The sequence below is a fragment of the Gossypium arboreum genome, chromosome 8 (genome assembly GCF_025698485.1).
Source record: "Gossypium arboreum isolate Shixiya-1 chromosome 8, ASM2569848v2, whole genome shotgun sequence".
NCBI classification, from domain to species: Eukaryota; Viridiplantae; Streptophyta; class Magnoliopsida; order Malvales; family Malvaceae; genus Gossypium; species Gossypium arboreum.
This window is the reverse complement of record NC_069077.1, coordinates 30,704,078-30,776,166: the sequence shown is the minus strand read 5'-3', so window position 1 is coordinate 30,776,166 and position 72,089 is coordinate 30,704,078. Positions and strand designations below refer to the sequence as shown.

At 37.8% G+C, this 72,089-nt stretch overlaps 2 non-coding genes across 2 annotated transcripts; one reads left to right on the top strand and one right to left on the bottom strand.

Annotated features, from left to right (window-relative positions):
* The first annotated feature begins 39,885 nt into the window (after window positions 1-39,885).
* On the top strand, window positions 39,886-39,992 carry LOC128279789 (small nucleolar RNA R71). Its single transcript, XR_008269984.1, has one exon. It is a non-coding gene; the product is annotated as a small nucleolar RNA R71 (small nucleolar RNA).
* An 18,599-nt stretch (window positions 39,993-58,591) lies between these two features.
* LOC128280314 (small nucleolar RNA R71) lies at window positions 58,592-58,698 on the bottom strand. Its single transcript, XR_008270494.1, has one exon. It is a non-coding gene; the product is annotated as a small nucleolar RNA R71 (small nucleolar RNA).
* Between the last annotated feature and the right edge of the window lie 13,391 nt (window positions 58,699-72,089).

The window sequence follows — 72,089 nt, the reverse complement described above, 5'->3', positions numbered from 1 at the left end:
CATAGACTTAGAAATTGGTAAAATTACTCTTTAAGGACCTCTAATTAATAATCTAATTCAATTTTATGCAAAATACTTCTAGAACACAAGTTTTGCAATTTATTCAATTTAGTCCCAAATTTCAAATTAGGCACTTTATGCATAAAATTTCTTCACGAAATTTTCACACAATCATGCAATCATATCATAGACCTTAAAATAATCATAAAATAATTATTTATATCTCGGATTTTGTGGTCACGAAACCACTATTTCGACTAGGCCCAAAATCAGGATATTACACAGACCACACGGCCGTGTCAATTTTGCTGTATCGAAGAACGACTCACATGGGTAGACCACACGCCCGTGCCTATTTAACAGGCTTGACCACGGGTTTAAGCAATCGCACACGGGCGTGTCACACTGGCGTGTTCCTGCCGAGCCCAAGTTTAGTCCAATTCGGAAAAGGCCAATTTTGAGGGTTCTTAAGCATTCTAAAGCCTATAAATACACCCTAGAGGAGGCGAAAAAGGGGGGAGAGAGGAAGCAGGGAACTGCTCAAGGAAAGCCGACTGATCCATCTCAGAAGCCGGATTCATCAGCAAGACTAAAGATCTCCCCTCAATTTCCCTTCAGGAGTTTTGGGTTTTTCTTTATGTTTTGTATTCATTATTCTTCTGAGATGTTTACCTTTTTAGTTATGAACTAAAACCCCTAAATACCTAAAGGGAATGAAACCTAAGACAGATCTTGTTATTATTATCTGAATTATATGATAAATATTTGACTTGTTCTTAATTATGTGTTCTTAATTCTTGTTTTGATATTCAAGGATATTGATTCCAGTTAAGCTCTTATTCAGTGGAGGAATAGACCTTGTCTAAGAGTACATTTGTCATAATTAAGCAGAGTTGGTTGTGCGGCTAGAGATAGGTTGACAAGATTTTGTCGGATTAGGGTGAAACCTAATTAGTGGATCCATAGATCGAGTTAATGCAACCCTAGCTAGTTAATTAGAAAGAGATTTCAATTATTCAACCTAAGGTTAGATGTTGTTAGTCTCGAGAGGGATAATAATATAACTTAGGGATTTCTACGAATCAAGTCAAATGAATAAATCGTCTGATTCAGAGTCAAATAACAAGTGAAGTCTACATGGATTTTTCCTTGGGTATTGTCTTAATTCAATCGTTTTTCCAAAAGTAATTGCCCAATTCTATTTTCGGTGAATTCTTAGTTTAGTTAATTAGTTAGTTAAAACAAACCCTATTTTTCTTAGCTAGATAATAAAAAGACAGTCATTACTAGTACTTTTAGTTCCTTTGGGTTCGACAATCTGGTCTTGCTAAAGCTATACTACTGTTCGATAGGTACACTTGCCTTCATCGTGATAATAGTTAGTTTCAAGAACGATCCATTATAAATATCTAAAACCTGTCACGAATATCACATATCATCGTCCGTTTCGTAATTCCCAACCCATATGCAGCCTAAACAGAATATCATATGAATGCAGCAGATATACATGTAACATTCATAAATCTAACCTTTAACACATAGGGGTATTGTGGTCATTTTTTGCCCTTAGGGGCATTTCGGTAATTTCTCTTTGTTATGGGTTTATTACTTACCTTGGCCCGTTAACAATTCCTTGTTGGCTAAAGTGAACAGATACTATGCACCAGGTAGGATTCCAGAGAAGAGGAGGTGAGTCATTAAGACCGCTTAAGTACCAAGCTCTCCCTAGATCCAATCCTAGACATGCATACACCCATTGCCACACCTTAACCTTATGACTCATCCACAGTCGCAATTAATTAATTAATTTTTATGTCTATTTAAGCAGTTTTAGATATTAAGCCCAAAACCCCTTACAAAACCCAAAAAAGTCTACATACATGTATATAGCCCACTAGGCCCAATCTCATTCATATGGCCCATTAGGCCCAAATCACATTCATAGTCATGCTTTTATACAATTTCTCATCACTTAGTATCAAGTTGCCAATTTTGCCTATTATGGGCCTTACAGCTCATCGGGCCCACTTAGCCCATTCTGGCCAGGTTGGCTAATACACGACCCAAATCCATGGTAACGCTCATGGGGCCTCTGATAACCTATCAGTTTCCCTTTACGAGTGTTCGCACACTCGCAAGTCTATTGTAGCTAAAATTTTGACTTTTCAGTATTTCGGCTTTTTGACATTTCGGGATTTGTCGATCTACTCTATTTGTGCAGTGTATGTACACACCTGGTAATAAAGGGTGCTGCGATCTCCTTAGCCAATAACCTACAATCGACGTCACTCAACGATTAATCACACATACTTATCGAATTCTTTTACCAAAAGCCGAAATCTCACCTTAACCTTACCTGAAACGCCAAGCCTTAATAGCTTTTATTTGATCACTAATCATGAGTACTTCCCAAATCTACATTAACCTTTATCGTTAAAAAAAAAGACATAATGGGTGGCTTGTATCTAACATACGTCACCCTTCCCTACTAATGCCCATTCGGCCAATCCTTACCAAAGTGAAGAACACTTACCAAAGTCCCAACACCTAAGGAGCAAATCAGTAAAGATCCAAAAGATTGAGATTCGATACTAATCCCCTACCAAAATCGGTTTAGAAAGAGTAAGGGACAGGAGTAATCTATACTAGCAAAAATCGACTAGAAGAGCAAGTACTTACAATAGAATCGGCCGAAGTAGAGGGAGTAGAGGCGGCATAGAAGGTATGCAGCTTTTGAGATTTGTATGGTGAAAAGGTTATTCGGCACAAATAAGAAGAGAAGAAGGAATCGGCTAAACATAAGGTGAGTCAAAGAGAATTGAGAAGAGAAAGGCAAGCAAAGAGCAAATAATTTGGCTTCTGAGCACTTAGACTGAAAGGTGTTTTGACAACACAAAATTAAGAATTCGACTAAAGAAACGGAAATAGTTTCGGAACCTACATATATAACAGCTGAATTTCCTATCCCCAACTTCCCAATTCAGCTCCACCTCTCTTCACATCTCTCATCCCCTAATTTTTCTCCCTGATAACGCCTTAATCCCTTCCTTAAATTTCTCCTCTTATCACTCCCTACAGAGTTCATATCCAACGCCACTACCGAGCATCCATAGAGCAAAAATAAATCCTCATTTTGAGCAAGGAGGGATTCGAACCTCAAACCTCCTTATCATGCATGTGACGCCACCTCTGGGCCCCACATGTGACACCACTTGCCACTCTAACACAAGGCTTTTTGTGTCCAAATCCTCCTTCATTTATTTAAAAACCAAGCCACTATCCAACAAAGTTCTTTTGGTTATTAAACTGTAATTTCCTTCACCCCTAAGTTCGAACCCTAAACTAACCCAGGCCTATTAACACATAACTAGCACTTAACTAGGAATATTAAGCACACATTTTATCAAAACCGAAATAATAAGAATGTTCGGGCTTTTGGGGCATTAAGACTCTACCCCTTAAAAAAGAATTTCGTCCTCGAAATTACCTGATCCAAACAGTTGAGGGTATTGATGTCGCATTGCTTCCTCAGGTTCCCAAGTAGCCTCCTCAGTCTTGTGATTACACCAAAGCACTTTGACTAATGGAACGGACTTCCTTCTCAGTACCTTAACGTCACGCCCAATTATTTGTATAGGCTCCTCCTCGAAAGTTAGGTCTGGCCTAACCTTGATTTCCTTAACTGCCACAAAATGTGAAGGATCCGAGCGATACCGTCTTAGCATGGAAACATGAAACACTTCATGAATCTAGCTTAGTTCAGAAGGTAATTCCAGCTGATAAGCGACTGGCCTAATCCACCTCACAACCCGATATGGCCTAATGAACCTTGGGCTTAGCTTCCCCTTCCGTCCAAACCTTAATACCTTCTTCCACGAAGAGGCCTTAAAAAAAACTAAGTCCCCCAATGCGTACCCTATCTCTCGATGATTAAGGTCAGCATACGACTTCTGCCTATCCGAGGCCTCCTTCAACTGATCTCGAATCAATTTTACGTTATCCTCAGTATCTGCTACTAACTCTGGGCCCAAAATTCTTTGTTCGCCCAATTCTGTCCAACATGTTGGAGTTTGAGACCTTCATCGATACAGTGCTTCATACGAAGCCATCCTAATACTCGCTTGATAACTATTATTGTATGTGAATTCGACTAACAACAAATAGTCTTCCAGCTACCTCAGAACTCAATTACACACCCTCTCCGACTGTCCATCAGTTTGAGGGTGGAATGCCGTAATGAAGTTCAACCTAGTACCCAACGCCTCATGCAGCTTCTTTCAAAATCGCGAGGTGAAACGTGGGTCTCTATCAGATATTATGGAAATTGGCATTCGATGCAATCTTACAATCTCCACTACATACAATCTATCCAGCCTTTGTAATGAGTTATCGGTGCGAATTGATATAAAATGGGTAGACTTATATAACCGATCCACGATAACCCATATTGAGTCTTTTTTAGTAGGCGTCAAGGGTAGCCTACTAACAAAGTTCATAGTAATCCTTTCCCACTTCCAGAGTGGAATCTTTACTGGTTCAAGCAATCCTGAAGGCAACTGATGCTCCACCTTCACCTTTTGACAAACCAAGCATTTACTTATGAACTCCATAACCTCGCGCTTAAGTCAAGACCACCAATAAAGCTCATGCAAATTCTGATACATCTTGTTTCCACCAGGATGCATAGCATAGAGACTACTATGTGCTTCTTACAAAATAGACTGCCTTAGATCATCGTCCTTCGGTATACACATTCTCCCACGGAAACACAACACTCCCTCACTATTTATCCCAAAGTCTGACGTCTCCCCATTCTCTACTTGTCTAAAACGAGCACCCAAAGTCTCATCCACTAATTGCTTACTCCTTATCTACTCAACCCATACTGGCTTTACTTGAAGCTTAGCTAACAAGCTACCATCATCCAACAAACTTAAATGGGTGAGCATAGCCCTCAAGTTTGACTTAACCTTATGACTCAATGCGTCAGCTTCCACATTTACTTTGCCAAGGTGGTATTCAATTGTACAATCATAATCCTTCAACAATTCCACGCACCTACGCTGCCTAAGGTTTAGCTCCTTTTGAGTGAGGAGGTACTTGAAACTCTTATGGTCTGAATAAATTATGCACCTCTCTCCGTATAAATAATGCCTCCATATCTTTAGCATGAAGACCACCATAGCTAGTTCCAAGTCATGGGTTGGGTAATTCAGTTCGTGAGTCTTAAGTTGCCTTGACGCGTACGCAACCACCTTGTAACACCCCTATCTCGTAACCGTCTTCAAAATAGATAAAAGGTTACTAGACAGACTGAACATTTCAGAATCACATTTATCATAAAACATCATTTCATAAGCAATCATCTTTTAAGATGGTCTATGAGACCTAAAACATACTTTTAAGAATAGTCAGAACTAAATTGAACACATACAAAAATTTTCAGAATCCAAAGAAAATTTCACTTTTGATGAGCTAAACCAAAGGTGAGTCAAAGGGAATTGAGAAGGGAAAGGCAAGCAAAGAGCAAGGAATTCGACTTCTGAGCACTTATACTGAAAAGTATTTCGGCAACACAAAATGAAGAATTTGGCTAAAGGAAGGGAAATAGTTTCAGAACCTACATATATAACAGCTGAATTTCCTATCCCCAACTTCCCAATTTGGCTCCACCTCTATTCACATCTCTCATCCCCTAATTTTTCTCCCTGATAAATCCTTAATCCCTTCCTTAAATTTCTCCTCTTATCACTCCCTGCAGAGTTCATATCCAATGCCAGTACTGACCATCCATAGGGCAAAAATAAATCTTTCTTTTGAGCAAGGAGGGATTCAAACCCCAAACCTCCTTGTCATGCATGTGATGCCACCTCTGGGCCCCATATGTGACACCACTTGCCACTCCAACACAAGGATTTTTGTGTCCAAATCCTCCTTCATTTATTTAAAAACGAACCCACTAGCCAACAAGGTTCTTTTGGTTATTAAACTATAATTTCCTTCACCCCTAAGTTCGAACCCCAAACTAACCCAGGCCTATTAACACATAACTAGCACTTAACTAGGAATATTAAGCACACATTTTATCAAAACTGAAATACTAAAAAAGTTTAGGATTTTAGGGCGTTACACAAGTCGTGTGGCCAAGTTAGTTTCGAGCACGGGCTAGACACACGGGTGTGTGATTGGCCATGTAACCGAATTCAGGAGCCTCCCTAATTTTCACACAGCCTGGCATACAGGCGTGTCATGTGGCCGTGTGGACAAGTCAGTATGTATGCCCTGTTTTGCCACGGCCTAGACACACGGGCGTGTCTAATGCCTTGTGAGGCACGTGGCCTGTTCACACGGGCGTGTGACCTCTGGAATTTAGAAAAAAATTGTTTAGTATCGTAAATTATTGTAAGTGTTCAGTTTACTCCTGACCTCTTCCTAATGCATGTTTAAGGTCTCAGTGACCTAAGAAAGGGATTTATTATTGATATTTGGATATGATATGATAATGTATGGCTGTTGAATGTGAAATGACTACGAAATGTTTTGATATGTCTGGTAATGCCTCTTAACCCTAGTTTGGCGACAAATACGGGTTAGAGGTGTTACATTTGGTTGGTATCAGAGTTACGATTTAGTCGATTCTAGGACTAATGTAGCGTATGTGAGTCTAGCTATACATGCCATATCTATACGAATTGCGATAGTGTAATGATTCCTAACAATGAAAATGTCTTTTTATATAGTAAATGGATCCCGAATGAGCCGTAGCTGATGATGTTGAAAGTAACGCGCCTGCTCTCGCTCAATGGACATCGCCATATGACTCTAGACCTGCTACTAGTAGCCATGAGGGAGAGGTTAAGTAAGCCTTTTACCAAATGATGAATGATTGGTTCACTCAGTATATTAGAACCAATTCGACTGTGCCACAACCTTCACCCTCGCTAAATCCTCCATAAGTTCCTGTTATGCCACAAGCTAATTCGATCCAATTGAGTAAGCCACCTATTGATAAATTAGAAAATATGAAGGTAAAGAGTTTCGTACTACTACCAATGATGATGCTGAGAGAGATGAATTCTGGCTAGAGAATATGATACGAGTGTTTGATGAAATTTCATGTACTCCGTACAAATGTCTTAAATGTGTCGTTTTACTTTTGAAAAATGCGGCATACCATTGGTGGAAGACATTGATATCAGTGATTCCAAGAGAACGAGTCACCTGGAATTTCTTTCAAGCTGAATTTTGAAAGAAATACATCAGTCAGAGATTCATTGATTAGAAACGTAAAAATTTCTTGAGTTGAAACAGGGCTGCATGTCTATTACGGAATACGAGCGAGAATTTGTGAGATTGAGCCAATATGCACGAGAATATATCTCGACCGAAGCAATAAAGTATAAGAGATTCTAAGATGGTTTAAATAAAGACATCAAGTTGTTATTTAGGATTCTAGAAATAAAAGAATTTGTAGTGCTTGTTGAACGAGCATGTAAAGTTGAAGAATTCGGGAAAGAAAAAAGGAAAGCTAACTTAGAAGCTCGAGATACGAGAAAGATATTCCCAAGTAAATCATTTTAGTCTGCATCAAAGAAATTCTGAGATGATTATAATCGTTCAAAGGCTAATGTGGGACATTCGAGTAGAGATCGTATTAGATCGCATTCGAGTTTCAGAGCTCCAGCTACTTCTGTTGCAAGTGTTGGAAATGTTCGATCCGATCAACCCGAGTGTAGACATTGTGGTAAAAGACATCCGAGAAGTTATGGATTGAATGACCGAGCTTGCTTTAGATATAGATCCTTAACTCACTTTATCCCTGAATGTCCTAAGTCTGTAGAGCAAGAGATTGTGCAAAATTCGAGCCCGAGTGACAATATAGCTCGAAGTAGACTGCCCAGAAATACAGGTAATATGAATAGCAGCTAGAGGAGAACTAAAGACACAACTATTCGATCTGAGGCTAGAGCACCTGCCAGAGCCTATGCCATTAAGGCTCGTGAGGAAGCTGTTGGAACATCGGTGCCTCCAAGGTGTAGCAAAAAATTTGAAAAAAAAATTCCTGTGGTCCAAACCAATGATCCATGTGTAAGGAACGAATCGGGGTGATAAAAAGGTTTCAAAATTACCGAAACTTCAATCTGAGTAGACAGCGACGCCTAGGCAACAGGAATGCTGAACCACTATCGAACCAAGCCTTAACCTTTTCTGATGTCGGCCTCTACATAGTCCACCCGATTGACAATAAACGGTAGAAATCCCAGAAAACTATTTTCAGAGAGTATTTTGCTAAACGGCTGCTTGACCACTTTGCATATTTTCGGGCTAGTTTTTATATATCCTTTTTAGGGTTTTTACCCTTGTTATATATAACTCCTTCTTAATTGGTATATATTTATAACAAATTTTAATTCATTAAAATTAATCCGAACATAATAATTATCATTCAAATAAATATAATAATGTTTAACCAAAAAATTATAATTACATTAATTATAATAAAGATTTCAGCAAACTATATTTATTTAAACTTATATACGGACTAAATTCATTTATCAATAAAATTATGTTCTGATTATGTGTACAACATCCTTGTACATATAGTATGTTCGACAATTTGATTGCCCAATTAAATTAATTCTATAATTAATTTAATTCATGTGACAACCAAGCAATATACCAACTATGTTTAACCTCGTTCATTTCAACCATAGGGTGTGACCCTATAGGTTCTTGTAATGTTATCAAAAATATTAGAACGATTCTAATGTTACAAACAACGAGTGGCATCTAGTAGTGCATCAATGCTACCTAAGTTACAAGAATTCATGATTCGACATAACCTTTTGTGATTAACCTTTCATGCATTAATCCTTAAGTCCTATATCTTTGGAATGGACACAAGTCATGGAATAGTCACACTTGTATAGTCTATCCCATGTTTCTTGATACCTTGAGTAGACTATTATACATAAATAAGTATGACATCTCATATCAACTTATTTGAGCATGGCCACGCATTTCTAGCCTCATTCAATCAAGTGGATTGAGATATTACTCCCATTATGTAGGAGGGACTTATCCTATATTGATCAACTATATCCCTCAACATAGATTGTGGTATATCCAACATTAGTCTTTATAGAACAACCAATTACGGTGTTTGTTTGACTGTATCAAAATATACAACTCACGATGTTGGGATAAAGATGATCTTATCTATGAGGATCATATACATATTAATCACTATGGGTAATGTTGTGACAATTACATAATAATCCAAGAAACATACTCATAGCGGGTCAGTCCAATATGTTGTTCTCTAACACACATATTCATGCATTGATTCTGACACTCCATATCAATGACAACTCTTTATCATCAATCAACTACATGTTAGTCTTAATGCATTATTATTGTCCTAGCCAACAATAATACTTGACTAAGGATCTTTTAAGAATAATCATATTATTCTCAGGACATTATTATAAAACAGTTTATTTATGCACACAGAAAAGAAACTGAAATAATAATGGCAACGCCTTATATTAATAAACATGATAAACCAAGTATGTTATTACAACCATCTCATGATTGATCTTTGGGAATACTCTTACAGAAGCTTCATTTGTCAATGTTATAACTGGTACTTTTACACTTTACGATACTTCTGTGATTGCATTGATAGATCCCAGATCAATGCATTCTTATATATGCATGAATTTATTGAGCAATAAGACTTTGCTTGTAGAGTCTACTAAATTTGTAATTAGAGTATCGAACCCCTTAGGCCGATGTGTTTTGGTTGACAAAGTGTGTAAGAATTGTCCGTTGATAATTCAAGATTCATGTTTTTCTGCTGATTTGATGTTATTACCATTCAAAGAATTTTTAACTTTGCATGATACTATTGTAAACTGCAAATGGAAGACTATTGATTTACGATGTCAGAATGATAAGATTATTCGGATTGAGTCTAATGATCTAAATGGTTTACTGGCAGTGATCTCTTCGATGTTAGCTCAGAAATATGTGAGAAAAGGTTGTGAAGCCTACTTTGCTTATGTGATTGATTCGAAAGTGGCAAAAAAGATAATTGAATCAGTGCCTGTTGTTTGTGAATTCCCTAATGTGTTTCCTGAATAACTTTCGGGATTACCTCCAATTCGAGAAGTTGAGTTTGGTATTGAATTAGTACCGGGGACTACTCCAATTTCGATAACTCAGTATAGAATGGCTCCAACCGAGTTAAAAGAATTAAAGCCTCAGTTGTAAGAATTGACTGATAGGGGTTTCGCAATAGCGAGCTTTTTTCCTTAGGGTGCTCCTGTTCTATTTGTGAAAAAGAAAAATGGTACGATGAGAATCTGCATTGATTATCGTCAGCTGAACAAATGGACTATCAAGAACAAATATCCTCTACCCCAAATTGACGATTTATTTGATCAGTTGAAAGGAGCTACTATGTTTTCAAAAATAGATCTGAGATCGGGATACTATCAGTTGCGAGTAAAAGATTCAGACATCCTGAAAACTACTTTATGAACGAGGCACAGACACTATGAGTTTTTAGTTATGCCTTTCAGATTAATGAATGCACCTTCTATTTTTATGAATTTGATGAACAGAATTTTCAGACCGTATTTAGATCAATTTATTGTCGTATTCATTGATGACATTTTGATTTATTCGCGTGATGAAACTAAGCATACCGAGCATTTGAGAATAGTGCTACAGACTTTGCATGATAAGCAATTGTATGTGAAGTTTAGGAAATGTGAATTTTGGTTACGATAAGTTGGTTTTCTGGGACATATTGTGTCAGCATCTGGTATCCGAGTTGATCCGAGCAAAATTTTAGCTATCTTAGATTGGAAGCCTCTGAGAAATGTTTCTGAAGTCCGCAGTTTTCTGGGACTTTTCGATTATTATAGATGATTTGTAAAAGGCTTTTCTATGATTCTATTCCGTTGGCGAAATTACTTCAGAAAGATGTGAAATTTGAATGGTTTGCAAAGCGTCAAAAAAGCTTTGATAAGTTGAAAGCCCTATTGACAGAAGCTCTGATGTTAGTACAACCAGAATCAGGTAAAGATTTTGAAATATATAGTGATGCATCTTTCAATAGCAAAGTCATATCTTATGCTTCGAGATAGTTAAAGTCGCATGAAAACAATTATCTGATGCACGACCTTGAATTAGCTGAAATTGTTTTCGCTTTGAAAATTTGGCGTCACTATCTGTTGGGTGAGAAATGTCACGTGTTTTCAGACCATAAAAGCTTGAAATATCTGATTACTCAGATAGATTTGAACTTGCGATAGAGAAGATGGCTAGAACTGCTAAAAGATTATGAGCTTGTTATCAATTATCATCCAGGAAAAGCAAATGTTGTTGCTGATGCTTTGAGTTGAAAATTATTGTTTGCAATGTGTCCGATGAATACTCATTTAGTTCTGTCCGATGATGGTTCGGTATTAGCCTTATTAAAAGTGAGACCGTTGTTTTTACAACAGATTATTAATGCTCAGAAAGTTGATAATGAGATAATAGCAAAACGAGCTCAATGTGATTTGGATTCTGATTCTAAATATCGAATTGATAATGATGATTGTTTGAGATCCTGAGGTCGGATTTGTGTTTCGAGAAATTTAAAGTTGATTGAGATGATTTTGAAAAAAGCTCATAGTAGTCATTTATCTGTACATCCAGGTAGTACGAAAATGTATAATAATCTGAAACTACATTACTGGTGGTTTGGAATTAAAAGAGATATCTTCGACTTTGTTTTAAAATGTTTGATTTGTTAGCAAGTTAAAGTTGAACATCAAGTGCCATCTGGTTTGTTACAACCGATTATAATTCCCGAGTGGAAATGGGATAGAATAGCAATGGATTTTGTTTCAGGTTTGCCCCTATCTTTGAGAAAGAAGGATACGATTTGGGTTGTGGTTGACCGATTGATGAAATCAACTCATTTCATCTCGGTACGATCTGATAACTCACTTGATAAATTAGCTGAGTTATTTATTGTAACACCCCTTACCTTAGTCCGAGGTCGAGATTGGGCACGAGGTATTACCTAACTTAAACACATTCATACAATCATTTTGAGTCATAAAAACTTAATCGAATTTAAAACATTTCAATATTAATCTAAAAATTCTCAATATGGGCCAACGAGGCCCAAAACACAATCTGAAAAAGATTTGGGATTAATCCGAACACCTTTGAAAACTTCAAAAAAATGTCACTTGAAACAGGGGAACACGCCCGTGTTAAAGGCGACATGCCCGTGTATGCATTTTTACATGGTCGTGCTAAAGGCCCGTGTGGTTCAGACGGCTTAAGTACAAGGGGACACACTCGTGCCCCAAACCTATGTAAATTTAATTCCAATTTCGAACCTATAGGGGTTTTCACACGACCAGGCACACGCCCGTGTCTATAGCCCGTGTCCCTCACACGGCCATGACACACCCGTGTCACAGCCCGTGTGTAAAAACTTTGACATTCTGTTTCTGATGTCAGCAACAAATTAGAGGCACACCGCCAAGGCACACGCTCATGGCCAGGGGCCATGTTCTCCACACAGCTGAGACACATGGCCGTGTTTTTTCCCATGTGTTTACTACCATGCATACTGACTTGCAAATTCAAGGTGCAGGGGACACACGACCAGACCACACTCTCATGGGGCAAACTGTGTGTCACACATGACCTAGACACACGCCTGTATGCCTACCTGTGTGGACAAAATAACGCTATTTACCAAGTATATTTGTCACCTTTACTTGCACCAAGCTATACTACATCAAGCCAAACCCATTTAGTACACAACCACATGGCTAAATCAGCCCCAACCGAACATTCCACACATTAGGGCCACTCTACTTATTCATAAACACGCTCAACAACATGCAAAATCATTCAATTTACTCATTCCCAAAAGAAGATCATCATTTGAATTTATCAATAACCAATATTAGCCACCATCCATGGAATTATACAAAATGACTCAATAGCTATGACAAGCCACTCGTTTGGCATAAACAATGTGACTATTACAAAAAGACTAGTTCCTATATATGCCATAATCAAAATGATAAAACTAGCTATACCAAATGCTTCAGGGATAGTGTGACTGGCTTCTCCGACGTGAGGCAATGATCCACAAGCTAATTTGGCGGCACTATAAGAAAATGGAAAGGAAAAGAGGTAAGCATAAAGCTTAATAGTTCGCATGTAAATCTGAAATAACTACAAGTTACCATAAGGAGTCATACTCCCAACATAACTCAATTTGTACACGAAACTGAAGATTCATGAATATTATTTGTTCATATTCGTCTCTCACCAAAAATAAAACATTGATTGAATTCACATTTCATACTTCATGTAAAATACACAAGTGGTCATAAGCATAACTTACTCACTTTCCATCCTTACTAAACATACAACGTAAATGAAGCTTGTATTTCGTAAATCTCTGTAATGCCGCAAAAATATAGGGTCTGTAATTTTGCATGGTTTGGCATAAATTCCATATTTACTTTAATGGCTAGGTGATATGGGTATGTTTGGGGGTGTTTGGGAATTCCTAGGTTCAAGCTCTGACTTTTGCAGAATTTTTTATTTTACTTTTAAAAGAATCTGGGTACTGACACATGGGCTTTATAAATAGTTGTGGTAGATTTATGTCACAAGTGAACTTATGGTCCAGTGGTTGTAGCGTCATTAAGGTGGTAAGGGAGCTTGAGTTCATGTCACTCTATGCATAAGGAGTATTTATTTTATTCCTTGGCTGTGTGAGTGGTGGAGTTGGATTGAAACTTTGAGTTGAATTGGTCATGAGAAATTTGAATGGGGGGTTGGAGAGGTTGGCTGAGAAAATCAAGAAGTGATTATGGAGAGATAAGGGGAGGGGATCAAGAAGATGCGGAGAGAAGTAGTAGTGGCCGAAAATAGGAGTCTCTTTGGTAGCTATTCGATCATGGGCAAGGGGGAGTGCCAAATTGGTTTCTTTTGGGTGTTGCTTGTTTCTCTTTTTGTTTCAGGCAGTTTTCTCTAGTCTTTTTTTTTTGGCATTTTGAAGTTGCACCTGAATTGACCTCTAGCATACTTTCTTCTTTTTCTTCTTCCCTTACTCGAATACCCTCTTTTCTTTTCTGGCTTTGAACATTCCTCTCCTTGACTGAGCATTCCCTTGGTTTACTCACAAGCTTGTGCCAAAACTTTCTTCCTCCTCCTTCATTTCTGGTTCGATTTTCTTCAAGGTTTCTCTGCTGTGCTAGCCGAATATCCTCTTTCTTAGCCGAATCTCTCCCTGCTTTGATTAAGGTAATTGAGTTTCCTCTTAGATTGCCAAACTCTTAGCATTAGCCGAGCCTTGCTATTGATATCACTAATTTGTAGGTTCACGATTGTGCTGTTCCTCTTTTTTTTTACTGTGCTATAGTAGTTTCCCTCTCTAATCCCATCTTTTTATTGATTATTATCAAGAGTACGTTCATAGCATCGCGTACCTCAATTGTAGGTTGTGCTGGGGTAGGCCGAATGCTGCTATCCTCCTCTCTTAGACCACATTTCGGCAAGAAGTGCACTTGGTTTAAGTGGATTACATTTAAGGTTATTTAACAAATTAGACTTTAATGCAAATCATTGCCAATAAGTGACTAATCGTTGGTGAAGGGTGGATTGAACCCTACTTCTTTTATCAAGGTAAGCGGTATGTATTGTTGGGGGATTAAGAGTTCATAAGAGGGTGGTTAACCCGAGTGATTAAGAACTGACATTGGATCATTATTTTTGGATTTAGGTTGGGCACGTGGTGATTGACATTCTTTTCTCCAAAAGGGTGGAAACCGTACACCAAATCTTGCTACTATCAAAACGTTGGATAAAGGTGTGTATTCACACCACTATGTTACAGCAAATTGGCAAAATTCGAAAAGCTGAAAATTCAAAACTTTGGTATTTGAGGCCTCACGAGCGTGCGAAAGCCCGTGTGGTAAATCGAGCCTACAAATCAAGGGTAACAGACTGAAGAGGCTGCCACGAGTATTCTCGTAGGCTTGGGCCGTTATGGGCCTCGTTAGACCGAGTAGGCCCAATGGGCTCATGGGCCCCACATGGATAAAATTTACGGTAAGTGACAAATAATGAAGTGGGCTATGGTGACCACATAGTCGCGACTGAATTGGGGCTAAATGGGCCACACGAGCGTATGGGCTCACTTGGGCCTATTTATACTGTTTTGGCCATATGAGCTATCTGAGTTGTTCGAGATGACTGTAGACCTTTGAAGGGTTGTTATCTGTACTGAGACCCAAAAATTAGTTAAATGACCGAAACACCCTAGAGGGGTCAAATTATTGTTTTACCCCTAACTGAAGAAATGACCATTATACCCCTAGTGGTAGGTTAAATGATGTGTGTATGATATTTATATGACTGGTTTGAGTATGGCATACTGTATACACGTAATATTTATGACACGACATACTGCATGGGGTCGGGATCCGAATTTGGAGGAAGTACTGTATTAGTGGCTTTGCCACGTAATTACTGCTCTGGTGGCTTTGCCACGTTTACTGTTATTAGCAGCATTGCTACGTTACTATTAGTAGCGTTGCTGCGATATTAGTGTGTTGGCTGGGTGGGTCGATTTAATCCCCACATGGTGTGCTGGTTGGTATGGGTGGTGCATTGGTTGGATTGGGGTGGGTTACATGACCGCCTTCAGATCGATCATTGAATTGGGCTTAGGCTCACTTTATTCTATTGTATAGAGCTAAGACCCAGCATCGTCTTGATACTAAATAGGGCCCAAGCATTGACTGTTACTGCATGCATTGTTTATTGCTTGATTGGTAGGGGATTACACACTGAGTTTTTGCAAACTCACCCTTAAACGGTTGGGAGATGCGAGGGACTCGGAGGTGGCCACACGATTGCTGATGTTCTAATTTTGACTTTATTTACTCAAATTTCATATTGGATTTTTGGTTATGTAATAAGGTCATTTGAGGTTTTAACTTTTATTTGGGCTTTAATATCTTACCTTAAGCTGCTAGACTAGGAATATACGAGTTTTCAAACCATTTACTGTTTTCAAAAGCTTATGTTTTAAAGTTCTTAAATTTAAATTGGCTTCCGCAACTGAAAGAGATTTTCAACGAAATTAAGTTTTTAAAAGTGATTGACTTTTCAGTGAATCACATTTTTTAAATTAAACGAACACAAACTGAGACTTTACACAAGCTTTAAATAGTAATAAGGGTTTTTCAATGGAAACACGATTTTGAAAAACACTTTGATGTAACCCGCCAGATTAGGCCATAACGTCTAGGCTGGGTTTGGGGTGTTACATTTAGTGGTATCAAAGCAAGGTTGTAAAACTCGGCTGTGGAATGGGTTTTTAAAAAATTCGATTTCTAAGCATTGTGATTGGAAATGTCGCACACTGAGTCTCCGACACCAAATTTGTAAGTTTTCTGACACTGTTTATTTTTATAAACTAAAATGTATTACCAAGGGACTACTATAGGTAGTAGAACTACGCTGAAACTTTGTAGTTAGAGTAAACTGAGACTATAGAAGACCGAAAACCGTAGTAAGATTCTGTTCTATGGAAACAAACCCTAATTACTATTGATCATAATGCATTATTAATAATTACTAAAATTATATTATAAAATGATTCATAAAACTTTAAAACAGATAATTCGCTATCGAAATTAGCACAACAGGTACTCGCGAAAGGGGTACACGAGGCTGTCGTAGAGGTCAGGTTAGGTCTTTAGCATCGGGTCACATACCTACTAAAGAGGCACCAGCTTCACTAGTAACTGAGACAGGGTCTCATAACCAAGCAGTTGAGGATGATGCTCTATCCTAAGCAATGCTACATGTTCTTGAAAGGGTTGCTGGAGCGAGTACTGGATTAGTGGGTCGAGGGTCAATTTCTGAGCGACTCTGGTCTAATGGAGAGGAAACCTTCAAGAGTGTTTCTGGTGTAGCCCCAAATATGGTAGAGTATTGGTTGGAGGCTACCCAGTGGATAATGGATGACTTTGACAGTAATGTGGAGCAAAAATTAAAATAAGCAGTGTCTTTACTGCGAGATGAGGCCTACCAATGGTGGCTCATTGTGAGAGAGGGTATGTAGGCTGACCGTTTGACATGAGATTTCTTCAAAGTAGCCTTTTCAGGGAAGTATGTGGGCGCAGGTTATGTGGACACCCGAAGGAAGGAATTTCTGAACTTGACCTAGGGGAATAAGACTGTGGCAGAGTATAAGGCAAAGTTTCTGCGGCTGAGTCGGTATGCTCGTGGGATAGTTGCAACTGAGTATGAACGTAGTTTGAGTATGGCCTCCGGGATGAGTTACATGTGCTGATAGTTCTGCAGAGGAGCGAGACTTTGCTGCCCTTGTTGAGAAAGAAAAAATTACTGAAGATATGAAGCGCTCTAAGTGCCAAAACTGCGAGAAAGATAGGGGTAGAAATAAGAGGGATTTTGGACCTTCGGGTTCTTCTGGAAGGCTTTTGAAGAGGGCCAGATTTGATGGGTCAGTCTGAGTTGTTCCTGTTATTGCTACAAGACCGCAACCTTGTGCTAATTGTGAAGGAGCTCACCAGGGTGAGTGTTGGAAATGAACTGGGGCATGTTTTCAGTGTGGATCCATGGATCTTCAAGTTAAAAACTATACGCAGAGGCCTATTTAGATGCAAGCTGCAGGTTAGGGCCAAGTTCAACCAGGGAGAGGTGGTCAGCAGCCACCGAGAGGCCGTAGACAGGCCAGGGGTGGAAATGGTTTGGGATGAGGTCGTGGAGTGCTGGGCAGAGGTGCTGGTAACACTGAGGCGAGACAGCCAACCTTGGTCTATGCTGCTCATCATAATTGGTATGTTCCTGATTTATAATGTACCATAAACTGCTTTAATTGATATTGGGTCTACACACTCGTATGTTTCATGCACTGTGTCTGAGACGCTGGGTATTCAGTTTGAAAATATTATTAGTGAGATGATTGTGTTGAGTCCACTAGGGCAGTCAGTTGGGGTAAATAAGTTATTCAGAGACGTGCCCCTAGAGATCCAAGGGGTTGTCTTTTTGGCGGATTTGTTAGAACTGCCGTTTGGGAAATTCGATATTATATTGGGCATGGATTGGCTAGTGAAGCACCATGCAAAATTGGATTGCGCTGCTAAGCATATGGTGTTGAAGTCTACAGAGGATGAGGAAGTGACTGTGATAGGGGAGTGAAGAGATTATCTATCTAACGTGATTCTTGCGTTAAGGGCCAAGAAAATGGTTCGCAAGGGTTGCGAGACATTTCTAGCTTATGTTAGCATTTCTGATTTTAAAGGTCCTTCTGTTGAAGATCTCAGAACTGTTAAGGAGTTTTCAGATGTATTTCCTGAAGAGCTTCCTGGGTTGCCTCCAAACTGTGAGGTTGAATTCGGTATTGAGCTCCTACCTAGGACAGCTCCGGTGTCCATCGCCCCTTATAGGATGGCACCGAAGGAGTTGGTAAAGTTAAAGGCTCAAATTCAAGAGCTACTAGACCGAGGATTCATTTGACCGAGTGTCTCCCCATGGGGAGTACCAATGTTGTTTGTGAAGAAGAAGGATAGATCCAGGCGCATGTGCATCAATTATCGTCAACTGAACAAACTGACTGTCAAGAACAAGTACCCTTTACCGAGGGTAGATGATCTATTTGACCAGCTGCTAGGAGCTACGATTGTCTCTAAGATAGATCTTCGATCGGGGTACCATCAGCTAAAGGTTAAGGAGGCTGATGTGTATAAGACTGCGTTTAGGACTCATTACGGTCATTACAAGTTTCTAGTGATGCCGTTTGGGTTGACGAATGCACCAGCGGCTTTTATGGATTTGATGAACCAAGTATTCTAGCCCTATTTGGATCAGTTCATAGTTGTGTTTATAGACGACATCCTGGTGTATTCAAGAATCGAAGAGGAACATGATGCACATCTTCGAATTGTCTTGCAAATTCTGAGGGAAAAACAACTTTACACAAAGTCCAGCAAGTGTGAGTTCTGGCTGTGAGAAGTGACATTTCTGGGTCACATGGTGTCCATCAAGGGGATTAGGGTTGATCCTCAAAAAATTGAAGCTGTAGTGGATTGGAAACCACCAAAAGGCGGTATCGAGATTGAAGCTTTCGGGTGCAGCGGTATTACAGACGTTTTGTTGAGGGGTTTTCACTGATTGCTGCACCTCTAACTAAGTTACTGCGTAAAGGGGTACCGTTTAATTGGACTGATAAGCAGTAAGAGAGTTTTGAGAAACTAAAGAAAGTTCTGACTGAGGCCTCTATTTTAAAACAACCAGAGTCTAGGAAGGAATTCACTATCTACAGTGATGTGTTACACATTGGATTGGGCTGTGTATTGATGCAAGAGGGTAAGGTGGTTGCTTACTCGTCTCGTCAGCTTAGGCCTCACGAGGCGAATTACCCCACTCACGACTTGGAGTTAGCTGCGGTGGTTTTCACACTAAAGATTTGGAGGCAGTACTTATACGGTGAGAAGACTATTATTTACATAGATGATAAAAGCCTCAAGTACCTCCTCACTCAGAAGGAGTTGAACCTTAGGCAACAAAGGTGGATAGAGTTGTTTAAGGATTATGATTGTTCAATTGAGTACCACCCTGGTAAGGCTAACGTGGTAGCTGACGCACTGAGTCGTAGGGTTATATCTGATTTGAGAGCAATGTTTGCTTGTCTCAGCCTGTTTGATGATGGTAGCTTGTTGGATGAGCTTCAAGTGAGGCCGACCTGGACTGGTCAAATTAAGGAGAAACAGTTGTTGGATGAGTCATTGGTTCCTTATTTCCGATTGGTTGAGAATAGTGAGACTGCGGATTTTGGGCTGAATAGCGAAGGAGTGCTATGTTTTCGTGGGAGAGTTTGCATACCGAGGGATTCTAGTTTAAGACAATATATACTGCAAGAAGCGCATAGTAGTCTGTATGCTATGCATCCTGCTGGAAATAAGTTATATCGAGATCTTCGTGAGCTGTACTAGTGTCCGAGGCTTAAGCACTAGGTTACTGAGTTCGTGGGTAAGTGTTTGACATGCCAGTTAAGGCTCAGCATCAACTACCTTTTGGGTTACCGTAGACAGTAAAGATTCCACTCTGGAAATGAGAGAGGGTAACCATGGATTTTGTAAGCGGGCCACCTTAACACCGAATACGAAGGATTCAGTATGGGTTATTATATATTGATTGACTAAATCTGCCCAGTTTATTCTGGTCCGCACTAATTATTCGTTGCAGAAATTGGCCAAGTTGTATGTGGCTGAGATTGTGAGATTGCACGGAGTAACAGTTTCTATAATATTTGATAGAGATCCTAGATTTTCTTCTCTGTTCTAGAAGAAGTTACAGAGGCTTTGGGTACAAGTTTAGACTTTAGTACTGTGTTCCATCCTCAATCAGACAGTCAGTTAGAGAGGGTGATCCAAATACTAGAGAACATGTTAAGATGCTATGTAACTGATTTTTGAGGTAGTTGGGTAGACTATTTGCCGTTGGCAGAGTTTGCTTACAACAACAGTTATCAGTCCTGTATTCAGATGGCATCGTATGAGGCGTTATATGGTCGTAGGTGTCGTACTCCTACCTGTTGGATGGAACTTGGTGAGGGGCGAGTTTTGGGGCCCGAGTTAGTTTTAATACTGAAGATAAGGTAAAGTTAATTCAAGATCGGTTAAAAAAAGCAGTTGATTGGCAGAAGTCTTATGCAGACATAAAGCGTTAAGGAATTGAGTACTCTGTAGGGGATTATGTCTTCCTAAAGTTCGCACCATGGAAGAAAATTCTGAGATTTGGACAAGAAAGGCAAACTAAGCCCTAAATTTATCGGACCTTACCGAGTATTAAAGCATGTAGGACCGGTCGCCTATCAACTCAAGTTTCCACCAAAATTAGATAGAATTCATGATGTATTCCATGTCTCCATGTTGAGGCAATACCGCTCTGATCCCTCACACATAGTGCCAGTTGAGGAAATTGAGATTAGACCTGATTTGACTATCGAGGAAGAACCAATCCATATACTAGATTGTGGCGTTAAGGTATTAAGGAGGAAATCTGTTCCATTGGTCAAAGTGCTATGGCGTAATCACGGTTTAGAAGAAGCTATGTGGGGACTAGAGGAGGCGATGTGACAATAATACCCTCACCTATTCTGACCATGTAAATTTTGAGGCTGAAATTTCTTTTAAGGGGTAGAGTTGTAACGCCCGAAAAATATAGGGTCTGTAATTTTGCATGGTTTGGCATAAATTCCATATTTACTTTAATGGTTCGATGATTTGTGTGCGTTTGGGGGTGTCTAGGAAGTCCTAGGTTCAAGCTCCGGCTTTTGCAGAATCTTTTATTTTGCTCTTAAAAGAATTTGGGTACTGACACATGGGCTTTATAAATAGTTGTGGTAGATTTATGTCACAAGTGAATTTATGGTCCAGTGGTTGTGGCGTCATTAAGGTGGCAAGAGAGCTTGAGTTTGAGTCACTCTATGCACAAGGAAAATTTATTTTATTCCTTGCCTGTGTGAGTGGTGGAGTTGGATTGAGACTCTAAGTTGACTTGGTCATGAGAAATTTGAATGGGGGTTGGAGAGGTTGGTGGAGAAAATAAAGGAGTGATTTGTGTAGATATAAGGGGGGGATCAAGGAGAGGGGGGAGAGGTAGTTGTGGCTGAAAATATGAGTCTCTTTGGTACCTATTCGGTCATGGGCAAGGGGGGTGCCGAATTAGTTTCTTTTGGGTGTTGTTTGTTTCTATTTTTGTTTCCGGTAATTTTCTTTAGTCTTTTTTTTTCTGGCTTTTTGAAGTTGCGCCTGAATTGACCTTTAGCATAATTTCCTTTCATTTCAAATCTGCGTAGGATTACTATCTATCTGAAGCAGCCTTCAAACAGTCGCGAATCACTGTAACACCCTTACCTGCTATCGTCAGGAGCAGATACAAGGTATTAGCGAACATAATACCTACCATTAAACATAATCGAAATATAAATATGTCTTGAACAATATTAGCCAACTTTAATGGCTTGTACAAATTAGCTGGTTGAGTACTGTAACTAATATTTTAAACCTAGACAAATATGACACGTAACAAAATAATTAAGCCTACTATACATGCCATAATTCAAAACGTTTAGTTCAAATACCCTAAAGTAGGATAGTGCGGATAGATCTTCACGATCCTTAACTCTGAGCAAGCGGAAAACACTATAAGACAAAAGAGAGAAACAAAGTAAGCTTATAGCTTAGTAAGTAAGTATGTAAATACTAAAAAAAATCTAACATGTTTACACAACAATTCAAGTACATCTACTTTAACTTCACTATTCATTCCACTTTGATTAAGCTGTCTCTGCTGCGTCATATTCACTAAAAAAATCATAACTCGAGTTACAAAACTCGAAATTCAAATCCGTAAAATTTCCATGAATCTAGACTCATAAAGCTTTTTGCTAATTTTTTTCTATAATTTTTGGTTCAGCCGATTAGTACAGTTTATTAGTTAAAGTTTCCCCTGTTACACAGCTTGACTGATCTGACCTCTGTTCACTACGAATTGAATATCTCTCAGTACACAATTCAAACAACCCTGAGGTCTGTTTCATTTAAAACTAGTCTCAATAAGGAATTTATGCATGTAAATTATATTTCTTAATTTTCCTTGTACAATTTTTAATGATTTTTCAAAGTTGGAACAGGGGATCACGTATTCATCCTGAGCAAGTCACATACAATTGTAAATATCTCAAAATATAGAATTCCTTTGCTTGCTCTGTTTCTTTTATATGAAAGTAGACTCATTAAACTTTAATTTCACATCTCATTCAACCTCTAATTATATTCCTCCTATTTTTGGTGATTTTTCAAAATCACGCCACTGCTACCATCTAAAAACAGTTTTAATGCTAATTTCACTCTTTCACAAATTCTTTATGCTAACCTCATTTTATCTTATATTTGTATATACCACAAATCATTTTCACCATATTTCATTCACCATAAGTATAGGTCCAAACCACAATGTCACCACAAAACCATCCCGTTGAACAATTCGGATCAATCCTCGATATTTAATGGTTTCAAAGACACCCCACCATCATACTTCGTTTAGTTCGGCTCTCTTGTACACATGGTGAACACTTAGTACCACTCATGCGGCCTAGCCGATTTGTCTCGTAGCTCTCTTGTCTACATGGTGTCCGTCACTTGGAATCACGCATGCACCCAGCTACATTTATCTTTCACGTAGCTCTCTTGTCTACATGGTGTCCTTCACTTGGAATCACGCATGCGACCTAGCTACATTTATCTTTCACGTAGCTCTCTTGTCTACATGGGATACATCTCGTATCACACATGTGACCTAGCTACTACAGGTGTCTCGTAGCTTTCTTGTACACATGATGTGCACTCGGCATCATACATGTGACCTAGCTACGCTCCATCTATTTTATTCGATTTTTCCGAATGTTCAACGGGATCTCTCTCTATTATTTATTTCCATTCTTCCAATAGTCGATTTATACTTCAACATCAGCTAGTATATACATATAATAGGCTGAAATATAAGAATGTACATGAAATTATTGTAATATTTACATACAAACTTACCTTGGTGCAAAATGTGGAAATTTTGCAATTTAATCCAAAACTTTTTCCTTCCCCCGTTCGAGATCAATTCCGCGTCTTTCTTGATCTATAATAACACATTTAGCTCATTTAATACTCATACTATTTATTTCAATCCAAAATCACATCATGGAAAAATTACATTTTGCCCCTAACTTTACAAAATTACATTTTGCCCCTAGGCTCGGAATTAATTTCAGCCCTTATTCTTATGTTTTATGATATGCTGAACATTTTCTCTTCTACAACCACATCAAATTCTCACTCTATCATATAGTTATGAACAATAGGTATTTTTACCGATTATGCCGTTTTACTCGTTTTCACTTAAAACCGAGTAGCACAAGTTATTTAACATAATTTAAAACCTCATATTCTATCATAAAACATCAAAATACACAAATTTAACCTATGGGTATTTTTCCAAATATGAACCCTAGGTTAAATTATTACTAGCATAAGCTTAATCGAGCTTCCGGGATTCCAAAAACGTAAAGAACATTAAAAACGGGGAGAGCTTGAAAATTGAAGAAACCCTAGCTATGGAGAGAGGGAGAATTCGGCAGCAACTAAGGAGGATGATGACCAATTTTGTGTTATTTTTCCCATTTTATTTCATTTAATATCCAAATGACCAAAATGCCCTCCTTACTAAACTTTCAAAAATTCCTTCCATGTCCTAATTTTGTCCATGAACTTAAAATTGGTCAAATTGCTATTTAAGACCTCCTAATTAATATTCCAAAACAATTTCATACTAAAACTTCGGGATGCAAATTTTGCAACTTATTCGATTTAGTCCCTACTTTCAATTTAAGCACTTTAGGCATAGAATTTCATCACGAAATTTTCACACAATCATGCAATCATATCATAAACCCCAAAATAATTATAAAACAATTATTTCTATCTCGGATTTGTGGTCACGAAACCACTATTCCGATTAGGCCCTAATTCGGGTTGTCACAATTCTCCCCCCCTTTTGAGATTTTCGTCCCCGAAAATCTTACCGGTAAAGAGGTTTGGGTCTTTGTTTCCTCATAGCTTCTTCAGTTCCCACGTAGCCTCTTCTATCCCATGTCCGTGCCATAATACTTTCACTAAAGCTATACTTTTATTTCTTAACTGCTTAACCTCTCGAGCCAAAATCTTTATTGGTTCCTCCTCATAGGTCATATCCGATCGAATCTCAATTTCTGTTGGAGAAATCACATGTGAAGGATCAGAACGATAACGTCGCAACATTGATACATGAAACACGTTATGAATTCTTTCTAACTCTGCCGGTAAGGCCAACCGATATGCCATGGTCCAATTCTCTCAAGAATCTCAGACGGCCCAATAAAACGCGGACTCAACTTGCCTTTTCGACTAAATCTCGAATCTTTTTCCATGGTGACACCTTCAAGAACACTTTATCACCCACCGAAATTCAATCTCTTTTCTTTTTAAATCGCATATGACTTTTGTCGATCTGAAGCGACTTTCAAGCAATCCCGAATTACTTTTATTTTCTCTTGGTTTCTTTAACTAGATCAACTCCATGAATCTGTTTCTCACTAAGCTCGGTCCAATATAAAGGAGTCCGACACTTACGACCATACAAGGCTTCAGACGGTGCCATTTGTATACTTGATTGATAAGCTGTTATTGTAGGCAAACTCAATCAAAGATAGATATTTCTCCCAACTACCTCCAAATTCTAAAACACAAGATCTAAGCATATCTTGAGTACGGATTACTCTTTACGTTTGACCATCTGTTTGCGGATGAAATGCGGTACTAAAGTTCAATTTTGTACCCAAAGCTTCTTGTAACTTTTTCCAAAATCTCGAGGTAAATCTTGGATCTCTATCGATATTATAGACATAGGTACTCGTGCAACTTCACAATTTCAACAACATATAATTCGCTAATTTATCAAGTGAGTAATCGGTGCGCATTGGTATAAAGTGGGCTGACTTTGTTAATCTATCAACCACTACCCAAAAAAGCATCCTTCTTTTTAGGAGTTAAAGGCAAACCGGTTACAAAATCCATGGTAATCTTGTCCCATTTCCACTCGGGCACCATTCTTGGTTGAAGTAATCTGAAGGCACTTGATGTTCACTTTTACTTGTTGACAGATCAAACACTTGGTTACAAATTCGAAATGTCCCTTTTCATACCGCCACCAATCTGACTTCTTTAAATCATTATACATTTTGTGCTACCAGATGAAGCGATAAAAGACCATTGTGCGCCTCATGTAATATTTTTCGAATCAATTTATCGTTTTTCGGCACACATATCCCGTCTCGAAACATCAAACAATCATCCGGTCCAACTCGAAAATCGAGTCGTAACTTTGATTCGCATTGAGTTCTCTTGATCCGCAACTCACTATCATTCTTTTGAGCATCACAAATTAACTGGAGAAATAACGGTTTAGCTCTCATTTACGCTAAGATTGACCCATCATCGAGACAATGCTAACCCCATGTTCATGGCTCTCAAAGTAAAAAGAAATTTTACGCTTCAAGGCGCCAAGAACTACATTTGCTTTTCTGGATGATAAACAATCACTAGATCATAATCCTTTAATAATTCAAGCCATCTTGACATCGCAGATTCGGATCCTTTTGATTCATCAAGTACTTCAAACTTTTGTGATCGGTAAAATTCGCATTTTCACCGTACAAATAATGTCGCCAAATCTTCAAGGCAAAAACAACAATGCCAGTTCAAATCATGTGTAGGATAGTTCTTCTCATGCGATTTTAACTGTCTCAAGCATAAGCTACCACTTTACCCTCTTGCATCAACACACATCCAAGGCACATCAATGATGCATCACTATAAATTACGAACTCCTTTCCGATTAATTTGTACTAAAATTGGTGCTTGATCAATCGTGCTTTCAATTTTTCAAAACTTTGTTGACATTTATCGGTCCATTCAAATTCAACATTCTTTTGCAACAACTTAGTCATAGGAGAGGCAATCATCGAAAATCCTTCAACAAAACGTCTATAATACCGGCTAAGCCTAAAAGCTTCTAACCTCGGATACATTCTTGGCGGTTTCAATCGGCGATCACGTAAATCTTACTTGGATCCACCGAATACCATCACCGAGACTATATGCCCCAAAAATCCGACTTCACGAAGCGAACTCACTTTTACTAAACTTGGCAAGCAGTTTCTTTTCTCTCAAGATTTGCAATATAGTTCTCAAGTGTTCGGCATGTTCAGACTCATCTCGAGAATAAATTAAAATGTCATCTATAAACACTACTACAAACTTATCCAAATATGGCGGAAGATCCGATTCATTAAGTCCATAAATATAGTGGAGCATTTGTTAAGCGAAAGGCATCACAAGAAACTCATAATGTCCATACCTTGTCCTAAAGGCGGTTTTGCACATCGACTCCTTAACTCTCATTTGGTAGTAACGGACCTCAAATCAATCTTTGAAAACACTGTGGCCCCTTTAAGCGATCGAATAAATCATCAATCCTCGGCAATGGGTACTTGTTCTTTATAGTCACCTTATTAAGTCGACGGTAATCAATGCAAAGTCTCATTGAACCATCCTTCTTCTTCTGAATAATACAGAGCACCCGGGAGAGAAACTCGGTCTCACAAATCCCTTGTCCGTTAACTCCCGCAATCGAGCCTTCAATTCTTTTAATTCAATGAGCCATTCTATATGGAGCAATCGAGATCGGTGCGGTGCTAAGCAACAAATCAATAGCAAAATCTATCTCTATTCGGAGGCAACCCAGCAATTCCTCCGAAATACATCTGAAACTCACGGACTATCTAAGACCGATTCAAATTTCGGTTGGGGCAACTCAATATTCATTACATAAGCGGATAAGCTTCACACCCTTTTCTCATGTATTTACATGCAGACATGTGCGAAATCACCATAGGCAATTTATTTGATTCATCTGTTTCAACCCACGAATTTCTCCATTTTCACATTTCAATTCTAGTGTCTTTTGTTTACAATCTACCTTAGCATCATACAATGTTAACCGGTCCATTCCCAAGATAACGTCAAACTCACCAAATGGTAACAACATCAAGTTGGCGGAAAAGCAGTGACCTTGAATCATTAATGGGCAATTCTTGCAAACCTTGTCAACTAGCACATATTGGCCTAAGGGTTCGACACTTTAATCGTAAACTCAATAAATTCAACAGCAACTTTTATTGGATACTAAATTCATGCAAATATAGGAATGAGTGGACCGGGATCAATCAATGCAATAACAATAGTATCATAGAGAAAATGTACCGATAATAACATCGGAGATGATGCATCTTCTCGGGCACGTATAGCATAAGCTCTAGCGGTGCTCTAGCTTCGATCTTGCCGTTAAATCTTTCATCACGGTTTACTACTAGTTCCACCTCCAGATTTCTCGATGGTCTACCTCTACTAGCGGTGGTATTCATCTAGCACTCTGAAATCTTTCTTCTTTAACTTTCTCGGACAATCTCTAATAAAATGCTCGCGAGAACCACTTTGAAACAAGCTCGCTCGGTCCCCAACACTCACCATAATGTTGCTCGCCACATTCTTCGACACTCGGGCTTTCTAGGTCGCACATTACCCACACTTGCCACCAAGTAGCTTGAGCTTTAGACCGAATATGCTCTACCACGATCTCGTGTGAATCCCCAATTGAAACTGTCATTCGAGGGTTTGTCTCTTTGGGCCTCTTTGGTTGAGATTGAAATGGCTTGCTTATCTGTCTTTTTCGACATCTCGGGCCTCAATAGCGACTTTTCTTCTTTCTTTGTTCAATTCTTGACTTTAAGAGCTCGATCAACCAATACTACAAATTCTTTCAACTCCAAAATTCCTACAAGCACTTTAATGTCCTCATTCAGCCCATCTTCAAATCTTCTACACATAATGGCCTCGGTGGACACACATTCACAGGCATACTTGTTGAGTCTTACAAATTCGCGTTCATACTCGCTCTGACATTTTCCCTGCTTCAATTCAAGGAACTCCTTCCGTTTTTGATCAATGAATCATTGACTTATGTATTTCTTTCTAAATTCTTCCTGGAAGAAATCCCAAGTAACTTTTCTTTTGGCACCATGCAACCAAAGTCTTCCACCGGTGGTAAGTCGAATCTCTCAAAAGTGATACAAGACACTTTAAGCATTCCTCGGGTGTACATGAGAGCTCATCAAATACACGGTAGAATTTTCAAGCCGAATTCCGCTTTCTCGGGATCATCATCGATCTTTGCTCTAAACTCTTCAGCCCCTTGTTTTCGAATCTTGTCAACCGGAGGCTTGTTAATTCTTACCAAATCTATACCTTGAGCAGCTCTGAGAATCGTCGAGGTATAGGAGGGTGGAGGAGGTTGAGCATTTGGATTTGCTCGAATAAATTCAAGATACCAATTGTTCATCATTTGGAGAAAGGCATCCGAGCCTCATCTCCTTGTCTCAATGTCTCAGTCTACTTTCCACAGTAGCGGTCCCTTGTAAAGGGAGCCGGCGCATTACTAGCAAACATCATCACCGCAGTTCCTTCGGGATCCATTACTATATTAAAACAAAACACGCTTTAGAATAATCAGAGTCACCACACTATCACAATATTTTTATGGCATGTATAGCTAGACTTTTACACACACTTTATTAGTCCGAGAACCGACTAAACCATAGCTCGATACCACTAAATGTAACACCCTTACCTGCTACTCGTCATAGGAGCAGATACAAGGTATTACCGAACATAATACCTACCATTAAACATAATCGAAATATAAATATGTCTTGAACAATATTAGCCAACTTTAATGGCTTGTACAAATTAGCTGGTCGAAATCATGTAACTAATATTTTAAACCTAGACAAATATGACACGTAACAAAATAATTAAGCCTACTATACATGCCATAATTCAAAACGTTTAGTTCAAATACCCTAAAGTAGGATAGTGCGGATAGATCTTCACGATCCTTAACTCTGAGCAAGCCGGAAAACACTATAAGACAAAGAGAGAAACAAAGTAAGCTTATAGCTTAGTAAGTAAGTATGTAAATACTAAAAAAATCTAACATGTTTACACAACAATTCAAGTACATCTACTTTAACTTCACTATTCATTCCACTTTGATTAAGCTGTCTCTGCTGCGTCATATTCACTAAAAAATCATAACTCGAGTTACAAAACTCAAAATTCAAATCCGTAAAATTTCCTGAATCTAGACTCATAAAGCTTTTTGCTAATTTTTTCTATAATTTTGGTTCAGCCGATTAGTACAGTTTATTAGTTAAAGTTTCCCTGTTACACAGCTCGACTGATCTGACCTCTGTTCACTACGAATTGAATATCTCTCAGTACACAATTCAAACAACCCTGAGGTCTGTTTCATTTAAAACTAGTCTCAATAAGGAATTTAGGCATGTAAATTATATTTCTTAATTTTCCTTGTACAATTTTTAATGATTTTTCAAAGTTGGAACAGGGGATCACGTATTCATCCTGAGCAAGTCACATACAATTGTAAATATCTCAAAATATAGAATTCCTTTGCTTGCTCTGTTTCTTTTATATGAAAGTAGACTCATTAAACTTTAATTTCACATCTCATTCAACCTCTAATTATATTCCTCCTATTTTTGGTGATTTTTCAAAATCACGTCACTGCTACCATCTAAAAACAGTTTTAATGCTAATTTCACTCTTTCACAAATTCTTTATGCTAACCTCATTTTATCTTATATTTGTATATACCACAAATCATTTTCACCATATTTCATTCACCATAAGTATAGGTCCAAACCACAATGTCACCACAAAACCATCCCGTTGAACAATTCGGATCAATCCTCGATATTTAATGGTTTCAAAGACACGCCCCACCATCATACTTCGTTTAGTTCGGCTCTCTTGTACACATGGTGAACACTTAGTACCACTCATGCGACCTAGCCGATTTGTCTCGTAGCTCTCTTGTCTACATGGTGTCCGTCACTTGGAATCACGCATGCACCCAGCTACATTTATCTTTCACGTAGCTCTCTTGTCTACATGGTGTCCTTCACTTGGAATCACGCATGCGACCTAGCTACATTTATCTTTCACGTAGCTCTCTTGTCTACATGGGATACATCTCGTATCACACATGTGACCTAGCTACTACAGGTGTCTCGTAGCTTTCTTGTACACATGATGTGCACTCGGCATCATACATGTGACCTAGCTACGCTCCATCTATTTTATTCGATTTTTCCGAATGTTCAACCGGATCTCTCTCTCTATTATTTATTTCCATTCTTCCAATAGTCGATTTATACTTCAACATCAGCTAGTATATACATATAATAGGCTGAAATATAAGAATGTACATGAAATTATTGTAATATTTACATACAAACTTACCTTGGTGCAAAATGTGGAAATTTTGCAATTTAATCCAAAACTTTTCCTTCCCCGTTCGAGATCAATTCGCGTCTTTCTTGATCTATAATAACACATTTAGCTCATTTAATACTCATACTATTTATTTCAATCCAAAAATCACATCATGGAAAAATTACATTTTGCCCCTAACTTTACAAAATTACATTTTTCCCTAGGCTCGGAATTAATTTCAGCCCTTATTCTTATGTTTTATGATATGCTGAACATTTTTCTTCTACAACCACATCAAATTCTCACTCTATCATATAGTTATGAACAATAGGTATTTTTACCGATTATCTGCTTTTACTCGTTTTCACTTAAAACCGAGTAGCACAAGTTATTTAACATAATTTAAAACCTCATATTCTATCATAAAACATCAAAATACACAAATTTCACCTATGGGTATTTTTCCAAATATGAACCCTAGGTTAAATTATTACTAGCATAAGCTTAATCGAGCTTCCGGATTCCAAAAGCGTAAAGAACATTAAAAGCGGGCTTGGAATCACTTACTATGGAGCTTGAAAATTGAAGAAACCCTAGCTATGGAGAGAGGAGAATTCGCAGCAACTAAGGAGGATGATGACCAATTTTGTGTTATTTTTCCCATTTTATTTCATTTAATATCCAAATGACCAAAATGCCCTCCTTACTAAACTTTCAAAATTCCTTCCATGTCCTAATTTTGTCCATGAACTTAAAATTGGTCAAATTGCTATTTAAGACCTCCTAATTAATATTCCAAAACAATTTCATACTAAAAACTTCTGGGATGCAAATTTTGCAACTTATTCGATTTAGTCCCTACTTTCAATTTAAGCACTTTAGGCATAGAATTTCATCACGAAATTTTCACACAATCATGCAATCATATCATAAACCCCAAAATAATTATAAAACAATTATTTCTATCTCGGATTTGTGGTCACGAAACCACTATTCCGATTAGGCCCTAATTCGGGTTGTCACAATCACTTTAACTTTCTCTTCGGTTTCTTTGACCAAGTCAACCCCGTAATCTGATTTTCTTTATGTTCGGTCCAATATAAGGGCGTTCGACACTTGAGTCCATACAAAGCCTCATAGGGTGCCATTTTCAGACTTGACTAATAACTATTGTTGTAAGCAAACTCTACCAGTGGTAAATACCTTTCCCAGTTATCTTGAAACTTGAGAGCACAACACCGCAACATGTCTTCTAAGATCTAAATCGCTCTTTCTGACCAGCCGTTAGTTTACGGGTGAAAAACCATACTAAAATTCAGTTTTGTTCGCAATGCCTCTTGTAACTTCTTCTAAAACCGTGACGTAAATCTTGGATCTCTATCCGAAATAATTGACAAGGGTACCCCATGAAGTCTCTTGACCTCAAAAACATACAATTTAGCTAATTTCTCAAGGGAATTATCGATATGCACCGGTATAAAATATGTCGATTTGGTAAGCCTATCAACAACAACCCAAACGCAATCCTTTTTCCTTGGTGTCAAAGGCAAACCTGACACAAAATCCATGGTTACACAGTCCCATTTCCACTCAGGAACCATTACGGGTCGAAGTAAACCCGAAGGTATTTGGTGTTCAGTCTTCACTTGTTGACAAACTAGACACTTAAAACAAACTCAGAAATGTCCCTTTTCATTCCCATCCACCAATACATTTTCTTCAGGTCGTTATACATTTTCACACTACTCGGATGGATAGACAAGCAACAACTATGTGCCTCTCGTAAAATCCTCTGAATAAGTTCATTGTCCTTGGGTACACAAACCCTATCCTTAAACATTATACACCTATCGGTACCAATCTGAAAGTCTAATTCATAATCTGTCTTGTTCTGAGTCATCTTGGCTTGCAATTCCTTATCACCCTTCTGAGCTTCATAGATCTCTTGAAGGGGCATTGGTCTAGCTCTCAGTTCTATTAGAACCGAACCATCATTGGCTATAGACAACTGAGTGTTCATTGCCCTCAAAGAGAATAATGACTTTCTACTCAGAGCGTCGGTTACTATGTTTGCTTTTCCTGGGTGGTAGTCGATTATCAACTCGTAGTCTTTTATCAACTCCAACCATCTCTATTGTTGTAGGTTCAACTCCTTCTAAATCATCAAGTACTTGAGGCTTTTATGGTCGGTGAACACTCGACATTTCTCACCATATAAATGGTGTCTCCATATTTTCAATGCGAATACAATGGCGGCCAACTCTAAATCTTGTGTTGGGTAGTTTTTCTCATGCGACCTTAACTGTCTTTATGCATAGGCTATGAATTTACCTTTTTACATAAGTAGGCACCTAAATCCATTCAATGAGGCGTCACTATATACCACAAACTCTTTTCCAAGTTCTAGTTGCATTAAAACTGGGGCTTTAGTCAATAAAGCCTTTAATATCTCAAAACTCTGTTGGTACTTATCATCCACTCGAACTTGACCTTTTTTTGTAGAAGTCAGTCATCAGAGTAGCTATCATCGAGAACCCTTTAACAAGCTTCCTGTAGTACCCAGCTAAGCCCAAAAAGCTTCTAATCTTTGACACATTCCTCGGCGATTTCGATTCTACAATAGTTGAGATCTTACTCGGGTCAGCTCTAATTCCATCACCCGACACTATGTGTCCTAAGAATCTGACCTCTCGAGCCAAAACTCACTTTTACTAAACTTGGCATACAGCTGCTTATCCCTCAAGGTTTGCAAAATAGTTCTCAAATGTTCTACGTATTCACTTGCATCTCGAGAATAAATTAATATATCATCAATAAAGACCACTAAAGACTTACTCAAATATAGCCAGAAAATGTGGTTCATCAAGTCTATAAACACCGCAGGGGCATTTGTTAAACCAAAAGGCATAACAAGGAACTTATAGTGCCCATACCATGTCCTGAACGCGATTTTCGGTACATCTTCCTCCTTTACTCTGAGCTGGTAATAAATGGACCTTAATTTTATCATGGAAAACATGATGGCTCCTTTCAATTGGTCAAACAGATCGTCTACCCTTGGCAAGGGATACTTGTTCTTTACAGTCACCTTGTTAAGCTGTCTGTAGTCTATACATAACTTCATCGACCCGTCTTTGATCACGTGATTTGTAACAAGTAATAAATATTTATAATGAAGATCAAACCTAGACTAACTATTATCACGACGAAAAGGCAAGTGCACCTATCGAACAATGGTATGGTAATGGCAAGACCGGGATATCGTACCCAAGGGAACCGAAAGTACTAGTAATAACTATATTTTTATTATCTAGCCTAAGAATAAAAGGGTTTGTTTTAATTAACTAATTATTTAAACTAAGAACGCACAGAGAAAAGAATTGGGGAATTGTTTTCGGGAAAATCGATTGACTTGAGACAATACCTAAGGAAAAATTCGCTTAGACTTTACTTGTTATTCTGGCTCCGAATCAGACGATTTATTCATTCAACTTGTTCCGTAGAGATCCCTAAGTTATGTTATTATCCCTATTCAAGACTAATAACGTCTAATCCCTAGATTGAATAACCGAGACTTTTCTTTAATTAACACTCTAGGGTTGTATTAACTTGATCTATGGATCCCCTTATTAGGTTTCACCCTAATCCAGCAAAATCTTGTCACCCTATTTCTAGGCGCGCAATCAACTCCGCTTAATTATGACAAATGTACTCTTAGACAGGGTCTATTCCTCCTCTGAATAAGAGCGTGTCTTGAATCAGGATCCTGGGATATCAAAATAAGAATTAAGAACACATAATTAAGAACAAGTTAAATATTTATCTTACGATTCAGAAAATAATAACAAGATTCATCTTAGGTTTCATTCCCCTTAGGTATTTAGGGGTTTAGTTCATAACTAAATAAGAAAACATCTCCGAAGAATAAAGAATAGAAAAAATAAAGAAAACCTAAAAATCCTGAAGGGAAATTGAGGAGAGATCTACAGTCTTGATGATGAATCCGGCTTCTGAGATGGATCAATCAGCTTCCTTGGGGTAATTCCTTACCCCCCTTCTCCGTCTCCCTTTTTCTCCTCCTTTAGGGTGTATTTATAGGTTTTAGAATGCCTAAAAACCCTCAAAATTGGCCTTTTCTGAATTAGAATCAACTTGGGCTTGGTAAGGACACGCCCATGGCACACGCCCTGTGCGATTACTTCAGGCCGTGTTCGAGCCTACCAAATTGGCACGGCCGTGTGGTCTGCCCGTGTGAGGAGGTCCAGGCCGTGTCAATTCCGTACTTTGGCCCATTTTCTCTGTTTTTCGTCCGTTTCTCGTTCCTTTCACTCTCCTATGCTCTCCTAAGTATAAAACATGAAATTAAAGCACTAGGAGCATCGAATTCACTAAATCTAATGAGAAATCATACATAAAATGCATTAAACATGGGGTAAAAATACATATAATTTACGGTTTATCAAATACCCCCACACTTAAGCATTTGCTTGTCCCTAAGCAAAATCCTCAACTTATAATCAAAGTAAATTCTCCTCAACTTATAATTCTTATCGATAATATCTCAAAATAATCTGTAGGTAATCATACAATTAGAATTCAACTAAAAAACATAAAAGTTTCAAACATTCCAAATTGGTACGGCCGTGTGGTCTGCCCGTGTGAGGAGGTTCAAGCCGTGTCGATTTCTTACTTTGGCCCATTTTCTCTGTTTTTCGCCCGTTTCTCGTTCCTTTCACTCTCCTATGCTCTTCTAAGTATAAAACATGAAATTAAAGCATTAGGAGCATTGAATTCACTAATTCTAATGAGAAATCATCCATAAAATGCATTAAACATGGGGTAAAAATATGTATAATTTACGGTTTATCAAATACCCCCACACTTAAGCATTTGCTTGTCCCCAAGCAAAATCCTCAACTTATAATCAAAGTAAATTCTCCTCAACTTATAATTCTTATCAATAATATCTCAAAATAATCCGTAGGTAATCATACATTGAGAATTCAACTAAAAGAACATAAAAGTTTCAAACATTCCAAGTTGAGTATTTAATCATGCAAACATAGGTGTCTCTCCGCATCTAAGTAATTACCTTTGATTCAGAATATCACAGAGTTTCACATCCTCACTAAAGATTCACTCAAATCACTCGAAGTGTTTAAGGACAATAAATGAAGCACTCAATAGTCAATAATGAAAAGTCATTACCATAGGTCACAAGCTGAAAGAAAGGGTTAGAATCAAGATTGAATTGAAAAATTGCCTAACTAGAAAAAGAGTTAATCTTCACTTGCGTACAACAGAGCTTTTTCTCAGAATATGGAATTACTAATATGTATACATAGTTTTTTTTTTTAAGAACAAGTTAAATAAAGAAGAAAAACATAGCTAAGCAACTTTTCCAACTCAGATCTCGACAAAAATAGGAATCAAATTAATTTGGGGGATTTCAATAATAATGGGTTAATGGTTAATATTAAGGGTCATACAAAGAATGGCTTATTAGGCTCAAGGGGGTTTACTAGGGGTTAATCGTAGAGGTAGGCTTTTCATGGCATGAGTGGGTTAATCCTAAGTGCCTTAATCATTTTGATATATCAAATCAAATAGTGTGGTCTCGACATGCATAATCAAGCAAGTTCTAGAATAACAGTTCAATACTGACGCACTCAAAGCAATAATAAAAGTGGGCATGAAATAATTAATAGATGCTCAAAAGGCTTAAAAATCTCACAAAAATTATGGCTTTTTGATGTTTAGACTCGTGAATTCCAATTCAAAGTAATACCTAGACTTGGGGAAACAACCTATAATTTTAAATTCTTAAAAATCAACTTATCATGCTTGATTCTCTAATGTCTTAAAGTTTAAACAATCAATGCATAAATGCCTATGTTTTAATTGAAGATATATCAATCAAAATCATAAATCAATTAAAATTTATCCTAAATATGATATGAGAGTTTTTCATGAGAACAAGGTGATTATTCAGGGATTTTTCTGGTAGTGACATGAATACCCCCCACACTTAAGATGTACATTGCCTTCAATGTACAAAGATAGATATTAGAGTATAAAAATAAGATAGGGGGAGGAGTGAAACTTCCTATATTAAGAACGGATGATATCCTTGGATTGGCGAGATCGAGTATTGAAGATACTTTGGATGGCAAGCTGGATTCTAAAGGTAAGCCTTTTTTTTTTTTGAAAAGGAGAACAAATGAATCTTAAAAACTTAAAAAAAGAAAAATAAAATAAGATAATTATTCTAGTTCTTTAAGTGGCACAGTCGTAGCGCACACACGTGTGGGCCGTGGCTCAGCCTTGTTTGTCACGAATTAAGATGTCGCCACACGGTCTTATCGTACGTCTATGTGTCTAGGCCGTGTCGCTGCGTGATTGTATTGCACGGTCGTGTGTTAGGGTACCACGCCCGTGTATTATTGTCCACGGCATAACGGCACAGGCGTGTCTCACGCCCGTGTAGAAGAAACAGAATCAAGCCCTACCCTTAGCACGCCCGTGTTTTTCCATTCCCACGCCAGTGTTCACATATCAAGTTCACCCACGGCCATGGGGATTTATCGCATCCTGTGTTTTGGGGAAATCATGTCCTGCTTCCACACGGCCGTATCGCATGGCCTTGTCTCTTCCCCTGTTTAGCCACGGCTTTAGGCAAGCCTGTCTGCCTGCCCATGTGTGCTGAAAACTTTTCAATTCAAAGATAAAGTTAATTATTTAACGTGTTAGAAATTAAAAATAAAGAAATAAAAATATGTTAGTGCTCGGGTTGCCTCCTGAGAAGCGCTTATTTATAGTCTAAGCTCGACTTACTTCTCTAGTGAATGGTTAGGGTGGTTCAAGGAGTTTATACTCCTCATTCCTGCTATCAATCTCATCAAAATAGGGTTTTAATCGGGTGTTGTTTACCTTAAAAGTGACAAACTTGGAGTGACTCACCTCCACCGTACCGAATGGAAAAATACTGAGTACCGTAAGAGGGATTTCCTCATTCGGTGTGGTAGTGACAATGTGAGGATCTGCGACATCTAGTAAGACTTTATCGCCAACCTTAAGTTGATTTGGAGAGGTATCGGCCTTGTTTTGGCATAGTTTCGGTTTATCATGTGTTCTCAGCTTGTGTGCTCGCCATTTGTCTAGCTCCTCTATCTATAGCCTTTGTTCTTCATGAGTGTGTCCTCTATCATTTCTGGAACATGGCTTGTGAACTTCTTTGAAGCTCAATTTCTGCAAAGTCATATTGTCAGTTTTAGTAGATTGGTGTGGACTATTACCTTCAATGTTCGATGTGATGCCAGAATTACGAGCTTGAAGGGTGATCGTGTCATCTCCAACGCGAAGTGTGAGCTCACCTATGCTAACATCAATAATTGTTTTAGTAGTTGCTAAAAAGGGCCTCCCTAAAATCAAAGGGGTGTTATTATCCTCCTCTATGTCTAGAATAATGAAATCAACGGGGAATATGAACTTTTCTACTTTTACTAGTACATCTTCAATAATACTCTAGGAAATCTTATAGTTTTATCTACCAATTGAATGCTCATCTTAGTTTGTTTAGGTTTCCTAAGACCTAGTTGCTTAAACATTTTGTAAGGCATGACATTAATACTAGCCTCTAAATCAGCTAATGCATGACTTATATCTAAACTACCAATTAAGCAAGGAATTGTAAAACTCCCTGGATCTTTCAATTTGTGAGGTAGCTTATTCTGTAGAATAGCTAAGCAGACTGCATTTAGCTCAACATGTGACGTTTCGTTTAACTTCCACTTATTTACTAAAAGCTCTTTTAAAAATTTCATTGCATTTGGCATCTGCGACAAAGCTTCAATAAATGGTAAGTTAATATGTAATTTTTCAAAAGTTTAAGGAATTTACCGAATTGTTCGTCTGAGCGGTCTTTCCTTGTCACGTTAGGATATGGGATACGAGGTTTATATTCTTCATTCACCATTTTGTTATGCCTTACCTCACTTTTACCTTTGCTCACCACAGTTTCCTGCATCAATTCTGGCTTAAGCGCAATGAATCCTTCCTTATCTTGAGTACTAATTGCATTGAGGTGTTCCCTTGGTTTAGGTTTAGTATTACTTGGTAAGCTACCTTGTGGTCATTTGGAGATTAGTTTGGCTAGCTGGCCTATCTGAGTTTCGAGCCCTTGGATCGATGCTTGTTGATTCTTAAGTGCTGTCTCAGTATTTTGGAAATGGGTTTCTGATATCGAGATGAATTTAGCGAGCATCTCTTTAAGGTTCAGTTTCTTCTCTTGTTGATACGGTGGATGTTGAAAACCCTGAGGATTTTATAGCTTTTGATTCCCTTGACCACCCCAGGAGAAATTTGAGTGGTTCTTCCAACCTGCATTATAAGTATTATTGTATGGGTTATATTCAGATCTAAAGTTATTGTTACCTATATAGTTGACTTGTTCCACTTCGGTTGTAGGATTGAAGGATTGATATTCTGTATGCACACCTCCTACTCTTGAGTCACACCTCATTACTGGATGTACCTACGTAGAAACAAGTAAACCATCAATCTTTTTATTGAGAAGTTCTACCTGATTTGACAGCATAGTAACTGAGTCGACGTTATAAGCGCCGGCTCTTTTTGTTGGCTTAGTCCTCATGACTTTCCACTGATAATTATTCAGTGACATTTCTTCAATGAATTCATAAGCCTTTTCAGGTGTTTTTTTTTTATGGTTCCTCTAGCAGCTGTGTCAACCATTTGCCGAGTCGAGGGATTCAGACCATTGTGGAATGTTTGTACTTGAAGCCAAAGCGGTAACCCACGATGAGGGCACCTTCACAATAGATCCTTGTATCTCTCCTATGCATCGTAAAGTGTTTCTAAGTCCATTTGCACAAAAGAAGAAATATCATTACGTAACTTAGTCGTTTTAGTCGGCGGAAAATATTTTAATAGAAATTTTTCAGTCATTTGTTCCCAAGTAGTAATTGACCCTCGTGGTAACGAGTTCAACCACTGTTTAGCCTTGTTACTTAATGAAAAAGGAAATAACCGAAGACGAATGGCATCATCAGAAATGCCATTGATTTTAAATGTATCACAAAATTCCAGAAAGTTTGCTAAGTGAGTGTTGGGATCATCATCCTGCAAACCATCAAACTGAACAAACTGCTGTACCATTTGAATTGTGTTAGGTTTCAGTTCAAAAGTATTTGCAGCTACAGCCGGTCTAACTATGCTAGATTCAGTTCCTGTTAGAGAAGGTTTAGCATAATCATACATAGTACGTGGAGCAGGATTTTGATTAGCCGCAATTGCAGGAGGTAGCTGATTGCCTTGGTTTTCAGCCATCTCTTCGGTTGGGGGTTGAGTATCGTCTTCTTGCTCATTCTCTGTGTATCTTAAGCTTCACCTTATTTCTCTTTGGTTTCTACGAACTGTGCAATCGATTTTTTTGTCAAAAAGTAATGGTCCTGACGGGTTTCTTCTAGTCATAAACTAGGAAAACCTGCCAAGAGAAAGAAAAAGTAAATTAATTAGTAATAATTAAATTGCAAGAAAAAATAAATGGCTAAAGTAATAAAAATTGAGTGTTCCTAATATTTTATTTCCCCGGCAGCAGTGCCAAAAACTTGATTGTGTGATTCGTAACAAGTAATAAATATTTATAATGAAGATCAAACCTATACTAACTATTATCACGATGAAAAGGCAAGCGCACCTATCGAACAATAGTATAGTAATGGCAAGACTGGGATATCGTACCCAAGGGGTCCAAAAGTACTAGTAATAACTATCTTTTTATTATCTAGCCTAAGAATAAAAGGCTTTGTTTTAATTAACTAATTATTTAAATTAAGAACGTATAGAGAAAAGAATTTGGGAATTGCTTTTGGGAAAATCGATTGACTTGAGACAATACCTAAGGAAAAATCCACCTAAACTTTACTTGTTGGCTCCGAATCGGACGATTTATTCATTCAACTTGTTCTGTAGAGATCCCTAAGTTATGTTATTATCCCTATTCAAGACTAATAACGTCTAATCCCTAGATTGAATAACCGAGACTTTTCTCTAATTAACACTCTAGGTTGCATTAACTCGATCTATGGATCCCCTTATTAGGTTTCACCTTAATCCAGCAAAATCTTGTCACCCTATTTCTAGGCGCGCAATCAACTCCGCTTAATTATGACAAATGTACTCTTAGACAGGGTCTATTCCTCCTCTGAATAAGAGTGTGTCTTGAATCAGTATCCTAGGATATCAAAACAAAAATTAAGAACACATAATTAAGAACAAGTTAAATATTTATCATACGATTCAGAAAATAATAACAAGATTCATCTTAGGTTTCATTCCCCTTAAGTATTTAGGGGTTTAGTTCATAACTAAATAAGAAAACATCTCAGAAGAATAGAAAATACAAAACATAAAGAAAACCCAAAACTCCTGAAGGGAAATTGAGGAGAGATCTTCAGTCTTGATGATGAATTCGGCTTCTGACAAGGATCAATCAGCTTCCTTGGGGTAATTCCTTACCCCCCCTTCTCCGTCTCCCTTTTTCTCCTCCTCTAGGGTGTATTTATAGGCTTTGGAATGCCTAAAAACCCTCAAATTGGCCTTTTCCGAATTGGACTCAACTTGGGCTCGGCGGGGACATGCCCGTGGCACACGCTTGTGTGCGATTACTTCAGGCCGTGTTCGAGCCTGCCAAATTGACACAGCCGTGTGGTCTGCCCGTGTGAGGAGGTCCAGTCAGTACCAGCCTATTTCTTGTTCCTTTCACTCTCCTATGCTCTCCTAAGTATAAAAAATGAAATTAAAGCATTAGGAGCATCGAATTCACTAATTCTAATGAGAATCATCCATAAAATGCATTAAACATGGGGTAAAAATACATATAATTTACGGTTTATCAGTCTTTCTTTTTCACAAAAAGTACCAGAGCACCCCACAGACAATAGCTCGGTCTCGAAAAACCTTTATCCGATAACTCTCGTAACTGAACTTTCAACTCCTTTAACTCCGTCGGAGCCATCCTTTATGGAGTAATTGAGATGGGTGCCGTACCAAGGACTAATAGAATTCCAAATTCAACTTCCCTCACTGGAGGCAATCCAGGTAATTCCTTCGAAAACACATCTGTGAACTCACATACCACTGGTACTGACTCAATCTTCAATTCAAATGCTTGAGAATTCAATACAAAAGTGAGGTAAGCTTCATATCCTTTTCTCAAATATCTCACTACCGACATGGACGATATCACTACAGGCGAATTGTCTAATTCACCTGTTTCAACGAAAAACATCCCCGCTCCTACATTTCAGCTTAATAACTTTCGTCCACAATCCACTGCAACACCATGAGAAATTAACCAATCCATCCCAAGGATTACATCAAATTCATTAAACGGAAATAACATCAAGTTAGCTGGAAAATAATGACTTCTAATTGTTAAAGAACAATTTCTACACACTTGGTCAACTAACACAAGTTTGCCTAAAGGGTTGGACACTTTTACCATAAACTCAATGGACTTGACTAGCATGTTCATATGGGGTATCAATTCCATACAAATATAAGAATGGGTAGACCTCGGGTCAATCAAATCAATGACAGATATATCATGGATAGAAAAGGTACCCGTAATCACATCAGGACACTCTACCTCTTCACGAGAATGTATAGCATAAGTCCTTGCAGGCGCTCTACCTTTGGACCTCATAGTGGAATTTTTAGGTGTACCTCGACTGCTAGCCCCACTTCCCAGGTTCTTCTATGGTCTACCCCTCGAAGAAGAATTATCCAATCTCATAGCTCGATCTCTATCTTTTCTCTCCCATCTCCGGACAACTACGAATAAAATGGTCAAGCGACCCACATTTGAAACAGCCCCTTTCACTTCCTCAACATTCACCAACATGACGTTTACCATACTGAGGACACTCTAGTCGATTTGGGCTAGCACTACCAACACTCGTGATTGAAGTGGTTTGGGTTTTTGTCACTGCATACTGCTTATTCTTACTCTTGCTCGAGAACCCCACTGATACATTTGATCGAGTAGGAAACTCTCTCGATCTTTTTGATGAGTTCTGATGTGACTTCCCCATCTGCCTCTTCTTTGAGTCATGGGACTCAATGTCCACTTTTCTTTTTTCCTTGGCCAATTCTTTGTCCTTGCAAGCTCTCTCAACAAGTACCATGAATTCTTTTAACTCTAAGATGCCAACCATAGTCGTATGTCTTCGTTCAATCCATCATCGAACCTCTTACACATCATGGCTTCGGTGGATATGACTCCCTCGCATATTTTCTGGGCTTTACAAATTCACACTCATACTTCGTCACTGTCATACAGCCTTGCTTTAGTTCGAAAAATTCCCCTTCTCTTTTGATTAAATAAACCGTTGGCTAATGTACTTCTTCCAGAATTATTCCTAGAAGAATCCCCAAGTTACCCTTTCTCTCAGCACAACGGACACGAGAGTATTCCACCACTGATAGGCTGAATCTCGCAGGAGAGACACGACACACTTCATGCACTCCTCGGATGTGCATGATAGCTCATCAAATACCCTAATTGTATTTTCCAACCAAAGCTCTGCTCTCTCCGGGTCATCATCAATGTTCGCCCAGAATTCCTTGGCCTCATGCTTACGAATTCTGTCTACTGGAGACTTTTCTCTCCTAATCATGTCTGCCCCATGGGGAGCCATAGGGGCAGGCTGATGGATCGAAGGAGCCAAGGGAGGCGAAGTGTTTCAAATTCACATAAACTAACTCCGAGTATCATGTATTCATCATGTAGAGGTAAGCTTCTCTAGACCCTCTGCCTTGACTCATTGTCACAGGCCCACTATCTACCGGTGCGGTCCCTTTAGGGGGAGTCGGCGCAGTACTTTTCACATCATCTGCCTTAGCCACGTCAGGATCCATTTACTATATATATAAAAATGCAATTTATTTCGTTAAGAGTTGTCACACTATCAATATACAACTATGGCATGTACAGCTGGACTCATACTCATGCTAGGACAGTCCTAGAATTGACTAAACCATAACTCTGATACCACTAAATGTAACACCTTTTACCCGAGTTCGATGCCGGGACTGGGCACGAGGCATTACCTAACTTAAACACGTAAATCAATCATTTCGAGTCATAAAAACTCAATTGAATTTAAAACTTTTCAATCTTAATCAAGAAATTCTTAATATAGGCCTACGAGGCCTAAAACACACTTTGGAAACAATTTGGGATTAATCTAAACACCTTTGAAAACTTTGAAAAATGTCACTTGAAACAGATGCACATGCCCGTGTGAAAAGTGACACGCCTGTGTGTCCATTTTGACTTGGTCGTGCTAAAGGCCCGTGTGGTTCACACGGCATAAGCACAAGGGGACACGCCCGTTCCCCAAACCGGTGTGAATTTAATTCCAATTTCGAACCTACAGGGGTTTTCACAAAGCTTGGTACAAGCCCGTGTCTCTCACACAGCCACGGCACGCCCATGTCTCAGCCCATGTGTAAAAACCTTTACATTTTGTTTCTAACGTCAGCAACAAATTAGAGGCACACGGCCAAGGCACATGCCCGTGGCCAGGGGCCATGTCCTCCACACGGCTGAGACACACGGCCAAGTCTCTGCCCGTGTGTTTACCACCATGCATACTAACTGGAAAATTTAAGGTGCAGGGGACACATGGCCGGACCACACACCCATATGTAGACCGTCTGTCACACACGACCTAGACACACGCAAGTGTGCCTACTTCTGTGGATAAAATAATGCTATTTACCAAGCCTGTTTGTCACATTTACTTGCACCAAGCTATACTACATTAAGACAAACCCATTTAGTACTCAACCACATGGCTAAATTAGCCCCCAATCGAACATTCCACACATTAGGGCCACTCTACTTATTCACAAAAAAACTCAACAACATGCAAAATCATTCAATTTACTCATTCCCAAAACAAGATCATCATTTGTATTTATCAATTATCAATATTAGCCACCATCCATGGGATTATACAAAATGACTCAATAGCTATGACAAGCCACTCGTTTGGTCTAAAACAATGTGACTATTACAAAAAACCAGTTCCTATACATGCCATAATCAAAATAATAAAACTAGCTATACCAAATGCTTCAGGGATAGTGTGACTAGCTTCTCCAACGTGAGGCGATGATCCAGGAGCTACATTGGCAGCACTATAAGAAAATGGAAAGGAAAAGGAAAAGAGGTAAGCATAAAGCTTAGTATGTCGCATGTAAATAATGAAATAACTACAAGTTACCATAAGGGATTATACTCCCAACATAACTCAATTTGTACACAAAAGTGAGGATTCATGAATATTATTTATTCATATTTGTCTCTCACCAAGCATACAACGTTGATTGAATTCACATTTCGTACTTCATGTAAAATACAAAAGTGGTCATAAGCATAACTTACTCACTTTCCATCCTTACTAAATATAAAACGTAAGTGAAGCTTGTATTTCGTAATTTTCATTTAGGTACGTGTACCACTCCCCACATGGTCATAAGTTCTTTTATTTTGATATTAAACATAAATCTTCTATTGAACCATTTGGAATACTACAGGATATTCATTAGCCCCAAACATGGGATAAGATGCCGACACCATGTCTCAGACATGGTCTTACATTGGTTAGCACATCAAAGTCGATGTCATGTCCCAGATAGGTCTTACACTGACTTTCATATATCGAGGCCGATGACATGTCCCAGATAGGTCTTACACTGGCTCTCATCTATTGATATCGATGCCATGTCCCAGACAAGTTTTACAGTAACACACAACATGCTGACACCATGTCCCAGACAGGTCTTAAACTAGCTTGTATATCTCGAGGCCGATGCATTTCCCAGACATGTCTTACACTGGCTAGTATATCTCAAGACCGATGCATGTCCCAGACATGTCTAACACTAGCACACATATCACCCAATGTCATGGCATGAATATCCAAATTTATTCCTAATGTTCAACTGGGAGTCTTTACTACATTAATTTCTCAACCTGCATACACATATTCACAATCAAAACAATTTATGCAATATCAATTCAATCACACATCATAACAATATAGTTGCATTATTAACATGCAACTTACCTCAAATTATAAAATGTAGGCGACTAGTCGATTTAATCTACTTGCTTGGCCTTCCCCCAGTCTAGGTTTGAATTTTGTATTTCTTGATCTAACATAATAAAAATTCACTCATTTAATCACTAAATAAATTTAGACAATAAAAAATTAACATTTTTGGAAAAATGATCATTTTGCCCCTAGACTTTCACAAAGTGACCATTTTATCCCTAGGCTTGAAAATTATTTTTTATCGAATTTCTTCATGTCTTAAGCCTAATCGAACCCTTTTTACTCTTATAGCAACCCAATATTTCCATTATTTCACAAAAGTACCATCTATTTTACAAACTTTACAAAATGGTCCTATTAGGGTTTTCATGAGAAGTCCTTTCACAAAAGTTATTTATTTAATAACCAAGGTTCATTTTCTTCCATAAAAACTTAGCAAACATCATAAATTCTTTCATGGAAAATCCCTAGACTATCAACCATTTTTCAAAATAGTCCCCTCAATAGATAGCTCATGCTACAAGGGTTCTAAAGGTACCAAAATCATTAAAAATCACCATCTAAATCACTTACTTGAGAGAGGTATAAGTGGCTGAAAGTTTTAAGCTTCCAAAAACCCCATTCTTACTGAAATTTCTATGGAGGAGAAAGGAAAAAATGAAAAAGATGATGGCTAGTCACTAGGGTAATATTTTATTACACATTAAGTCACCTACGAGTTGACCATTTGATTTTCTTGTCCCCTATGGCCGGCCATCAGCTTCTAAAGGGACTAATTTCACTTTAAAGACCCCTAATTTTGGTTCTCTAGATATTTAACACCTTTGGCTAGTAAAACAAAACTTTTGCCCTTTATGCGATTTAGTCTTTTTTAGCAATTAGGCTCACAAACTCTAAAATTAATCCACCAAATTTTTCATACACTCACATAATAATACTATGACACCAATATAATAATAAAAAAATTTCTCAGCCTCAGATTTGTGGTCCCAAAACTACCGTTCTGACTAAGCCCAAAATCGTGTTGTTGCATATATTTCTGATATTGTAAAATTGCATGGGGTGCCATTGTCTATTGTGTCAGATAGAGATCCGAGATTCACTTCGCAATTTTGGAAGAAACTACAAGAGGCTTTAGGTACGAAATTACACTTCGGTACTGCTTTTCACCTGCAGATGGATGGTCAATCCGAGCAGATTATTCAGATTCTCGAGGATATGTTAAGGATTTTCATTCTTGAGTTTGAAAGCACATGGAACAATATTTTCCATTGATTGAATTTGCTTATAATAACAGTTTTCAGTCGAGCATTAAAATTGCACTGTACGAAGCCTTATATGGAAGAAAATACTATACACAATTGTATTGGTCAGAGCTCAGTGAGAATAAGATTCACGGGGTTGATTTGATAAAAGAGACTGAACATAAAGTAAAAAAAATCTGAGAGAGTCTGAAAGAAGCTTCTGATTGTTAGAAATCATATGCAGATTTGAAACGAAAAGATATTCAATTTGAGATCGGGGAAAAAGTATTTTTGAGAGTGTCTCCATGAAAGTACTTTGGTTCGGATGTAAAGGTAAATTGAGTTCGAGGTTCATCGGGCCGTATGAGATTATAGAACGTATCGGGCCGATTGTATATAGATTGTTATTGCCACTTGAGTTAGAAAATATTCCTAATATGTTTCACGTGCCAATGCTTCGACGATACAGATCTGATCCCTCATATGTGATTTCCCCATCTGAGATAGAAATTCATTCTGATATGACTTATGAAGAAGAATCGATCCGTATCTTGGCTCGTGAGATTAAAGAATTACGAAATAAGAAAATTCAATTAGTAAAAGTAATGTGGCATCGTCATGGTGTTCAAGAGACTACGTTGGAGCCCAAAGAGTCTATAAGACAACAATAGTCGAATCTGTTCAACGGTAAGATTTTTGGGGACAAAAATCCCTAAGGAGGGAGAGTTGCAACAGCCCGGTTTAGACCCCAGTCGGAATAGTACTTTTTGGACCACAAATCCAAGTCAAAAAAATATTTTAATATTATTTTCTATGCTTATAATATGTTAATTGATATTTATGAAAGTTTCGTGTGAAAATTTGATCATTTGAGTGCTTAATTTGCAAAAAAGGACTTAATCGTAGAAAATGCAAAAGTGGCCTTCTATTTGATTAAGTGTCGAATAAATGTGTCTCTTTAAATGTGAGGTCCTTATGTTGTAAATGGACTATTTAATTCATGAAATGACATAGTTGGACATTAGTTAGTGGATTATTAATGATAATAATGAGGTTAAATTTGTAAAATAGTTAAAAATGATTATTAAAATAAAACAAGCATGAAATAAGTTCATTATTTCTACATCTTTGCCGAAATAAAGAAGAAAGAAAAGAGTTCATATCCATTTAGGGTTTCGACACTTTGAAAGCTTAATTCGGGTATGTGTTTTGCTCATTTTTGATAATTTCTATGTTTTTGTGATCTTTGCTTAGTAATCTATCCGAACCATGCCTCAATTTATAAATTTTATTGTGATTTTAAGATGTGTTATTCTTGATAATGTGATTTTATGAAGTTTGATGATAGAAAATGAAAGATATGTGTTAGATTAAAATGTCTTGTATTGAGATTTTTGATGAATTTGAGTATTTTGGACTAAATTGTGAAAATGAGAAAACGAGGGGCTAAAATGTGAAATAAATTAAATATGTGGGCCTATATGAGCTAGAGGAAAATTTGGCTAGGCATGTGTGAAATGAAATTATACATATTTTGTGATTTTATGAAATAGGGACTAAAGTGTTAAAATGTGAAAATATAAGGGCTAATTTGTAAAATGCCATAAATATGTGTATATGGATAGAATTGAATGATTTAGTGAATAAAAGAGTTAAATTTGAATGTGTTTAGATCAAGAACCAAAGAAAACAAAATTACATCAGGGAAAGTCGAAAGTGGTCGAGTAGTCAGTTAAATCCGTTCATTTCCGTACGAGGTAAGTCTATATACAAATAAATGTGTTTAAGTTGATTAATTTATGATTATATGTGTTTGAATTGTGATGGATGAATATGGAAGATGAATATGTGAAATCCGAGGAAGTTTGGATAATGCGGCGACGTCTAAAAAGTCCCGTACGAACCATAGGAATAGTTAGGATACATATGTCATGACATAGGATTTTCGATATGTGATTTCGTGTAAGACCACATCTGGGACGTTGGCATCGATTTGATATTTACGTGTAAGACCATGTCTAGGACATCGGTATCGTATTTGATTTCGTGTAAGACCCTGTCTGGGATAGTAGCATTGATATTTGATTACATGTAAGATCACGCCTGGGACGTTTGCATTGTATGAGCTTTCCGAGCTTTCTGAGTATCCTTAGTGATTCTGAATGGTTCAATGGGCATTCTGAGAAATGAATAATTATGTGAATGTGTATCCAATTCAGGTACGTTGAAATGTATATCATGATTATGAATGAAAAATAAGCATATGTGCAAGTGATGAAATGTGATATAAGTATGAGAAATTATGCTATATGTGCAATGAATTGGGAATATGTGTAATGTATATGAACTATGTGGTTTGCAATAATATTTGGCTATGGAATATATGTGTTTTATAATGCTTATATGCTCAAAATGATAAATTTATTTGTATATGACTTACTAAGCTTTTGAAAGCTTATTTTGTGTGTGTTTGCATTGTGTTTTAGATATCGAAGCTACTGGATGCTCAAGGATTGTCGAGGATCATCACCACACTATCAAACTTATCTTTGGTACTTATTGAAAGTGTAAATATTAAAGTATGCCATGTATGGTCTAGATAAATTGAGATATGTTTTTGAGTTATGAATATTTAGCCATGTGATATGGCTTGGTTTTGGATGTGTTTATGAATAACTTTTAGGTATAAACTATATGATGCAATATTACCAATATGATGTGTTCATGGATGGCTAAAGAGAATTGATCAATTTGGTAAGATTTTGGCATGTGCCTACTTGAGGAATTGGTAAGATTATGGTATGTGATTGAATGAAGTAAATTGAGTTTATGAAACATATGTTTTGGTATGACTTTGGCTTATGATTTGGCATGATTTGATGTGGATATAAGCATGAAATTGGTTGTTAATGATATGACAAGAATGGTGTATGTTTTGGTTATGTATTAGTTGGAATTTGGTATGAAATGTTTTGGTTTTGATCTTATAGGGAGGACCTAAAATTTGGATGGTAAGTTGGCTTTGTAAATGGCCTATTTTCACCCACATGGGCAGGGACATAGGCGTGTATCTCTACCGTGTTACTCGAGGGCCATTTCGAAATGAGCCTGTAACACCCCAAACCTGGCCCGGACATTATGCCCGGATCTGGCTCATCACATTGAAGTGTTTTAGCAAAAACCTTGTTTTCATTGAAAACCCTTCCTTGAAAAAAATATATGAAACCTTAATAAACTTATTAAACTCTCTTTTCAATCACAAAAACCTGTTTATAGCATATGATTTTATGAAAACCTATGAAAACCTGTCATTTTGAAATTTAGTTGCGGAAACATAGTATAAAAAAAACTAAGGTTTAGAAAATCCATGTTCAACTTCTCGTAATTACAACGCATAAAATAATAATCCAAATAATAACAAAAAGGAAGCCTTATTACATTTTGGTCTGAAAAATACTTAATAAAATAAAGAACTTATATGCTTTTAAAAGAGAAACAAGTCCAAGTTGTCATGCAAGCTGGCCACCCGAAGTCCCTCCAAACATCGAACCTTCTACTGAGCATCGCCTGAAATTAAAATAAAAGAGGGGGTGAGTTTTCGCAAACTCAGTGTGTACAACCTTCAACGAAAAACAAGCATTCAAAAATCATCATACATCAAACATGCAATGTAATCCCATCCCAATAATCCATCCGCTACACACCAGCTCTATCCCCCGTCACATCATGTGGGGATATAAATATAGACCCACCCAACCGACACATCAATCGTAGCCCGGTTGCGGAACTACCTATATTTACATATTGGGCTTAAAAGCCGTCAGTGGATCCACGTTTGTCAAGCAACCATGCGATCCTCATATACTTCCTCCATTCCATACTTCCCAACCTATATGCAACCTAAGCAAAATATCATATGTATCCAGCAGATATGCGTGTCACATCCATAAAATTTACATTCAACACCTAGGGGTATTTTGGTCATTTTCGCCCTTAGGGGCATTTTGGTAATTTTCTCTTTAATACGGTTTCCACTTACCTCAGCCCGTTAACAAATCCCGTGAGATAATATGAATCAATACTATGCACCAGGTAGGATTCCAGAGAAGAGGAGGTGAGTCATTAAGACCGCTTAAGTACAAAGCTCTCTCTAGATCCAATCCTAGACATGCATATACCTGTTGGCACACCTTAAACCTATGACTTGTCCACGGTCGTAATATATTGATTATCTTTTATGTAGTTATCATATACTAAGCCCAAAACCTCTATATACATGCGTATGGCCCACTTGGCCCAATCTCATTTATATGGCCCATCGGCCCGATTCACATTCATATGGCCCATCAGGCCCAATTTCATATTCATATGGCCCATTAGGCCCAAATCACCTTATACGCATGCTCACACGCAAATTTTAAATCACATAGCATTAATTATCAAATTTTGCCTATTGTGGGCCCAACAGCCCATCGGGCACATTAAGTTTATTCTGGCCCGATTGACCAATTCACAGCCCAAGTCCAATGGAGTCGCTCATGGGCCTTAGATAACCTATCGGTTTTCTCTTCAGAGTGTTCGCGCATTCGCAAGAGTACCATAGCCAAACTTTTGGCTTTTCGGCATTTCGGCTTTTCGGTATTTAGGCTTTTGCCGATCTACGTGTGTGTACAGTGTATGTACAGGCTAGAGGTGCGCATGGGTCGGGCCGGGCCGGGACGGGCCGGGTTCGGGCCAGGCCCATAAAATAATTTCAGCCCGTTTTCAAGGCCCGGGCCCGACCCAGCCCGAAATATGGGCTTAGAAATTTGTCCAAGCCTAGCCCGGGAAAAATGGTAGGCAGAGTCTGGCAAGCCTTACCTACCATATTAAAAAATTTACTTTTTTATTAAATAAAAAACTTTAAAATATAATAAATCAAATACATTTAAAACATAAAACAAATATTAAAACAAAAACAAATAAAAATAAGACTAAAATAATTCTTAAAATAATACATAAATTAAAAATAAAATAAAAAGTAATTATATTAAAATTGAAAAGTTGAAACAAATTAAAATTAAATTAAGAACTAAATTATATTAATAACAAAAGTTTTACAATATTAAAATAACATTAAAAACAACAAAAGAGTAAAGTAAAATACTAAAGTTACTTAAAATTAAAAATAAAATTTTTAAAATAATTTAATATTAAAATCGGGCCAGGCCAGTCCAAAAATCTTACCGAGGCTGGCCCATTTTCTAAAACCTCGTTTTTGTCCAAACCCATTTTTCTGGCCTATATTTTTACCCAACCCTCCCATTTTTAGGCGGGCCTTGGTAGGCAGGCCGTCCGGCCCATGTACACCTTTAGTACACACCTAGTAAGCAAGCGTGCTGCGATTCCCTTAGTCGCCAACCTACAAATGATATCACCCTCAAAAAATCCCATGCTTAATACATATTTTACCCAAAAACTGAAACCTCACCTTAACCTTACCTTGAACACCAATCCCTAATAGCTTCTCCTTGATCACGTACTTCCTAGGTCTGTATTAATCTTACTCATTAAAACCAAATACTAGGGGACTCACATCCAACATAATTCACCCCCTTATCTCACTTAAGATCATTCGGCCAACCTTAACCAAAAAGAGAGGAATACTTACCAAAACCACAAAACACCTTAGGAGTAATTCGGCAGAGAGTTACAATCCGAGATCCGATACTAATTCCCTACCAGAGTTGATTAGAAAGAGTAAGGGAGGGAAGTACTCGGTATTAGCAATACTAACTGAAAAAGAGATAAGGTACTTACACCAAAAGAGTAATTGGCCCAAGGGAGATTCGACTTTTCGGCTTTCAAACTAATATGGTGAATAAGGTTTATTTGGCATAAATTAGAGAAGAAGGGTAGAAGAAGGAATCAGCTAACCCAAAGGGTAAATCAAAAGAGATCTGAGGAGAGAAAGAATGGCAAAAGAATCAACTAGCAAAGATGGAAAAGCCAATCGGCACTTAAAGAAAGAAATGAAAATTTTGGCATTAGCCTAGGATCCCAAACTCAGCATATATTTATAGCCTCTAGCCAAATTGCCTGACCCTCAATTCCCAATTCAGCTCCATCACTTCTCCCTTCTTATCTCCTAGTTTTTCTCCCTGATAACTTCCCAATCTATTTCCTAAATTTTCTCTTCTGAACACTGCCCTTGGAGTCCATCTTCACGCCACTTCCAACCTTCTAGAAGGCAAAAATTAAACTCCTAAAAATACTAAGCTAGGATTCGAACCTCGGATCTCCTTGCTAGCCACAATGCCACCTCCCTAAACCCTAAGTGGGGTCACTTAGCCACTTCACCACAATGCCTTTTTGATGCCATTTTCCCTTATTTTTATTTAAAAGCCCAACTACTCCCAACCGTGGTTCTTTTAATAATTAAATTAAAATTCTTCTGCCACAAAACTCGAACCCAAAACTTCTCCAACAAACCTAGACACTTCAAATTCCTTAAACCCTTAAAGCCAACATGTCTTTTGTCATTTTCTTGCTCACATAAAAATTTTATGAAACCCAAAGCCCAAAGCCCAATTCATCTAGGCCCAAAATTTGGGACTTTACAACTTTACCCCCTAAAATAAATTTTGTCCTCGAAATTCCCAACTATTAGTACAGCTGCATAACATAAACTACCATACCATGCTCTCTTTATGCACTCTGATTCCAAACTAAGTAAATAGCACATTATGGTGAAAGCACGTACCAATATTCTCCTCTCGAGCGTCTCTGTCCTCTCGACGACGTGTTGCATAGACCAATGCTAGCTGTCTCGCCTCAGCATGGCTTGCATTTTCGCCTGGTGCTCCACGTCCTCTTCCGTTGCCATTATCGCCCCTGGCCTGCCCACGACCCCTTGGCGGCAGCTGACCACCCTTTGGTGGATGAGCACCACCTTGGCCCACTATTGGCTCTCGACCTACATTCGTGGGCAATCCTTGATCTTATGCTCCATAGACCCAAAAGCGAAACAAGCTCCCATTCTCTTCCAACACTTGCCTTTATGGCTTCTTCCACAATCAGCACAAGGTGGCACCCTGGATTAGCAGCAGGGGCCCTACTCCAACTGGCCCATTAACTCAGGCCCTAGCCCTAGGCCTCTGTCCAACATCAAGAGCTTCAGCCTCCCTCTTACTCTTAACCCTTTCCTTTTCTCGATTCAGGCACTCTGTGCGCTTCACCTCCTCCGCTATCTTTGCTTTCTCCACCAATTTCGAGAAAACTCGCTCCCTTTGTGGAGCTATCAATACCCTGAGGCTATCTCTTAGCCCATCCTCAAACCTAACGCAACGCTCATAGTCCGTTGCCACCATAACTCTTGCATACCTACTAAGGCACAGAAATTTTGCCTCATACTCTGCCGCTGATTTGTTTCCATGGGTCAAGTTTAGGAACTCCTTCCTTCTAGCATTCACATAACTCGCTCCTACATACTTACCTTGGAACGTAGATTTGAAGAACTCCCAAGTGACCTACTCGGGTTGAGTGCCCTCTTTCACTGTCACCTACCACTAGTAAGCTTCTTCCTTAAGCAATGAGACTGCCCTTTTCATCTTTTCTTCCAGTGAACAGTCCAAATCTTCCATTATCCTTTCTGTGGCCTCCAACCAATATTTCGCCACATTCGGAGCCATGCCAACCACGCCGTTAAAGATCTCAGCCCTGTTCGATAGGAGTCACTTCGAAATGGACCCCCGATTTCCAGTGCCATTATTGAACTCAGCGACCCTTTCTGAAATCCTTAGCTTTGCCTGCGACAATACATCATCCCCCGTGGTCTGATCGTACTGTCCATTCCTAGCCACAGGTGAGGCCGATGCCTCCTCTAATCCAACATCGAGCATATGGCCCGATGCCGACGATTCAGCCCTAGCACTTCCGTGGCCTCGACCACGGCCTCTTGTGCCTCTTCTAGCACTCATCACCGTTTCACGTACTTTTTGGATTAAAAATTTTATGACGTTTTAGTTAATTTAATAATTAAATAGATGTTTTATGAAAGTATTTTAAGAGAGAGTTGTTTTCGTAAATCCTCTACAGTTTCAAAATCCTACGGGCTTCAGTTCCTTTCTACATAATTGTCTAAAGTAAGCCTCTAACTACCTACCATATAACAATTTAAACAAGTTTAAGAATAAGAGAACTTACATGGTTCGACGTCAGAGACTTGGTGTGCCGCTCAGCAAGACTTCCCCTTTTCCAAAATATTATAATTCAATCAAAACTACATACATATATATTTTTAAAACAAAAAGAAATCAAGTAATAAGGCCCACTCACAGCCCGCGTTTTACAACCTGTGCTTTGATACCAATAAAAGTAACACCCCAAACTCGGCCCGGACGTTATGGCCGGACCTAGCACATCACATTGAAGTTTTTTACTGAAAACCTTGTTTTCATTGAAAACTCTTCCTTGAAAAAAAATATGAAACCTTAATAAACTTATTAAACTCTCTTTTCAATCACAAAAATCTGTTTATAACATATGTTTTTATGAAAACCTATGAAAACCTGTCATTTTGAAATTTAGTTGTGGAAACGTAGTATAAAAAAAACTAAGGTTTAGAAAATCCATGTTCAACTTCTCGTAATTACAACGCATAAAATAATAATCCAAATAATAACAAAAAGGAAGCCTTATTACATTCCGGTCCGAAAAATACTTAATAAAATAAAGAACTTATATGCTTTTAAAAGAGAAACAAATCCAAGTTGTCTTGCTAGCTGGCCACTCGGAGCCTATCCAACCATCAAACCTTCTACTGAGCATCACCTGCAAATAAAATAAAGGAAGGGGTGAGTTTTCACAAACTCAGTGTGTACAACCCTCAACGAAAACAAGCATTCAAAAATCATCATACATCAAACATGCAATGCAATCCCATCCCAAAAATCCATCCGCTACACACTAGCTCCGTCCCCCATCACATTATGTGGGGATATAAATATCGACCCACCCAACTGACACATCAATGGTAGCTCGGTTGCAGAACTACCTACATTTACATATTGGGCTTAAAAGCCATCAGTGGATCCATGATAAATCGTAAATTATACATATTTTTTGCCCCATGTTTAATGCATTTTATGGATGATTTCTCATTAGAATTAGTGAATTCGATGCTCCTAATGCTTTACTTTCATATTTTATACATAGAAGAGCATAGGAGAGTGAAAGGAACGAGAAACGGGCCAAAAATGGGGAAAATGGGCCAAAGTACGAAATCAACACGGCCTGGACCTCCTTACACGGGCAAACCACACGGCCGTGTCAATTTGGCAGACTCAAACACGGCCTGAAGTAATCGAGCATGGGCGTGTCACACGGGCGTGTTTCTGCTGAGCCCAAGTTAAGTCCAATTCAGAAAAGGCCACTTTTGAGGGTTTTTAGGCATTCCAAAGCCTATAAATACACACTAGAGGAGGAGGAAAAGTGAGACAGAGAAGATGGTAAGGAATTACCCTAAGGAAGTCGATTGATCCATCTCAGAAGTCAGATTCATCATCAAGACTGAAGATCTCTCCTCAATTTCCCTTCAGGAGTTTTGGGTTTTCTTTATGTTTTGTATTCTTTATTCTTCTGAGATGTTTTCTTATTTAGTTATGGACTAAATCCCCTAAATACCTAAGGAGAATGAAACCTAAGACGAATTTTATTATTACTTTTTGAATCGTATAATAAATATTTAACTTGTTCTTAATTATGTGTTCTTAATTCTTGTTTTGATATCCCAAGATACTAACTCAAGATACGCTCTTATTCAGAGGAGGAATAGACCCTGTCTAAGAGTACATTTGCCATAATTAAGCGGAGTTGATTGCGCGCCTAGAAATAGGGTGACAAGATTTTGCCGGATTAAAGTGAAACCTAATAAGGGGATCTATAGATCGAGTTAATGCAACCCTAGAGTGTTAATTAGAGAGAAGTCTCGGTTATTCAATCTAGGGATTAGACATTATTAGTCTTGAATAGGGATAATAACATAACTTAGGGATCTCTACGGAAGAGGTTAAATGAGTAAATCGTCCGATTCGGAGCCAGAATAACAAGTAAAGTCTAGGTGGATTTTTCCTTAGGTATTGTCTCAAGTCAATCGATTTTCCCAAAAGCAACTCCCCAATTCTTTTCTCTGTGCGTTCTTAGTTTAAATAATTAGTTAATTAAAATGAACCCCTTTTATTCTTAGGCTAGATAATAAAAAGATAGTTATTACTAGTACTTTTGGTTCCCTTGGGTACGATATCTCGATCTTGTCGTTACTATACTATTGTTTGATAGGTGTGCTTTCCTTTTCGTCGTGATAATAGTTAGTCTAGGTTTGATCTTCATTACAAATATTTATTACTTGTTATGAATCACTGCGATCAAGTTTTTGGCGCCGTTGCCGGGGAACTGAAATATTAGGAACACTAAATTTTTATTACTTTAGCCGTTTATTTTTCTTGCAATTTTATTTTATTTTATTTTTTATTTATTAACTAATTCTTTCTCTTGGCAGGTTTTTTTATAGTTTATGACTAGAAGAAACCCATCAGGACCATTACTTTTTGACGAAGAAATCGACCGCACAGTTCGCAGAAATCAAAAAGAGATAAAAAGCAACTTACGATACACAGAGAACGAGCAAGAAGACGAAACTCAAGCCCCAAACGAAGAGATGGCTGAAAACCAAAACAATCAGCTACCTCCTGCAATTGCTGCTAATCAAAATCCTGCTCCACGTACTATGTATGACTATGCTAAACCATCTTTAACAGGAACTGAATCTAGTATAGTTAGATTTGTTATTGCTGCGAATAATTTCAAACTAAAACCTAACACTATTCAGATGATACAGTAGTTTGTTCAGTTTGATGGCTTGCAGGATGAAGATCCCAACACTCACTTAGCAAATTTCCTAGAATTTTGCGATACATTCAAAATCAATGGTGTTTCTGATGATGCCATTCGTCTTCGGTTATTTTCCTTTTCACTGAGAAATAAAGCTAAACAGTGGTCGAACTCGTTACCACGAGGGTCTATCACTACTTGGGAACAAATAACCGAGAAATTTTTACTAAAATATTTTCCACTGGCTAAAATAGCTAAATTGCGTAATGATATCTCTTCTTTTGTGTAGATGGGTTTAGAAACACTTTACGATGCATGGGAGAGATACAAGGACTTACTGAGAAGGTGCCCTCACCATGGGTTACCGCTTTGACTGCAAGTTCAAACATTCTACAATGGTGTGAATCCCTCGACAAGACAAATGATTGACGCAGTTGCTGGCGGAACCGTCAACAATAAAACACCAGAAGATGCCTATGAATTTATAGAGGAAATGTCACTGAATAACTATCAATGGCAAGTTATGAGGACAAAGCCAACGAAAACAGCCGGCGTTTATAACATCGACTCAGTTACTATGCTTTCAAATCAGGTAGAACTTCTCAATAAAAAGATTGACAGTTTGTAGAACTTCTCAATAAAAAGATTGTCAGTTTTCTTACTTCTACGCAGGTACATCTAGTAATAAGGTGTGACTCAAGCGGAAGAGGTGTACATTTAGAATACTAATCCGTCAATCCTACAAATGAAGAGGAACAAGTCAACTATATAGGTAACAATAACTTTAGATGTCAAAATAACCTATACAGTAATACTTATAATGCAGGTTGGAGGAACCACCCCAATTTCTCCTAAGGTGGTCAAGGGAATCAAAAGCCATAAAATCCTCAGGGCTTTCAATAGCCACCTTATCAACAAGAGAAGAAGCCGAACCTTAAAGAGATGCTCTCTAAATTCATCTAGGTGTTAGAAACCCGTTTTCAACATACCGAGACAGCACTTAAGAATTAACAAGCATCGATCCAAAGACTCGAAACTCAGATAAGCCAGCTTTCCAAACTAATCTCAGAAAGACCATCAGGAAATCTACTTAGTGATACCAAATCAAGAGAGCATGTCAAAGCAATTACACTAAGGAGTGGGAAAGTGTTAGCAGAATCTGAAAATAAGTCAGCACAAGAAGCCGTGGAAAGTGAAAGGAGGGAAAACCTAAAAATAGTGACAAACCAGTACCGGAGGAATATACACCACCGGTTCCATATCCACCAAAATTAAAAAGAGATCGCATTGATGCACAATTCGGTAAGTTTCTTGAACTTTTTAAACATTACATATCAACTTACCTTTTGTTGAAGCTATCTCGCAAATGCCTACATACGCAAAATTTTTGAAGGAGCTCTTGACAAATAAAAGGAAGTTCGAGGACTTATCTACAGTAGAACTCAATGAGGAATGCTCCGCCATACTCCAAAATAAGCTGCCAGCCGAACTAAAACACCCAGGAAGTTTTACTATCCCTTTCTTAATTGGTAATCTGAATATTGAAAAAGCACTAGCTGATTTAGGCGCTAGTATTAATATGATGCCGTATAAAATGTTCAAACAACTTGATCTTAGGAACCTAAACACACTAGGATGAGTATTCAATTAGCCGATAGATCTGTTAAATTTCCTAGGGGTATTATAAAAAACGTACTCGTAAAAGTAGATAAATTTATATTCCCTGTTGATTTTGTTGTCCTTGACATGGATGAAGATGTGGAAGTACTTTTAATTTTAGGACGCCCATTCCTAGCCACTGCTAGAGCTATGGTTGACGTGGGTGACAGTAAAATGGTACTTAAAGTAGGTGACGAGGAGATGATCTTTAAAATTTATGATACTATGAGATTCTCTAGGGAACAGGATGATTCATGGTAGTTCATTGACTCTATTGATCATATTGCTCAAGACTCTTTTCAGGAAATTGTACAAGAGGAGACTACAGAGCCATGTCCAGCACAAGACGAGGAGATAGGTGAGGAACCTAATAACCATCCATCAAGACAAGTATAATACGAGGGTATTAAGATCAATGATGAACTTAAGCAAAAACCCTCGATTGAGGAGCCTCCCAAACTGGAACTTAAACAATTATCAAACCATTTAGAATATGCATTCCTTGGAAATAATTCTACATTACCAGTTATTATTGCTTCTAATTTACAACCCCACGAGAAGGAGGAACTAATCCAAGTATTAAAAGAACAAAAGAAGGCCATAGCATGGAAAGGTTCTGACATTAAAGGAATCAGTCCTTCTTTTTGCATCCACAAAATTTTAAAGGAAGATGAATACAAACCATGTGTGCAAGCTCAAAGACGTCTGAACCCCAACATGAAAGAAGTTGTAAAAGCCAAGGTAATGAAACTTCTAGATGTTGGAATTATTTATCCTATTTCTAACAGTTCTTGGGTAAGCCCAGTGCAGGTTGTCCCTAAGAAAAGAGGCATAACGGTTGTGACCAACGATAAAAATGAGCTAATTCTAACAAGAATGGTTACAGGATAGAGAGTTTGCATAGACTACCGAAAACTGAATGACACCACAAGAAAAAATCACTTCCCCTTGCCATTCATTGACCAAATGTTAGAAAGACTATCCGGACACATGTATTACTGCTTCCTAGACGGACTCTCTAGTTACTTCCAAATGCCAATAGCCTCTGAAGATCAAGAAAAGACGACATTCACATGCCCATATGGCACGTTCACTTATCGTAGAATGCCTTTCGGATTATGTAATGGACCTGCTACTTTTCAGCGCTGTATGATAGCTATATTCGACGAGCTCGTGGAAGATATCATGGAAGTCTTCATGGATGATTTTTCAGTATTCGGTAACTCTTTCCACCTCTGCCTTAAAAATTTAAAATGAGTTTTAATAAGATGTGAAGAAACAAACCTTGTGCTTAACTGGGAAAAATGCCACTTCATGGTTCAAGCAATACCAGGGCATAATATTTCTAGTAAAGGGATTGAGGTAGATAAATCTAAAGTAGAAACAATCAAGAAATTACCACCTCTTAGTTTAGTTAAGGCTATTGAAGTTTTTTAGGATATGCTAGTTTCTATAGAAAATTTATTAAGGATTTCTCTAAAATAGCTAAGCCTTTAACTAAATTTTTAGAAAAAGATATGCCTTTTAACTTTGATCAGGAATGTTTAGAAGCATTTAATACTTTAAAGGATAAATTAATTAATGTTCCAATTATAATTGCACCTAATTGGAACTTTCCATTTGAACTAATGTGTGATGCGAGCAATTTTGCAGTAGGTGCAGTACTGGGACAACGAAGAGACAAGCATTTTCAACCTATCTATTATGCCAGCAAAACCCTAAAGGCTGCACAAGAAAACTATACTACTACAAAAAAAGAGTTGCTAGCTGTGGTTTGTGCTTTTGATAAATTTCGATCATATCTCATATTGTCTAAAGTTGTTGTTTACACTGACCATTCCGCCCTTCGCTATCTTTTAACTAAAGCCGGTGCAAAACCTCGACTCGTTCAATGGATTCTCCTTTTGCAGGAATTTGACTTGGAAATTCAAGACAAGAAAGGAGCCAAAAATCTCACGGCTGATCATCTGTCCAGGCTCAAGAAATCGAATTCCAGAGAACTAGATGACGTGGAAATAAATAATTCATTCCCTAAAGAAATTTTTTTTGCTATATCTAACTCTGAGGTACCCTGTTTTGCAGACATCGCGAATGTTTTAGCTACTAACATTATCCCAAAAGGGTTTACACACCAGCAAAAGAAGTGATTCTTTAATGATGTGAAAAACTACTTTTGGAATATAATTTCAGATACGCGGATAGTGTGCACGTAAGTGCTATACGCATAGCTAAACAAGCTCAATAGCTTCTGGAATCTATGTAGTCAAGCTATCATGTAACCTGCCCATAAACGAACTCGGACTCAACACAATGAGCTCGGATGCCTAGTTAGATCTCACGAACTCGGACTCACTCAACGAGTTCAGAACTCAACCATCCTAGTGACATGTCACTTGTACCCTAATCTATTCCCAAGGTTCAAACGGGATTCTTCTCAATTACACATTTTGATCGCCTTCTTTGAAATATAGAAACCAATATTTGCTAGCATCTCATACTTATCAAGTTGTTCATATAATTTGCATATTATCAAACAATAATTCACAAAGCATAATATTTCATGGTAATAAATATCATATATTATAAATAACATTAAATCACTTAAAATAAAAATTATGTTACTTTATTTACACATGAACTTACCTCGATACAAAATTTTAGCAATCGAGCCTATTCCTCGTAAACTTTGTTTTTCCCTCGATCACGACTTGAATCTTGTTTCTCTTGATCTATAATACCAAATTAATTTATTTAATACATACATTCATCAAAACAGCCCCTAGTACGAACTTTGGTAAAATTACCATTTGCCCCTAAACTTTCACATATTTACACGTTTTCCTCAAGGCTCGTAAATTAAACCTCATCCTATTTTCTTATGTTTTATGACATGCTGATCATTTTTTCCTTCTATAGCAACATCAAATTCACACTCTAACATGTACTTATGAATATTAGGTATTTTTACCGATTAAGCCCTTTTTCTCATTTTCAATTAAAATCGAGTAGCACAAGTTGTCTAACATAATTTAAAACCTCATATTCTATCATAAAACACCAAAATACAAAAATTTCACCTATGGGTATTTTTCCAAATATGAACCCTTGGTTGAATTATTGCTAGCATAAGCTAAATCGAGCTTCTAGGATTCCAAAAACATAAAAATCATAAAAAACGGGGCTTGAAATCACTTACTATGAAGCTTGGAAGTTCAAGAAACCCTAGCTATGGAGAGGGGTAAGGTTCAGCCAAGGTAAGAAGAAGATGAACACATTTTGGCCTTAATTTCCCTTTTAATTAATTTTAATTACCAAATGACCAAAATACCCTTAATACCTTTCTTTGAAAATTTTCATGTACAAGCCCATTTTTGTCCAAAATTTTAGAAATTGGTCAAATTGCTATTTAAGGCCTCCTCATTAATATTCAAAAGCAATTACATACTAAAAAATTCTCGAATGCAAGTTTTGCAAATTATTTGATTTAGTCCCTAATTTCAACTTAAGCACTTTATGCATAGAATTTTGTCACAAAATTTTCACACAATCATGCAATCATATCATAAACCTCAAAATAATTATAAAATAATTATTTCTATCTCAAATTTGTGGTCACGAAATCACTATTCTGATTAGGCCCTAATTCAGGATATTACAACTCTCCCCCCTTTAAGGATTTTCGTCCTCGAAAATCTTACCAGTAAACAGGTGTGGGTATTGATTTCTCATGGTTTTCTCAGGTTCCCATGTAGTTTCTTCTACCCCATGATTTTGCCACAATACTTTCATGAGAACGACAATTTTATTTCTTAGTTGCTTGACCTCTCGAGCTAAAATCTTAATCGGTTCTTCTTCGTAAGTCATACCCGGTCGTAGCTCAATTTCTGTCGGTGAAATTATATGTGAAGGATCCGAACGATACCGACGTAGCATAGATATGTGGAACACATCATGCATCTTCTGTAATTCAGATGGCAATGCTAACCGATAAGCTACTGGTCCAACTTTTTCAATTATTTCATACGGTCCAATAAAACGCGAACTCAACTTGCCCTTCCGTTCGAATCTAAGAACTTTCTTCCATGGAGACACTTTTAAAAATACCTTATCACCAACTTGAAACTTGATTTCCTTTCGTTTCAAATCCGCATAAGATTTCTTTCTATCTGAAGCAGCTTTCAAACAATCTCGAATCACTTTCACTTTTTCTTCGGTTTCTTTTATTAGATCAACTCCATAAATCTAATTTTCCTTGAGTTCAGTCCAATACAATGGCGTTTGACATTTACGACCATACAATGCTTCATAAGGTGCCATCTTCAAACTCGTCTGATAACTATTATTATAAGCAAATTCCACCAACGGTAAGTACCTTTCCCAACTTCCTTGAAATTCCAATACACAACATCTGAGCATGTCTTCAAGAATCTGAATTACTCTCTTTGATTGTCCATCAGTTTGTGGATGAAAGGCAATGATGAAATTTAACTTCGTACCTAATGCCTCTTGCAACTTTTGCCAAAACCACGAAATAAATCTCAGATCTCTATCCGAAATGATTGACAAAGGTGTTCTATGAAGTCTAACAATCTCACTGATATACAATTCAGCCAACTTATTAAGAGAATAATCCATACGTACTGGAATAAAATGAGCTGATTTAGTTAGTCTATCAACTATTACCCAGATAGCATCTTTCTTCCCCGGAGTTAACGGCAACCCTGATACAAAATCCATAGTAATCCGATCCCATTTCCATTCAAGAACCATGATAGGCTGGAGTAGTCCTGAAGGTACTTGGTGTTCAGCTTTCACTTGTTGACAAATTAAGTACTTTGATACAAACTCAGAGATATCTCTTTTCATTCCACTCCACCAATACATTTTCTTCAAGTCATTATACATTTTCGTACTGCCCGGGTGAACTGCCAAGCAACCATTATGTGCTTCATGAAAATATTTTTAATCAACTCATCATTTTTCGGTACACAAATCTGGTTTTTAAACATCAGGCAACCATCAGAACCGATTCTGAAATCTGACCTTGTATCAACCTCACATTGTTTTCTTTTGGCTTGCAAATCTTCAACGCCTTTCTAAGCTTCACAAATCTCTTGTAAAAACATCGATCTTGCTCTTAACTCTGCTAGAATCGAACCATCATCTGATACCTTTAACTGAGTGTTCATAGCTCTCAAAGCAAATAGTAACTTTCTACTCAAAGCATTAGCAACCACATTCGTTTTTCCTAGATGATAGTCAATAACAAGCTTGTAATCTTTCAATTACTCCAACCATCTTCGCTATCCCAAATTCAAGTCTTTTTGTGACACCAAGTACTTAAGACTTTTGTGGTCGGTATATACTTGGCACTTTTCACCATCCAGATAATGTCGCCAAATCTTCAAAGCAAACACTATAGCAGCCAATTCCAAATCATGAGTCGGATAATTCCTTTCGTGAGATTTTAACTGCCTCGAAGCATAAGCCACCACTTTTCCTTCTTGCATAAGTACACATCCTAAGCCATTTCGAAAAGCATCACTATACATCACAAATTCTTTACTTGATTCGGGTTGTACCAACACTGGTGCTTCAGTTAATAACTTTTTCAATTCTTCAAAACTCTGTTGACATTCATCGTCCACTCAAATTTAACATCCTTTCGGAGTAGTCTAGTCATAGAAGCAGCAATTATAGAAAATCCATTTACAAACCACCGATAATACCCAGCTAGCCCCAAGAAACTTTTAACCTCGGTTACATTTTTTAGTGGTTTCCAATCAACAATAGCCGAAATTTTATTAGGATCAACCCGTATACCATCACCTGAAACAATATGACCCAAAAATCCAACTTCCCGAAGCAAAAATTCACTTTTACTAAACTTGGCATATAACTGCTTATTTCTCAAAGTTTGCAAAACTATCTTCAAGTGCTCGGCATGCGCTGTCTCATCTTTCGAAAAAATTAAGATGTCATCTATAAATACTACAACAAATTTGTCCAAGTATGGCCGAAATATGCGATTCATCAAATCCATAAACACAGTAGGAGCATTTGTTAACCAGAATGGCATAACTAAAAATTCATAATGACTGTACCTTGTTCTAAAAGCAATTTTAGGCACATTCGACTCTTTTACTAGTAGCTGGTAGTACCTAGATCTCAAGTCAATCTTTGAAAACCATGTTGCTCCTTTCAGATGATCAAAGAAATCATCAATTCTCGAAAATGAATACTTGTTCTTGATTGTCACCCTGTTTAATTGCTGATAGTCAACACATAATCTCATAGAACCATCCTTCTTTTTCACAAATAATACGAGAGCACCCCAAGGTGAAAAACTCGGTCTCACAAAGCCTTTGTCAGTCAACTCTTGCAACTACGACTTTAATTCTTTCAGCTCTGGTGGTACCATTCTATACGGAGCAATTGAGATCGGAGTTGTTCCGGGTATCAATTCAATACCAAATTCTACTTCCCTGACTTGAGGCATACTCGACAACTCTTCTGGAAATACATCCGCGAACTCATGCACAATCGGCACTGATACAACTTTCTTTTCAATTTCTTTTGTATTAAGTACATACGCCAAATAAGCTTCATAACCTTTCCTCAAATATCTCTGAGTCGACATCAAAGAAATCACACCAGATAAGGCCTCTGAGTTGCCTGGTTTAACCCGCAGAATTTTACCTCTTTCACACTTTAATTTATAACCTTTTCTTTGCAATTTACTATAGTATCATGCAATGTCAACCAATCCATACCCAAAATAACATCAAATTCATCAAATGGCAACAACATCAAGTCGGCCGAAAAGTAATGACCCCGAATCATTAGAGGATATTTCTTGCATACTTTATCAACTATCACACTTTTGCCTAATGGATTCGATACTCTAATCATAAATTTTGTGTACTCAATAGGTATATTCATACTAGACACCAATTTCATGCACACATATGAATGAGTAAAACCGGGATCAACCAAAGCAATAACATTAACATTATAAAGAGAAAATATACCAGTAATCACGTCGGGTGATGAAGCATCTTCACGTTCCTTTATGGCATAAGTTCTAGCTAGAGCCTTTGCTTCAAGTTTAACTACTGAATCTCTGAATACATTTTTGCTTCTTGCTTCATTTCCAACTTTTCTCAAATATCTTCCCCTCGAGTCTGCACCACTAGCTTTTACACTCTGAAAATTTTCTTTTTCAACTCTCTCTGGGCAGTCTCTAATAAAATGATCCAGAGAACCACACTGAAAACATTCATTCGCTCTACATGGGCCCAAATGATTTCTACCACACTGCTGGCACTCGGGCTTAACAAATCTCGAATTCCCCACACTAGCCACAGAAGTAGTCTGAGATTTAAGACCCACATTTTGCTTCTTAGAATTTTCATATGATTATCCAGCCGAAACTTGAGAACGAGGATTCATATTTCTAGATTTTTTAGATTGCTATGAGAATGAACAACTCGTCAATCTTTTCTTCCAATTTCTAGTCTTAGCCTTTACTTTTTTCTTCTCTTTAAGTAGTTCTTCAGCCTTGCAAGTCCGATCAACAAGTACTATTATTTCTTTTAATTCAAGAATCCCGACAAATACTTTGATGTCTTCATTGAGTCCGTCTTCCAATGGTCTGCACATTTTAGCCTCTGTAGGAACATATTCTCTAGCATACCTACTCAACCTAACGAACTCCCTTTCGTATTCAGTAACTGTCATGTTGCCCTGCTTCAACTCAAGAAACTCTTTACGCGTCTGATCAACGAATCTTTCACTAATGTATTTCTTCTGAAATTCTTCTTGAAAGAACTCCCAAGTAACTTTCTCTTTCGGTACCACTGAAATCAATGTCTTCCACCAATGATAGGCTAAATTCCTCAACAATGATATAGCACATTTCAAACATTCCTCAGGTGTACAAGACAATTCATCAAATACCCGAATAGAATTCTCAAGCCAAAACTCTACTTTCTCAGAATCATCATCAACATTTGCCCTGAATTCTTCGGCCCCTTACTTGCAGATTCTGTCAATTGGAGTTTTGTGAAATTTTCTCAAATCCATACCTTGAGGCATCAGGGGTACAGGTTGAGGAATAGGGAGAGGTAGGGAGGTTATGCATTCGGGTTTGTACGAACAAACTCAGTGTACCAGGCATTTATCATCTGGAGAAAAGCTTCTCGAGCCCCTTCTCCTCCTCCTTGACCAACAGTAGGAGGTGGATTTTCAGTCGGCACCGCCCCTTCAACCGGAGCTGGTGCATTACTCTCTACATCATCAGCCATGTGATAACCCGAATTAGGGCCTAATCGGAATAGTAGTTTCGGGACCACAAAATCTGAGATAGAAATAATTATTTTATGATTATTTTGAGGTCTATGGTATGATTGCATGGTTTTGTGAAAATTTCATGAAGAAATTCTATGCATAAAGTGCTTAATTTAAAGTTAAGGACTAAATTGAATAAGTTGCAAAACTTACATTCTAGAAGTTTCTAGTATGAAATTGCTTTGAAATATTAATTTGGAGGTCTTAAATAGAAATTTGACCAATTTCTAAGTTTATGGACAAAAATTGGACATGGATGGAATTTTTGAAAGTTTAGTAAGGAAGGGCATTTTGGTCATTTGGATATTAAATGAAATAAAATGGGAAAAATAACACAAAAATGATCATCTTCTCCATAAGTTGCTGCCAAATTTTGCTGTCCACCGTAGCTAGGGTTTCAACACTTTTAAGCCTTGATTGTAAGTGATTTCTATGCCCGTTATTAATGTTCTTTACATTTTTGAAATCCTCGTAGCTCGGTTTACCTATTTCTACCAATATTTTGAGCTAGGGTTTATATTTAAAATTTTACCCATGGATGGTATGTATGAATTTTGATGTTTTATGGTAGAATATGAAGTTTGAGATTGTGTTAAACAACTTTTGCTAAGTGATTTTTCGTAAAAATGAGTAAAATGACATAATCGGTCAAAATACCTAATATCCATAAGTACATGTTAGAGTGTGAATTTGATGTTGCTATAGAAGGAAAAAATGATCAGCATGTCATAAAACATAAGAAAATAGGATGAGGTGTAGTTTATGAGCCTTGGGGAAAAAGTGTAAATATGTAAAAGTTTAGGGGCAAAATAGTAATTTTTCCAAAGTTCATACTAGGGGCTATTTTGATGAATGTGTGTATTAAATAAATTAATTTGGTATTATAGATCAAGAGAAAAGAGATTCGAGTTGAGATCGGGGGAAAAATAAAGTTTACGAGGAATAGGCTTGACTATTCTCATTTTGTATCGAGGTAAGTTCATATGTAAATATTGTAATATAACCGTTATTTTAAATCATTTAATGCTATTTATACGATATTATGATTGTTATCATGCAATTCTATGCTTTGTGGTCATTGTTGGACAACATGCAAAAATTTTATGAATTATGTGAAAAATGTGAAAGACTACCGAAGTATCGTCATTAGTATTCCAAGGAGAATAGTAAAGGAGTACGAATGAAGAAATTCCCGTTGAACCTTAGGAATAGACTAGGATATTTGGGCACCCGAGCTAATTGAGTTGAGTCCGAGTTCACTTATAGATGCAAATGTCCGAGCTCGTTGAGTTACGTCCGAGTTCACTTATGGATGCGAACGCCCGAGCTCGTTGAGTTGAGTCTGAGTTCGCTTATGGGTGGGTTACATGGTAGCTTGGCTACATATGTGGCACTTATGTGCAAACTTTCCATGTATCCGAGTTATATTCCGATGTGTTCAACGGGTAAAATTCTAGTGAAATGGAAGAATACTCAAGATGCAAGTGACGTATTGGTAAGTATTGTGGAATGGGCACTTTGGATAGGTATGTACTTAACCCTCGGGTTGAAACTTGATACTACAATAATAATATGGTAAGATGATGAATGATGAATAGAAATGTGATATATGTTTTGGTGATATTATGCTAATGTTGGTTGGTACAATTGCTTTGTTAAGTTATTTGTTATTTGCATGTGGAATTACTAAGCATCTATTCTTACTCACTCCTTTTCATTCTTTGTAGTTTTGACAAGTCAATTTGGAGATCGGGACGGTCGGAGGCACGCTCACACTATCACTGGACAATCGCGGTATAATGACTTTTAATTTTTGCAAACATGTTATGTATAGCATTCCAATCATTTTGTGTGTATAATCTTACAATATGCCCCATGGATAAAATGGAAATGTTTGAGAATGATTAGCTATTGGAATGGCTAATCAAGTTTATATATGATAACATGTATGCTTTATGTCTTAACTAAACCATGAAAATCCTTAGAAAGGTAAAATTTGCCACAAAACAGAATCAGACAGCAGCAGTGATGTGAATTTGAAAAATAACTAAAAATAGTACAAATGGAATTAAATGATGAAAGAGTTATAGAATCGAAGCCTGATGAGTCTATTTTCATATGGAAGAAAGGAAACAGGTAAATGAGTTATATTTTATAAGATATTTAAGTTTTTGTGGAATAAGGTTAGAGCGATCTCTGAATCCCTTATTCTGACTTTAAAAAATTACCATAAATTTAAAAAAAAACAATTAGGAGTTTTACCTTAAATGTATCAAATCCTTATTGAATCTAGTTTTATGAAAAATAAAAGTCATAGTCATTGAAACTCTGTATAGGGAGATATCTGATTCGTAATACACAGGGGTTATGGTAGCCAAACCCTAAAATAGGGGAGAATTTAACTAATAAACTGTACTAATTGGTGGAACTAAAAATTCTAGAAAACATTTAGTAAGTATATATATAAGTATAGTTTTAGAGAAAATTTACGAAATTGGATTTCGAGTTTCATAACTCGAGATATGGATTTTTTAGCGACTGTGATGCAGTTAGCCAGCTTGTCTGGAAATTCTAAAATAAATTGTTTGAGCTGTTTAATTAATGAATTAAGTCCGTTTACACCTCGTGCTCGACTTCGGCGACGGTCTCGGGTACGGGGGCATTACATTTGGTGCTATCAGAATAGGTTTAGTCCGTTCTCAAACTAACGTGGTGTAAGTACGGATTTTGCTATACATGCCATATTTATATATGATAGTGTGACGACTCCTGACCTTTTTAAATAATTTTTTTTATAGTACTGTTGGCCAAGGAGGAGGAGAAAGGGCTCGGGAAGCCTTTCTCCAAATGATGAATGCTTGGTATACAGAGTTCGTTCGTATGAACCCGACTGCTCAACAACCTCCCCCTCCACCCCCGATTTCTCAACCTATACCCCATATGCCTTCAGGTATGGATCTGATGAAATTCCATAGATCTCCAGTTGACCGAATTCGCAAGCAAGGGGCCAAAGAATTCAGGGAAAATGTTGATGATGATGCTGAAAAAGCAGAATTTAGGCTCGAAAATTATATTCGGGTATTTGATGAGTTATCTTGTACACCTGAAGAGTGCTTGAAGTGTGCTATATCATTGCTGAGGGATTCGACTTATCATTTGTGGAAGACATTAATTTCAGTGGTGCCGAAAGAGAAGGTGACTTGGGAATTCTTTCAAGAAGAATTTCGGAAGAAATATACCAGCGAAAGATTTGTAGACCAGAAGCGTAAAGAATTTCTCGAGTTGAAGCAAGGCAACATGACAGTTACCGAGTATGAAAGAGAGTTCGTTCGATTGAGCAAGTATGCTTGAGAATATATCCCTTCAGAGGTTCAAATGTGCAGACGATTTGAAGATGGACTTAATGAAGACATCAAGGTATTTGTGGGTATTCTTGAGTTGAAAGAATTTGTGGTACTTGTTGATCGGGCTTGCAGGGCTGAAGAACTAATTAAAGAGAAGAAAAAGACAAAGGCTCAGACAAGAAATTGGAAGAAAAGACCGATAAGTAGTACAATCCCGCTGCCGTCTAGAAACTCCAGAGATATGTATTCTCGTTCTCAAGCATCAGAGGGACATTCATATAGGGATTGTAAGAAGAAAAATATGGGTTCCAGATCTCGGACTACTTCGGTGGCTAGTGTGGGAAGTTCGAGAATTGCTAGACCCGAGTGCCAACGATGTGGTAGAAGTCACTTTGGTCCTTG